We start from the raw sequence: 72,089 nt of genomic DNA, 5'->3' as shown, positions 1-72,089 counted from the left end.
TTTAAGTCTTGCTGTCCAGGGTAGGACTGGACAATTGGGGGCCCATCAGGTTCCAAACCTCCGAGGGGCCTCCACAACACATGTGACGTGCATGCACAAACAACAACGCATGGTGTGTATAAGCGAATGCCAGCGTGTATGCGCACATGTGCAGACACCACCGCCCCAGCCCGCAATTTGTTTTTTTTAAGGGGCCAGCTGAACGGGGAGAGCCCAGTCTGACCCTGAATCTGTCATGTTTTGCTTTGTGTCAAAATTTGCAAACTGGTGTTAAAATTTTCTGAATTGCATTGGAGTCAATGGGAATACAAAATCACATGTACCGGATAGGATAAAATGAAGTATGTGTTTGTTGCATGCCTTTTTTTCTTGTCACACAAAGCAAAATGAGCAGCGTGGCAAATTTTCGTGAATATGGTGAAACACGGAAATTCACAACAAATCTGTACATGGCAACATTTTTCTCTCTTCACTACGGGGCACATTTACTAAGCTCGAGTGAAGGAATCGAAGTAAAAAAACTTCGAATTTCGAAGTTTTTTTTGGGTACTTTGACCATCGAATAGGCTACTTCGACTACGACTTTGAATTGAACGATTCGAACTAAAAATCATTCGACTATTCAGCCATTCGATAGTCAAAGTACTGTCTCTTTAAAAAAAACTTTGACTACCTACTTCACCACTTAAAACCTACCGAACACCAATGTTAACCTATGGGGACCTTCCCCATAAGCTCGATATTCGACTCTTAGTAGATGACCCTCTAAGTATATAAGAAGGGTTTGATTCATTTTAACACTGTTTTAAACAATGTTTCCTGATTATAGATAAACTATTTTGAATAACTGATTATTTTTTTCATGCTCTCAAGTCTGATAGACAGCAAGTTAGCATAGCTTTAGAGAACTCTTGCAATGATTTCCTCTTCTTCTAGACTATCATATACAGTATGTAAAAGAGTTGACCCAATTCATTATGCATGCAGTATGATTGTGTTGCTCTAATGTACTTTTCGTTAAGTGTATCCCTTCTGACCCTTCTGGTGCACTTCAAGATTAACTGCACTTGATGTTGTTAGTTTGTTTACAATATTTAAATTACAGTTAATTCTGACAAATCAGATGTCGGGCTAAGGTTTGACCTCTTGACTTTCACTGATTTTCTTTCTTGATACAACATTACTGATTTCCATTTAGCATGTTTAACAGGAAAATTTATTATTATATTAAATTATGAATGCAGTCTTTCATTGTTTAAACCTACTGAAACACAAATAAATAGCTTTGACTTTGGCACTATATAATGGAGGTTCTAAGGCCTGGTCATATAATATCGCACATCTAACCAGAATTGTATATGTTAATTGAATGAACAATCTATAAATAATATATGGTATTTAAATGTCCTACATGCATCTACACATTGGCTTCTTTTTCTATGCTTTCAAAAGTTACAAAAAATGTCTAGAATATATATTTTATTTACACTAAATATATTTCAATTTGTACAGGGTATTCTCTCCAATGTTCTAAATATCTGCAAATCTAATATCCAAAAAACCCATTGTCCAGAAAAATTGACTATTTTCCATTTTCCTATAGTTTCCACAGTTCTTTTAAGTAAAACAGTTCCTATTTTTTTCATAATTTCTTTAACTCTGTAATAATATAACAGTGCCTTGTACTTGATCCTAACAAAGCTACATAAATCCATACTGGTGGCAAAACAATCCTTTTGGGTTTATTAATGCTTAAATCAAAATGATTTTCTCTTTCTCTCTAATAATAAAACTAGGGATGCACCGAATCTAGGATTTGGTTCGGGATTCAGCCATGATTCAGCCTTTTTCAGCAGGATTCAGATTTGAATCCTTCTGCCCGGCGAATCTGAGTCCTAATTTGCATATGCAAATTAGGGGCGGGGAGGGAAATAGCGTGACTTTTTGTCAAAAAACAAGCAAGTAAAAAAGGTTTTCCCCTTCCCACCCCTAATTTGCATCTGCAAATTAGGATTCAGGTTCGGGATTCGACTGAATCCCAATTAGTGGATTCGGTGCATCCCTAAATAAAACCATACCTTGTACTTGATGGTAAAATTTCCTATTTCTACCCAATGCGGCATCATAGCATTACAACATGCACAATTAGGAGATTTATAACCTATTTGTTTTTATTACTGTGTACGCACAACTCAAAAGACCCCATAAAGCATTGGGACATTGCCTCTGGTGATCATAGTTTAACAACATATGAATATAAAAGAAATACCGTAGATCCTGAGATATCTTTTGATTTAAAACATTTTAGGACTAGCTTCTGTGTCGATTCGAGAGTGGCAATCCATGTGAAATCAGCCCTAACTTTGTATTAAATCAGCTATAGGTGAGCAAATTTGCTTGACTGGGTTCCTTCGTGCTGATTCACTCAATCAAAAGAAAATGCCACTAAAAAAACATCATTCACAGAGGCTTTATTGCCACAATGTAATCTAATCTTCCTACAAAATTAACGGTATGAAAATGCATCCTAACTTTAAAAAAAATACCTCCTAGGATCTCAACATTACACAGCATTTGAGCACCTTTCATATATTTGCTATTGAACAAACTAACTTAAACTAGGTGGGAGAGGCTATTAAAGGGGAACTCCAGCTTCTAAACCAAAATGTGATAAAGAATCCCACATAACACTGAAACCCCCAATATACCCATCACAGCAACCTGTTTCTTTAAAAAGTATGAATAAATGCCATTGTCTATGCTGAAATCCAACGATTTAACAGTTCTTATCTTTCTGCATCATTTGAAATCCTGGCAGGGAAGGGGGGACTGATATTACAAATTGTAACAACTTCACCACAGCTTACAGACAGCATGCAGGAACTACATAACCCACAATGCACTGCACTATTATGTTATGTTATGTGCAAGGAATTGTGGGGTTTGGAGGATGCAGGCTGAGGACAGATGGCTGTTGATACAAAGTAACAGTAGTCAGGCAGCTCAGCAAAGTTGTCAGAAAGATCAGTAGACGAGCAGGGGGCTAGGCTTAGGGAACGGTCAGAGACCATTAAAAATAATGAAAAAGTATACATATTTATTTATTGCTATATATTGCAAAGTTGCTTGAAATTATGTTTACTTTTCAAAAAGCTTAAGTTATTGTAGGGACCCATAGGGTTAATTCCCTACAGAGCCACATGTTGGACTGAGCAATGGGGCTAGAGCCCTTGTGCTGGTGCAGCATGGCAGATACCGGAGGATACCCCAAGGTGTCGCTGCTCCACCAATTTACTATAAAAGGGAGAGCCATGTGCTCAGGCAGCCATTATTCATTAAGATTTAGTCTTGCTGCTGACTGTTATTTCACTGAGGAGAAAGTGAATCTAAACGGGCAAAATGTAGGCTAAAGTGGAGTTGGATAGGCCTGCCAAGGCTGAGGCAGAATCCTCCAATGCCTGGAAGCTCAACCATGTGGGTTTCGAGTTTGGAAATGCTGGTTTGTGTACTCATATTACAGAGAGTGTTGGGAGTTATAGTTCAGCAATGGAAATCATACGTGCTTGCACTATAGACAGTGCTTTTCAGCTATGTCTGGAGGATAATACAAGCAGCATATGTTCATGGAATGGATTCATCAATGTGGATGCCTGCTCCTGCTGTGGGTGAGCCTACCTGTCTGAGTGAATCCCCAGGGTTAGTGATGTCAGGGGAGGGTAGAAAAAGAGAGGATCCAGCATATTTCCATTCCAAGTGATGGAAATTGCTGAAGGGAAGAAAAGCGACCCGAAGAAGAACAAAGAGTCAGAAGATGGCGCCCATGAGCTCCGCTGCACTGACTATGCAAGGAGAGTTAAGTAAAGAATTAAGGGCAATTTCTTCAGAAAAAGCAACCCCAACCTTGACAGTGTTGCCTAATACAGGTGTGGAATCCATTATCCAGAAACCCATTATCCAGAAAGCTCCAAATAATGGAAAGTCAATCTCCTATAGACTCCATTTTAATCTAATAATTAACATTTTTAAAAAGTATTTCCCTTTTCTATGTAATACCCAAACAGAACCTTGCACTTGATCTCAACTAAAATATACTTAGTCCTAATTTGAGGCAAAACAAGCCTATTGGGTTTATTTAATGTTTGATTGATTTTTTATTAGAATCAAGGTACGGACATCCAAATAATGGAAAGAGCCCTTAACTGGAAAACCTCAGGTCCCCAGCATTCTGGATAATAGGTCCCATATCTGTAGTTTAATTCTTCTATCCCCTTACAAATATGGGTTATACATATTTTAAACTTTCCATACTAGGGGGGACTATTTTAATAACTTTCTTCTGTATTTAACTAATGATAATATCATAGTACATTGAAAGTTATGAAGAATAACATCAACTTCACATTCAAGAACACATTTTCCCGTAGGACCATAGTGCAAGAAAATAAAGAAATGTAGCAATTAGCTCCTACCTAATTTAAAATGTATGTATATATATATATATATATATATATATATATATATTTACAACTGTATGGAGAATTATTCCCGGAATACATTATTTGAAATAACCCTCCACTTCTTCTATTCCCAAACTAATAACTTCATTTGTTCCAATAAAATTTTTATATTTCACAATACTTAAAACCAGAGTTCATGCTCTGAGTTATTATCTTAGTATCATGTGGACAGGTATTCTATCTGGCAAATCATTTTATTTTCGCTCTTGGCAAAACAAGATTTTTTTTTTTTTTTCTTTTGCCTTTACTGTTTGCAAGGAGAGCCAACAGCAGACTATTTTATTTATTACCCTTTCTGAAGAGTAAGTCAATAAGCATTTATTATGTTCCAGGATGCAATGAATCTGCTTCCGACAGCACGGTAAAGATGCTTATGAAGAGCAAAATGCTTAGGGTTGAACATTAATCTTCAAAAAAGCTGTTATGCAAATGATATTTGTATTTAAAGCCACAATACATGTTAGAAGGGTAGAAAAAGCACTGTACATGTATGCGTTCCTGCCATGGTGAGCTTGGATTCCCACAATCAGCTCTGTATCACATTCAACTCTGGAGTGGCTGTCTTACAATCACTAACTGACAGAATTCTCTCTTATTCCCAAAAGTGATTATTGCTGTATCACTTAACTCCTGTAATCTTTTTTACTAGTAGAATTGATGCACTAGTATAATGCACTTTTGCTTTATACGGAAATAAACTTAAACATTGTTTCTTACATCTAAAATTCAGGCCGTTTTTATTAAAATGTTAAGGAATAAAAATTATAATGTGAGCAATATTTTGCAAATTTTTCCTCTATTGTTTAAGGTATATTAATCCTAGGGGTAGGTGGGGGATATCATTTTTCAGTTTAATTGTCAATTACCCCAGTTATCATAAACAAATCGTGATGGGCGAATAAATTCTGGAAAAAAAATTTCAACACTATTCGAACGCCCATTGACTTTAACGCCAGCAAAATTGACGCAAGCGAATTTGCAGACGTGCGTCCAAAATTGATGCAGGCGTCAATTTTCGAGTTTCGCTAATTTTTCACTATATACAAACACTATTGTTAAATAGTTTTTACAATAAAATATATAAATGTATTAGATTATAAATATTGTTTTTTACTTCTAAAAAGAAATAGTTTATGCTTGCAGCCAGTGTCCCGCAAGACAAAGTAAGATTAATTACACTTCATCTGGAAGCCCCATTTTCATGTACAGGTATGGGATACGTTATCTGGCCACCTTCCATAGACTCCATTTTAATCAAATAATTCAAATTTTTATTTAAAAAATTTCTTTTTCTCTGTAATAATGAAGCAGTACCTTGTACTTGATCCCAACTAATACAGTATATAATGAATCCTTATTGGGGGCAGAAGAATCCTATTTGGTTATTTTTTAGTAGTCTTAAAAGTAGAACTTAACCCCCCAATGCAAAAAGCCCTATCGACAACCCTCCATAGTGCCCCCTCCCTGCTTCCTCCCCACAAAGGCGGTGTATGCGGTGTATCTCAGTGTCGGAGGTCCCTTCCTGAAGAAAATAGAAGATGGCGCCATTGAGCTCCACTGCACAAGTCTGTATGGATACTTGAGACTCACAAATAGGGACACATTTTTCACTAATGCACTATACGGGGAGGGAGAAGGGAGGGGTCACTATGGAGGGTAGTGGATGGGGCTTTTCACATTGGTGGGGGTTTAGTTCTCCTTTAAGGTATGGTGATCCAAATTATGGAAAACCCTTTTATCCAGGATCCAATAATTCTGGATAACAGGTCCCATACCTGTACTGTAATTCTGCTTAAATGCCTGGCACACTGGGTGGTTTCTTCAACAGTATTTTTCAGTGGATAAGCCTCTAAAATGTCACTTCCCCCCTCCCATTTCATTGGAATCCACCTGACATCACTGGTATAAACAGTTTTCAGTCCAAACATGTTCCTGCAAATGTCTTGCAGTGTCAGGTGTTACTCATTAAAATCTGGTTTCTGGTGCTTCTTCACTGCCTTAAAGTAGAACTTACCCCCAAACCCTAGTTCCCTTCAATTAGCCTCCTCCCTATACATTTTTTTATACTACAAAGTATCCATATTTACTAACATAATAATGCACAGTAAAGCAACGACATGTTTGCCTCTTCATATCCTCTTCTGTCAGTTCTCTGAAGTGGAGCCTGCAGGAGCATGCACTGTTGAAGTTAGGTCCAGGATCAGCTTCAACTGAAGGCTCGGTGTCAACAAAGTTAATGAAGAGGTTCAACAAATGTAGTCAATAGTGCATGGTGAACTAATCTGCATTCTTATGGCAGGTAGGGATACTATTGTATGTAACAGACTGGGCATGGAGGGAACAAGGAGAGGGAGTGATAGTGACCAGGTGATGGGGCTGTGGTTTGAGGAGTGGCTTAAGTTTTTCTTTAAAGGAACTGTTCAGTGTATAAATAAAACTGGGTAAATACATAGGCTGTGCAAAATTTTCAATAGAGTGAGTTAGCAGGTTAGAGAGATGCAAAGTAGGAAGTTTAGTCCTGGCTATTGCGTTAAAGATTTGTTCCGCTTTATAGGATACATTTTTAGTGAACCATATTGAAAATATTATATAATTTTGCACAGCATATCTATTTACCCAGTTTTATTGCTAAACTGAACTGTTCCTTTAACTACCACATATGTGCCATTAAACATACAGTGGCCTCTGGCTAAATTAACAATGGAATTGATATAAAAAGGTTTGCTGAGGCAAACAAATGAAAGTCAATGAAATTATAAGAACTCTAGCTTCATAGCTCGAAGATAATTTATCCTAGTTTAGCAAGAGGAGGTGACCTCATTTCCGTTAAAACTAATGACAGGTTCTCCACAAGGGATTTGGGGGCTTCTCTGTCAACTGAAAATCTCTAAAATATCCTCTGGATCAAAACAGTGGATATATGATAATGCATTTTAAGTTTTATTTGTAACAGGAGTGGTAGGACCTTGCCAGAATACTGCACAGGAAGAGGAAGAAAGGAGAGTCTCTCCTGTGACTGCACGGTGGGTTGATTGATACAGACACTACTACTGCTTGTGCTAGGTGCTTGCTTGGATTTCCTATCATAGAGACATTGCAGATTTAGCACTGGCAGCAGGGCTGCTAAATTTCTCTCATGGTGGGATATGCAGCTCTTGCTAGTAGAAAAGTTTGGGGTCATCCTCTATGTAGGTAGAGGCAGCCTAATACTCAGTGGTGGATATAATGACATAGTGCTGATCTCAAGTCTTCAGTGAGGAACGGCAGAGTATAGTTGTGACCTCTTCTGGAATTCTGGCTTTGAATATTGCCTTGGGGTGAGGCTGGCAAGGTCCTATTTATTTGATGTGAATAAAGACTGTGACCATTTTACCCCTTTTCTGGCTCCTGTTAATTCATTTACAGTGTAGGTGTTTAACAATGGGGTTCAGTGGGATGGCTGAAAGAAAAGGGTCAGTTGAGGCGTCCCCTTCTCAAGTACCATATTGTCTCAGTCTCTAGTGTTTAATGCAAAAAAGTGGCTTTAAAATATCACTTCACATTTTTTGTCATTGAGCCCAAGATGGACGGTACAGAAGACCAAATTAGTTGCTATTCGATTTTCAACCAGATTTGTCATCAAATTACAAAGTGACTAGTATTAAATTAATTCATTGGCATTAGTTATTAAGTCCAAGATAATTATGCTGATTCCGATCATATTAACTTAATATATTGTACATGCAGTAGTGCACTAGAATGAGTCAAAGGGGGAGCGCTGCCATCAGAAACCAACTTCGAGGCACCTAACCTTCTTCATATGAAACAATGAAGCAATGCTCTCTATTCATTTCTATAGGAATAGAAATTAATATACTTTTGAATATTTTTCATGACCTTAAATACTGTAAGTTGCCAATGTGGCATATAGTAATGGGCACATTAGTACAGAATAAACATTACTTTTCACTGATATACTATTTCATATACTGTCCAGTGTGTGTTTTATACGTCTAATTCATACAATATGTCATTCAAAGCTACAATTGCCAGGATAAGGCTTCCTTTAGCTCACTTTATAATAACTTTATTATTAATACTTAGAAACAAATATGACATTTCAATAGAGGAATAAAGACTCCTTAAAGTTCAAACTTACAAGCATTAAATAAAGTTTATCTGAAAACAGAGGAAAACCTATGAGAATTACTATGGATTCGTGAGTGAATTATCAATGACAAACAAGTGAGTAAAGCTTTTTAGCAGCTGTGGGATTAAGAAAATCCATTTTCCATGATGAAGGAAAAATGTAATTTCAAGTTCTAAAAAGCACTTTATTTTTCAATTAAGTTCAGTTGTAATATTCTCTACTATATTAAAAATCCAGTCCCTAAGCACTTGCCTATCACTCAGAAAATTAGCTGTCAGACATCATTAGGTTAATTTAGCATAACGTTTGTATGAAATGTGAACATGTGATGAACAATGAAAGCAAACATATGGAGCAGGTGACCTTCCTACTGCCAGATATCTTATATATTGTAGGCAAGAGATTAAATATCATTTTATTTTGGTCATTCTACTTTTTTTTCAGTTGCATAGCCTTATTAATTTCCAAGCACCACTGTTCGCGTCTCACAAAGGTCAACCCCAGTTTTACTCTCTATTGATGGGTTGTAAAAAAAATACATTGTCAGTACACTTTATTTGTATTACATACAGTACATAACAAATGCTACAGGTATAACATAGGTACTGACTTGATAAGACATAAGGGTGGAGAACATTATAATAAAATCTGAGGAAAAAAATGACTCACATTTTAAGGATCTCAGTGTCAGTTAAGTAAGATTCCCTAAGTTAATTGCCATAATGTTATGTGTAATATAAGAAATCTACAAAAGAAGAAGTGCAATGCTCAGGATTAAAAATTGAAAACAACAACTTAGAAGTATATTTAAGGCAAGGGTATTTATATCATCTGTTTTTAGCAAATCAGCTTTATGCCTTGCATGCAGTTGTGTATTAGCTTGCTTTCTCTCAATACCAAAACAGTATTTTGAAATGGCCTTTTAAGGATCATGCAGTAATAAAGGGCAGGGTGCAAAGTGCAAAAAAATGGAACACAATGCTGTGTTTTTTGCACTTTGGGCCCTGAATTGTGCAAGCCCGTGGAACACGGTTTTGGGCTATACAGGTCATCGGGGTTAACAACCAGCTAGTATACTAGAAAGTATGGGTTACATTTGACTCTAACACTTAAGGCTGGGCCTTCACATGGGGGCCGATTCACTAACTTCGAGTGAAGGATTCGTAAAAAAACTTCGAATTTTTGTGCTCCTCGACTATCGAATTGGCGTAAATTCGCCTGAGTAGAATGATTCGAATAGATCGAGCGCAAAAACACTGCGACTATTCACCATCCAATAGTCGAAGTACTGGATCGAGCGCAAAAACGCTGCGACTATTCGCCCATTCGATAGTCGAAGTACTGTCTCTTTTAAAAATACTTCGACTGCCTACTTCACCACCTAAAACCTACCGAATTGCTTTAAAGAAAGTAAAGTCCCATAGGCTTGTTTTCCAAGTTTTTGAACGAATAAAAAGACATTCGATCGAATGAAAATCCTTTGAGCGAATATTCGATCGAGCGCCTATTCGCCTGGCGAATATTCGCCTATTCGTCAGCGCGTAAATTCACCCGAATTTCCTATTCAATGCTATTCCCCAGTCGAATTTCGAGGGATTTAACCCCTCGAAATTCGACCCTTGATGAATTTGCCCCTAAGTGGAAGAAATGAAAAACGTAGTGTAATGCTACTATATTATACTGTATAACTAAGTTCACCAAAAAAAAGTTTAAAATTCATGTAAAATATGTGTGTAATTTTACACCATGCTAACACCAGATTTGCTGCCATTATTTTAGGTTTTCTGGGAGAAGTCACTATAAGATAGAACGTTTAAAAATGTTATGCCATTTTTTACATGGCAAAGCCTGGTGATGTGTGGTGTATTATCCTGCCATTTTTAACACAGCATAATAAATATGCATCTAAAAACACACACTAAAGAAACAAATAAAGGAAACACAAAATGCACTGAAGAGAAAGGCTCTCTAAGTTCACTCCTTTACACCTGCCTTGCACTTTTCTGAATTGCCAGAGGGCAATGCTTTCCAAAATGGATTGTGTTTGCCCTATGAATACAATGCTGCCATGTTTATAACACATTGTGTTCTGCACTGCACTATTCTAAATACTCACATGGTGTGTTCCCCATGAATGAAGTGCTGCCTGTATATACAGTAATACCTAAATTCTCCACCAGGTATATGCCACTTTGCTTCACCAGTATGGCAAGTTAGTTCAGATGCTCAAGTTAGTGATTTCTGACAAGCTCGGGCCACAACAAAGCCCTATACTTACCACAGGGCTCTTGTACCTGCTGTGATGCGCTCTGCATTTGGCATTTGTGCCTATCTTTTGCTAGGCACAAAGAAGAGCTAGACCCTGGATTGAAGTTCTTCTATGAGAACTTAAGGGAGCATTTTTGTTAGTGTTCCAGCATTTGAATCCAGGGTCATAATAAATTACCCTTTTATCCTGAAAGTGTTTTATAACAATATGCAATGAACCCAACATGTGATAGCAGTTGTAAAAGGGTATTATTTGTAGAACACACCATCGCCTTCCTTGTGCTATAACTTAATAGTAATTTAGAACTGGCAGACATTTACTTTGTTGAATATAGATTTTTTAATTTAAATGTTAATGTACTTTTCGAGTGTTAGGGCTCTTGCTAAATAAATCTAATATATAGCCAACTATAAAATCATATTAAGTTACCTTTATGTACAAAAACTAATTTTGGAATTCTTAACGGAAAAGTAATGACAGCATGGGAGAGGGAAAAAGTAATGCAATTATAAAAAGGAAAAATAACCCATCTTTCTGCAGCTGTTATAAGTACTGCTAGTTTGCAATTTGTATGTATATGTCTGTTTGTGTTTGGTGTTTTAAATGGGAATTCTTTACAATTATTATTTTTTCTCTTCTTTGTTTTTTTAAATTATAGGTTTGGTAACTGAGCGGCAAGCATTTTAGTGAAACCCTGAGGAATTCTGTCTTCTGTGGCCTGTATTTTAATTAGCTACAGTTTCTAGAATCCTAATTTGTTCATTTAAATCCTATCAATAAAGAACAAACTGTAATAATATTATGTTTGTTTAGAATATAACATAGTGTTGTGCCATAGGATACCTTAATATATATACTTTTACACACACACATATATATCTATATATATAAAGGCTTTCCCTTTAATGCATGGTCTCCCAACCCCGGCCCCACTAAATACAGTCCTGCAGTTAAGAAGGTGTTCACAAAAGCTCATAAAGCTGAATGGTTTCTTTGGAAGAGGTCATACCAAATAAAGAGAGAAGCAGGTATGGTCTTTTTCCTCCCAAAGAAAATACTCTTTTCACATAGTTAGGACTGATGCATGGACACTGCCTTGACGGGGCGCATCAGTTTATGCATACTTTGTACAAACCATGTAACTAAAAGTGTCTCTTTTTGTTAAATATAGACATTTTCTTTTCAATCCGTTTTTTTTTTCCAAAAAGCTATATAATGGGTTAATTTATTTTGTTTAGTTCAATATGATATAAGCCACACACCCATGCACACAACTGTTTTTAATTGCAACATGGGGATGAGCTGCATTCTTTGATATATATATATATTAGGGTTAAGGGTGGGTTAGGGGTTTAGAATGTGTGACATTCCAGCTGTTAGCTCAACAGGCCCTAGCCATTCTTCATTAACTAGGGCCCTTCTTCTCTAACTGCAGCCCTGCTTTCTGAATACCAAAGCAACATGGTATAAAATATTAATTTCTTAAAACAAATAAAAAAAATTAGATTTTTTTGTGTTGGAATGTCACTAGTAGAGATGCGTGAATCTGTGCCGCGAATACGTGAATTTACTGTGAAATTTGCGTCACAGCAACAAATTCACGAAATGTATTGAAGTCAATGGTCGTCAAAATAATTTTGTTGTGTGTCAATTTTGATGCTAGCGTCATTTTTTATAAGTGAGACGATTTGGTCCAAATGCCTTAAAGCCAATTTTAATGCACGTCAAAAAAATTTTTACGCAGTGAATTTTTGACCAGTGAATTGTCGCCGCAGTTTCGCAAATTGATTCGCTTGCGGCGGAAATTTGCTGTGAATTTGTGTCTGCCGAATTTATTCGCCTATCACTAGTCACTACCTAGCTATGTTAAACACAGTTTGATTCAAACCAAATTACAAATTTGGCATATACAGTAATACCTAAATTCTCCACCAGGTACATGCCACTTTGCTTCACCAGTATGGCAGAATATGTTAACCGATATGTTTCCATTGGAAGCAGCTATGGTGGATATAGAGGGTAACATGCTATGATTTTCTTTGGAGGACCTGGGCCCTTTTCAAAAGCACTGGAACTGTGCAGACAGAGGTTTCCTTGAAAGGAAGGTCATCTTCCATAGACTCCATCTTCTGCATATCATTCTAATTTTAAAAAAAAATTTTCTCAGTGATAATAAAACAGTACCTTGTTATAGATCCTAACCAAGCTGCACAAATCTATATTGGTGGTAAAATCCTATTGGGTTTATTTAATGTATACATTATTTTTAGCAGACGTCAGGCATGCAGATCCACATTACCTAAAGATCTATTTAACAGAAAACCCTAGACCTTATACCTGTATTACATTAATTTATAAAGGGTCTGGAGTTTCAATATCACATGAGAATATCTAAGTAGCCATTGCAGAAATTTGCAAAGAAGACAAGCAGATGTGATTTTATGCAGCAGCATTTTGGATCAATTTTAGAAGGGATAAGTGATAAGTGAAGGGATAAGTGAGTAATAAAGGAGCTTCAAAACACAAGGGGCCTTATTTAGTAACATTTCAGGGGCGGCTGCATCTTGTGTTTTGCATGTTTTTACTGGCTTTAGAAAACTTTTTTTGCAGTGTCTGTATACTAATTTTCAGTACTGACTCAAAAAGACAAAAATATTCTTTTTAGTCCTTGACAAAACTTTCACATAAACACATAGAAATATCACTGTAGGAATACATTTTTGGCAACTTTAAGAATCAATATTTCAACAGAATGCTTTAAGAATTGCAGCAAACCTACTAGGCATAATAGTGTATGCTATCTCAGGGCAGAAGGATTACTTTGTTTACTAGAGTATGCAAAAGAAAATTGAGCCGAATCTAGCCAACTGTTAGTTGATAGGCCCCTTAATGTCTTGTGCATTACACTTTCTTCTTTTTGCACTGCTTACAAAGACCAGGCCCAGATGTCTGGGAAGGCCATGGTCTGGGAATAAGTATATGTTTATATATATAAAATGAATAAAGCTGCTGCACTCTCATGATTTGTACTCAGGACCTTTCTCAGGAGCATGTAAACATGTGAGTTAGTTGTTTCCAGATGAAGATCCCAGTATAAGACCTTCAACAGGAGTTCTTTACTTTAAACCATACAGCATCCTAGTTACAGGTGTTTCACATCAGGAAAGTGTTTTTCATTCTTTAACCTAAATGATCATCTGGGGAAAAAACTTCCTTTGAGGGAATGAGGCACCTTGTTCTTAAAGAAGATAAGAGCACTGAACTGAAAACCATCAATTTATCTTTTTTTTTTGTGCTTTTTTTTTATTTGTTAATAAATTAATAATTGCAATGTTTTTACCTTTGCCAGCATTTATTTAAGGGAAATATACACAATTTTTTTTAAATAAGCTAACTTGGTTGAACCTGTCAAAAAGGCCCTTCATTATTATTATTTAAGTATTTATTTTGTTTAGAGAGAAATGTTTCCTTGGGAAAAGAGTTCATATTCAACTGGCAATCCATTACAAAAATACTTTGCAAAGTATTATCCTATATAATAGCTATAAAATATAGTATGTACTGGAACACTAATTCACTCTTTTACATTAATATGTGCTCTGTAATGATAATTTTTTAGAAAAATTATACCTGTGTCATCCTGAATAGGACTCCTGCAAAGAACTGAAATGCGATTAGAAAAATAAGATACTGGATTGCAATTAATGGACCTCATGCATGGTAATGTATTTGGTTATAAAGGCTGTCAAACAATACTGAAAATTCCTTCTTCGTGAACATAAGAATAGTACACAACTAAAAATAAAATGTCTGTATATATATCTTTTAAATCTTTTTAATCTTTTTTATGTGGGTTCAATTACAAACACACACACATATGCTACTTATGCTAGGTTACAATAATTTCAATTTAAATATTCCTGTATTGACTTGGGCCCGTCTATCCATGCCTGCTGGCCTAAAGGGCCATCTGCCCTGACTTCTGGGCCTGAGGACCCATCTGCCTTGGTTTCTGGGTCTAAAAACAGGTCTTCTGTGGTCTCTCAGATGCTGTCTGTCTATGAAGATCTCCCTGCTGCTTTATGTGGTGGTTATCCTGCTGCTAATTCTGGCAATCCTCACACTTCTGCTGTAGTCACTTCTGACAATCTTCACTGACTGCTGTATAGTGGGTGGGTGTATAGGAACCCCCCCCCCACACACACATACTCCTCTTAAAACAGAGGGCTGCTGATCACAGGCAATGTCCTGTTCAAAGTTGTTTGATCTTATATTCATAGGGAGCATTCATTCACAGACTACCTCCAAGCCAAACAACTGTAGTTCAGTTCCTTCCAAAGGGTGGCACCCAAAATGGAACTGTATATCCTATAGCAAAAGAGAAAGCTGTGCTCACCATTAAACAATTTCACACTAGTGTAGGGGGTGCAGTGAAATTGTGACCATAAAATGTATAGAAAGACAAAAAAACATCTACACTCACTGACATAAATATATTTAGGACATTAAGACATTCTGTGCATATTACAAAATAATGGCATTTGAAGTAGTAGACACTACCTGGAGTTGCAGGTCTCTAATCCAAAATAACCCCCAGATCTTTCTTAATTAAGATGTCCCAATCACAATTCCATTTAGTGTTAAACTTTTAAACTGTAAAAAAGTGGGACCCTCCTGTATCAGTCAGAATTTGTACATAATTTGTGATTGGTGGTATATGTTTCAATTGTACACTGCTGCAGACAATAATCTTTATAAAAATTGCTCTTCAAAGTAGAAAAATCCTGCATGCAGCATATCATTTTGCTCAATATAGCATTATCAGCAGAAACAGTATTTACATTCCCTATGTCAAGGTTATCTATGAATAACTTAAAGCAATAGACCATGGATAGGCCAGCTACCAAATAGATCCCACTATTCCATTTACCACCACCCTTTGTAATCTTTTTCTCAGTCGGTTCTCTATCCAAATGCAAATAGTATGCTCAAGGTCAATATTCTTTGATTTAACCAGTTACCTTCTGTATGGTGCATTATCAAATTCTTTAGCAAACATAAATCAATAAGATCCACCGCAACCTCAATGCCTAGGTTTCTGCTCACCTACTGATAGAAAACAATTAAATTTGTCTATTTTGCATAAGGTCCTGCCACCATATACTCATAGTATTGTGATATGGGTCTCAAGGTATAAGTGTTTAAAAGCAGAAGGTTCAGCTTGGAACATTGAAATTCAATTACCATTTCATTAGTGCATGAAACATAATTATTAATAGTCCAGTTGTTCCCTGTACATTACTAACATTGTCATACTTTCAGATTACAACAAGGTTTGCACGTGATTTAAATTATTCAGAATCCCCTGAGGATCACACATGGTTAGCATTGACATTGTTTTATGTCATGTATCTAATGCAGCACAAAAATTATCATGTGCATACTTTATCTTCATTGTTTCAGTTCATAATTTAACAAAATACAGGAGGAAAAGAAATCGCTCAATAGGCAGTTAAGAGATAGGTGAATATGCCAATAGAAGCTGTAAGCTGACAGCATGTTGATGAAAAATAGTGAGAATGGTTGCTGAGGAGGTTGTTTCAGATGTGTCAGGAAACTGTGAAATGTGTTAAAAAAGCATTGTTACAAGGGCATGCTGGATTTTAAAATTCATTGCCAAGTATAACATTTAATTCCTGTCTTTTAGATTCTACATTTGAGTAGAAATGTAGTAAACTGAGGAAGAGCTACAAAAGAGGGGTAGAAGCAATGTACATTAAAATGGAAAAATATTGAACAGATTTTCAGTATATAGAATTTGGAACCAGAGAGGCAGATACAGCTCAGTTCATTGGTGCTAGAGTGAGCACCGTAGTCTAGGCGCATAACTGACAGACACAAGAGAGACCTGAAATTAATGCTTGACATAATCAGGATGTAATATAGGGTTACCTAGAGCCTTGCTACCCTAACAATCCTGGCTTGCATTTTATAAATTATTTAAAAACTAGAGGCATGTCAAGGCATGTGCAGTGCTGGTGAGCAGTCAGTGCTGTTTATAGAAAGAGATGCAACTTTTTGCAGACCATTTAGGAAGTACATTTGAGAGTTCTTCATTAACGTTTGAATCCTTTGCTCATTCCTAGTGGCATAGATGCTATCCCTGTCAGATAGGGGTTGTGCTACAGATTTTATCATTCTGTTGCATTGTTGAGTGCAATGATGCTTCCAGTAATCCGAAAGTTCTGAAAGCAGTCAAGCAGGCCAATAGTCAAACCAGGAATCCAATCTTCAGTTAGGGAAACGCTCAGTGTCAATTAAAGGACAATAACCTCACACTGGCCTAGGGCGTCTATTTACGAGCTGTGCGCATGCATCAAAGACATGCGCACGTTGACGTCCGAACATGAGGATGAGCGCAACTGACAGCAGGGTAGTTAATAAAAGTCAACAGCTTATGGGTTTGCATTGTGTATTTACTCTTTCGAGTATATACTGTATTATGACAATAAGTAGAGTATTATGAGAAAGGGCTTTTTGCGGTGAAAGGACATTTACACTGTAGTCACTTAACCTAACGATTTTTTCCTTTCCTTCCTCTTGTTCTGTACTTGTAGCTTTCCAAATACTTGTGCTATTGTGACAAGTAGCAGCATGTAAAGAGAGCATCAGAAAGCAGTCTTCTGTGAAAATGCTGATGCAATACTGTATCTTGCTCTGTACTCTGATTTCCTTTAATAACAAAAACAGTCATGGAGAGCTACAGTTAAAAACGGATGACTTTATCTCTCTGCACATCTTTATGGTACCCAGTGTCTGTCCTCTATGTTGTGTATGTCCACATGGTCTCTAGTTAGAAATTTAGTTTGTGATGTTGTGTTGAGAGCCCAATTACAAATCATTAGTGTTCCTTGATAGAATTCTCTGCTTCAATAAGCTCCTGCCATTGCCTATAAAATGCATATGGAATCTGCAGTCTTATTTGCACTTTATTTTTAATGAAGCAAAAGTTCAATTTGCATTCAAATTGATTTTGTCATGGTAAATATTTCATTTCATAGTTATTCGGGGCAATTATAATACACGTATCGTTGACCTATCATGATTGTAACATTCTGACCTTGCTCATCATTACACTTACATTTATCTTTTTTGTTGTTTTAATAGCTTTTTAAGCAGGTTTAAAAACAATATATCAAAAGATAAATGTAAGCATAAAGCTGAGCAGATATGACACTTTTTTTTTGCTGGAAGCAAACTAGAAAGAACCACTAAACAATCACTAACTTTCATATTAACGCTCCCTGGCTTATCTTCAGTTTCACTGAATTCATGATTTATAGAAATGCTGCAACATGATGACATCTTAGGCACCTATAAAATAAAGTCTGGAATGAATCATAGTAACATACATAGTAACATAGTAAGTTAGGTTGAAAAAACACGTCCATCAAGTTCAACCTTTTAACTTTTTTTAACCTGCCTAACTGCCAGTTGATCCAGAGGAAGGCAAAATACCCTATCTAAACCCTCTCCAACTTGCCTCAGAGGGGGAAAAATACCTTCCTGACTCCAAAAATGGCAATCGGACCAGTCCCTGGATCAACTTGTACTATGAGCTTTCTCCCATAACCCTGTATTCCCTTACTTGCTAAAAAGCCATCCAACCCCTTCTTAAAGCTATCTAATGTATCAGCCTGTACAACTGATTCAGGGAGAGAATTCCAAATTACAGCTCTCACTGTAAAAAAAAACCCTTCCGAATATTTAGACGGAACCTCTTCTTATAAACGGAATGGGTGACCTCATGTCAGCTAGACATTATTATATGATCCCCTTGTATATTTATACATACAGGTAGTTATCATATCAACCCGTAAGCGCCTCTTCTCCAGCGTGAACATCCCCAATTTGGCCAGTCTTTCCTCATAGCTAAAATTTTCCATACCTTTTACCAGCATAGTTGCCCTTCTCTGTACCCTCTCTAATACAATAATGTCCTGTTTGAGTGATGGAGACCAAAACAGTACGGCATATTCTAGATTGGACCTTACCAGTGCTCTATACAGTGCTCCTGGGAATCTATGCAGCTCAAGACCTTATTTGCCCTTGATGCTGCTGACTGGCATTGCTTGCTACAGCCAAGTTTATCATCTACAAGAACTCCACTGTCCTTTTCCATAATGGATTTGCCTAGTGCAGTCCCATTAAGGGTATAAGTGGCTTGGATATTTTTACATCCCAGGTGCATGACTTTACATTTATTAACTTGAATCTCATTTGCCACTTAATTGCCCAGATTGCCAGTTTGTCAAGATCCTGTTGCAAGGATGCCACATCCTGGATGGAATTAATTGGGCTGGATAATTTTGTGTCATCTGCAAACACTGCTACATTACTTACAACACCCTCCCCTAAATCATTAATGAACAAGTTAAATAAAAGTGGACCCAATACCGAGCCCTGAGGGAACACACTAAAAACCTTACTCCAAGTAGAGAATGTACCATTAACATCCACCATCTGTGATCCACATTCATGCTACTGTTATAATATTTTTCCTTTTTTCCATAGCAATATAAACATTTATAACATAAAATCAGGTATACTGGTATATAAAAATACAGTATTACTGGCTCAAACACAACTTATGTATGCATAAATACATGCATAGGAAGGGGAAATGGAGTTGATATTGTGTTATGCTGTAAACTCATACTGATCAGAAAGTCAGACTTTTATTCAAAGAACTTGTAGTACACAGCCGTTGAGCCTCATGGCTAGAATTGTGTTCCAGCCAACAGCTAACTGTAAGTACAGTAAGTACAGCAGAAATCAGCTGAAGCCCTCTAGTGGCTGGTGGTAAAATACACCACAGATAAAACAGGAAGGAATATGTTAGAAACACTAAAACAAAATGTGCAAAACAGTTGCTAATACAGATTATTAGGATGAATCTGGTGTTGTTAGGGTTCTTTACAGATAACTGGTATTGGTGTGGTAGTAGGTATGAAAATACATATTGTACAAGTGAGTGTGGATATATACTGGATGGCAGATATATATCCCCATCTTTAGGGTTTGAGCCATCCCTTTAAGAGCCACCCCAACACCACAGGGTTAACCAGGCAGAGGTGTGGGCTGAACATCTAATGGGTGTTTTTAGGAAGTGCTGCAGGGTTTACACCTCAGGGTCCTGGGATCCCTCCTTGTGTTGGAGGAGGCTGTGAGACCATGGAGCCCTGGAGGTGAGAGTAAGAGCTAAACGTGGGAGCTGTTGTGCACTTCCCCTGCTGAATTAACTGAGACCAGAGTGACAGAAAGTTGGAGACTTTTCTGCTTTGTTATTCACCCGTGGAATTCCATAAGAGACCAGCCTGATTAATCTCCTTTAGTTTCCTTGTGTACTGGATGCTAGAACTACTAAAGTAAGCAAATTTTCTGTTGCCGTTTGTCTGCTGCTGGAAAGCTCTTTTGAGTTGAAGAATAAGCAGATGTTTTTTCCTTCACTCTGGAGTGGCCTGCATTTATGGTGACATTTAAAGAGACAGTAACCTATTTTCTATAAGATGGAGGAACTATTGCAGCAACTTGCCAGGGCTACAGTACTTTCAGCAAAGCATGGTGGTGCAGCAGAATACAGAGACATAGTGATCTGCAATGGCAGCTCAACAGCAATCCACAAGGCTCATCTAATTGCCTTGCAAGAGTCTGCAGCCACCCAGACAAAGTTGTTGGCTGAGACAGTACTGCAACTCATTCCAGAATGAGTTGCCCATGGTAAACAGGTAACCACCCGTGCAAGTAATTTTCTGCAAAAGATGACACCCATGGAGGCGGTTGAGGCTTTCCTCACTATGTTTGAGAGGTATGCTGCGACAGAGGAACTGTTTGCTCCCACCAGTTGCAGACAGTTCACCTTCTCACATCAGGAGAGACCCTCCTCAGGTCCCTCCTCAGGTCCCAGTCAAGGCTTTCCTGAATTCAGGGAGCATGTTGACCCTTGTATTGGACAGTGTGGTTGAAGAAGGTGAACCTGCATCCAAATCACTTCGGGTGGCTTGCATCCACAGAACTACCAGGTCCTACCCACTAGTCCCAGTGAATGTGTTGTGCATGAGGTTGGGGTGGTGAGTAAATTGCTGCACCCCATTATCGTGGGATGTGACTTTCCTAAGTTCTGAGAATTTTGGGAAAGTGTGGGGAAGAAAACCAATGACTTGAGAGTGGGTTCAGTTCCCTAAAACACAAATAGAGAGGAGATGCACACTCAATAAAAAAAATACTTGGTAAGCAAAGGTGCTATTTAAAAATGTTCTTTTACATAGCAGACAAATATACATCAGATAAACTGATATATTATACAAAACAGTATTAACACAGATATATACATATCACCAAGTTATAAGATCAAGGCAAAAACGGACAAACCACAAGGAGCAGAAACACTTGACAAAGGCATTATAGCCTTTGTCAAGGAGAATTCCCCTTGAGAGGCTTTTCTGCTAGGTTATTCCCTGTGGGTTTGCCGAAGCGACCTGCCTTTAGTTTCCGTGTGCACTGGACGCTAGAACTGGGTATTTTCAGCGATTCGATAAGGGTCAAATTAACCCATCACTAATTATATGACAGAAGTGATTAGTGCCAGTGTGATGTCAGTGTGATATAAACTCTCTCTGGTTTACCAAACTGACAGAAATGGAGCACCTGATTATATATACGATTTTTTTTTGTTGTAAAAGCAGTCATAGTCCAATAGAAGTCAATGGGAGCTGTGCTGATCACATTGGACTTTTTTTAGTCATTCAGAGGTTTTCGGATTTTTTTCACTAGTAATTATCTGAAAAAATTACATTTTTTTTGAGATATAAATTTTTTTGCTGCACTTTTTTTTACATTCGTACTCTTTATCTTTGGATCTTTTAATTACTTTTATGGCATTTGTGATTTTAGAGAGAGTTTATTAGAGGTTTCAAAAGGCTCTAACAACACCACTGTGATTTAATACCACTAATACCACCAAAATTCGATCTTTGGAAAAGAGTGGAAAGGATGTATGAGTCAGCATTATATTTTGTTTATTTAAGCAATTGTGACAAGACAGTGTATAGTACTGAAAATTGCATTTTTCCTTTCTACCTACACTTATTGATCCCTTGTTTAAAATGCTACAGCTGCTTTGCTCTGTTATTTAAAATTTTCCCAAGCAACCTATAGTTTGTAGAGCTAAAAGTAAAGGGAAATTTTAATGATAAAGAAACGTGGTGGTGGTGGTGATGATAATGATGCAGCTGGTGACTAATTGCCCTGTCAAAATGACCGACACGATAAACTACAAGGTTAACTAGTGTTTACAATCTCTCCATCAGCTCCATGTTCTCACTTTCATTGCAAAAAAATATTTTTTTCTTCAGAATGGGGGAAAAGATTATATGTGAAAGACAAAACATTTTACAAAATGCAAAACATATATCTAATATTAGAAATATTATTAATAAGAAACCATATCAGAAAAGAAAAAGAATACATACAGCAACATTTTGTTGCCACAACAAAAATTAGAATGCAAAACCCATTAAGATATTTTAGCATGATTTTTAAAGACCCGTTTTTATTTACCCTTTGTATTTGTCAAATGCAAATCTTAAGAGGAGTGTATTATTATATTCCAGCTGCAGGGTTTTCCTTGTGCTTTTAGGAAAAGGTGTTTCTAATGTACATTGCAGAATAAGGCTTGTCTGGAAAGATACTGCCATCCTTCCCACACATCAAAGGAATTGTCCAACTGAACAGTGATCCATAAAACCCTTGCATATATTATTGTATTACGGAAATAGACTAAAGCTGTAATGGGGAAAGTGTGTACCTGTGTTAGATAACTAAGGTATTTTCTTTATCCAATAAACTTTATTATCATTTCTCAAAGCCATTAAAATAATATTTCAATGAAATAGCTTGGAACATAAACAAATTGATGGGCTTGTCCGTTAGACATCCCAAAGCAATGGACAATAGTCCCATCTTGGAGGTCTTCTATGGGGAGAATTGGTGCTAGTGTTGAATATCTGTCCTGTGTAGGCTTTGAATAATAGCAAGTTAACTGTTACAATTATGTTTTTTTATACCTTTCTGAAGCCTTTATAAAACATAAAAGACCCTAAATAAATATACAACTACTCAGGGCACAACAAAGTTGTGGATACAGTCAGAAACAAAGGAGCCAGTAACTTCTGAGACCAATCTGACTCTTATGAGTGCTCTCTTTGCCTGTAGCTAGCATATTGATTATAATGTGATAGCAATTCACTTTTTCATTATAAAGTATATAGGAGTCTGATGTAAGTGCTACAGATATTCCTTGTTTGTAAATGTTATTTCATGCCTATCTTCAATCCCAAATAAAATTCTTCAAATGTATTTCTGATGACAATGCCAATTCAATGAAATACAGTTTATGAGTTAAGATTTATAGGTACCTAGACCCTTAGTACCATTACCAGTAGTACCAGTAACATTTTAAAGAAGATATTATCTCTAGTCTGCCACTTGTAGCGATTACAGGTAGTTGAACCGCAGTCTTACTGAGGAAAAGACCTTTGTGTACACTTCCAGACTCTCCAAAACAGAGGCACAGGCAGTTCAGTTGAGCATAACTGGTCTTTGGCCAGTTTATTAGAAGCTTTTGCAGAGAGAGACAAAATACATAAAACAAAAAAACCTAAGTCTGTCGAACTATAACTAATACAAAGGTGCTTTCCCTTACTAACCCAGGACAAGGGTCTTGCGCCCCAATCCCTTTCAAAGCAAAATGCACAAATACGGTTTTCCGCATTTAAATGGCAGTTAGAACACATAAGAGCAGCTCCTGCTTTCCCCAAGGTTCTCTCTCCCTGTTTGAAAACACCAGCTCCTTTTTGTAGGGAGCCAACCCCAGTGCAGCTGCAGCCTAATCACCGTGCAGCTACCTGTCTAGGAACCCGATTCACCTGGAGCGGCCTACTGGACTGGAGGATTCACCCACCTTTGTCCATTGACTCCAGGACTTCATAAGCCATCTTTTAATGAAGCTGAACAACAATAAAACAAAACATTTTATTTTTCCCCATTGCAAAACTGACATTTGCTGAGATTACCACACATATGACAGGAATCTAGGGGAAACTGTAATGAATCCTACTCCCCTGGTGGTCTAGTGGTGCGGCGGGGACGCCCGCCACGCCGCTCCGTTGTCTCCCCTCAGGCGCCGGTTCTTTAGGGTGTGTGCTGTGCTCCTCTGCGAAATTTAAAGGCGCAGTCGCACTGACGTGATGACGCCAGAACGCATTGGCGTGAAATTCAAAATATATAAAAAGCGCATTTGGGCTTGTGATCTTTGCCTGTTATAGGTTTATTCCTGGTGCTTTTGAGCTTTGAGCTAAATCTGTATTCTGACCTTGATTCCTGTTTTGACCCCTTCCTGGCTTTTTGACGATTCTGAACTCCTGTATTCTGACCCTTGCCTGATACCTGACTCTGCTTCTCTTAATCGCTCTGATTGATCTCCTGGTTTTGACCCTTGCCTGCCTGACTACGTTTATACTCTGCCTGCCTCGACCCGGCCTGATCTGACTACTCTGTTACCAAACGCCTTGTACTTCGACCTTCTGCCCAAAAGACTTTGCTTTTCCGTCGTGCCCCTTTGCCTGTTCAGAACCCTTTGCTTGGCACCTCTCTTATTAGGACCTGGTGGCATCCAATTAGCCGTGGGCTCCTCCCGAGGTGAAAGGCGGCTGCTAAAGGCTGAAGAAAGAGCCAATACCAGGGTGCTTAGCATCGGTTCTGGATTAGGGTGCCGACCGTGACAGAAACATATACTACATCAACCTGTTTCCCAGTCCTTCTCTTACACACTATACACAATATTTTTGGATTGAATTCTAATAATGTTTTTATTTAAATTATTCATTCCCTGAGTGAACAGAAATAAAACGTAATGTGTATAAATTGTGTATGAATTTGAAATAATCACTTGTTTGGCTTATTTGCAGTTAATTCAACATTGATAAGGGCATTCTGTCTACAGTGCTCATTAAAAAAATATGGAATCAAAGAAATCGCACATGAATAGAACTGTTGGCTGATTGCTCTACAGAATGCTACACAAAGTAAAAATAACTTATAATAACTTGTAGGGACAAATGAACACTGAAATGTATTATTTATATTGTATTTTTTTTAAAAACGTACTTGTCTTTCTATTGTAGCCCTCTTCCACATTAAATTAAGCCAATGCCTTATTATAAATGTATGCAATTACAATAACAATATAAATTAAATAAGTATATAAATTAAAGTTAAAGGCCTTATAACAGTAATAGTCCAGCTGCTTGGATGCTAAGGAGTTCTCCGAAATAATCAAATCCACCGAGTTCACCACTATATAGTTTTATGGACATTATCAACTTCCTCAAAACACAAAAATTAAAGCATATTTTTAGACTGCAGGGCCATAAAGTCCCCTAACAGTAAACAAACAAACAAACATACAGAAATAATACCATATATATATATAAAGAATGACAGGGTTCCTTTGAAAAGTGCAAATACTCAATGTGCATAGGATCACCCAACTATGTCAAATGCAATAACTAGTGCTGCCATTTTATCCTATGCAATAGCAAGCATGTCACCTGCATTTTATCTTCTTGTACTATAAAAAACCCTGAACAGTAAACTTATGTTAGAAAAGCATATAATTATAAAACTACACTATTTGTGTAAATTAAGTAAAATTCTGAAGAATTCAAAATGGATAATATGTCTTACTACTCCAAACTACTCAACTGTTTTTGTTTTAGCAGTTTTCAAGAAATGTAATCAACTAAATCATGCACTTTATCATGACTCCGGATGGAAGTGCTGAGTACTATGGGGCATAAAATAACATTCAAGTGTTTGCATCCATTGCCTTGCTGTGCTCTGCACCTTATGCCATATAAAAATCTGCCAGTGCTCCCTAACTTGCATGTCATTCAGATGGAATGAGGCAGGTGGGGTGACACCTACATGCCTACCCCCCCACCCATCATGAATACATCACAGCAAATGCATTGCTGTATTCATGCAGGAAGCACAGGTCCTTGTTCTCCATTCTCTGCTCACCCATGGAGCAGAGTTAAAAATGAGAAAAACATGCCTCTTTAGTGATAAATTGTCCTTCTTACTTCCCACATATTGTTCAGTTCAAAGACAAAATATCATGACTAAGAATGTATAGAGTCTTCTAAACAGTTTCATTCTGTGTTCACACAGATTTATTAAGGGTCAAATTGAAAATTTTAATTAGAATTTTTTGACTTTTTTATGATCAAAACTGTTAAATTCGACTAGGAAGTTATTCAAAATCAATTTGAGTTTTTAAAAAAAGTTGAATTCGAATGAACTCAAATTCAGCTATTTGACACTTAAAACCTGCCAAATTGCTGTTTAAGTCAACAGGAGATCTCCAGTGATCAATTTTGAGTTGTTTGCAGCCTTCCTGACATTCAAGTTTTTTTTAATCCAATCCAATTCGATTCAAGTTTTCAGATTGATTACATTCATCCAAATTCAAAAAATTTGATTTTTTTAAATTAATTTCGATTGGTTGAGTTTCTATTTTATGGGAGTTTAGGGGAGTTTTTAGCAACTCCCATGAATTCGAAATTCGACCTTGATAAATGTGCCTCCCCATGTACAGAGACTTTTAGGGACATATTTATCAAGGGTCGAATTTAGAGTTTATGGGAGTTTATAAAAACTCCCATAAACTCACAATTCGAAAAAAAACGACCAATTGAAATAAATAAAAAAATTCAATTTTTTTAAATTTGTCTCAATAGGATCGACCTGCAAACTCAAATCAAATTCATATTGAATTTGATTTGAGGTTTTTTCAGAAAAAAAAAATATTTTTTTTAAAAATTCCAACAAACGACTCTAAATTGATTGTAGGAGGTCCACCACAGGTTTTAGATGGTGAATAGTCAAATTTAAAATCTTAAAGTGACAGTACCTGATAAATTTTAAAATTTGAATTTCAAATTTTTTTAAACTCGAATCTGGACTATTCCTTAGTTGAATTACACTAATATAAACTCAAAATTAGAATTTTGAATTTGACCCTTGTTAAATCTGCCCCTTAATCTTTTGACCTTTTGAAACTCCATATATTGTAGTCTATGTTTCAACTACTTCAATATTTTATGATATTTATGAGCAGTGCAGATATTTTCAATCATAGTTTAATGCTAGTTTGATGTTATTCTTTTGAGACCTGTCTCTGAATGAATATTTTCTTACTTGGTTCAAAAAACTTTCAAAGAAGAAAGCAGGGCCGACCGGCACTCAACTGATCCACAGGACCAGAGAAATTAGATTAAAAGAATAGTTTATTTATACAGAGTGAAAAGTATATAAATCTGCATCTCCATCTACCCTACGCGTTTCGCACCCATTCAGGGTGCATAGTCATGGGCTGTCTCAAAAAACTTTCAATTGCATTTATTAATGAAAGATATTTTTTTTAAATCACAATTTAAACTAGCATAATGTGTAAAAAAAACAATTACATTGTAATTTAGTTGAACTACTGGATAATGTCTATTCATTAAAATAAAATAACTTTTCTTTAATTATAACTTTATTTACATTTATGTTAATGTGTATTTTAGAGAAAAGTAAAAAAAGGAAACAGAAAACTAAATTATAATTGTGGATAGTACATAAGAATTTACCTTTGCTGATATTTTTTTACTAAAATGTTAATATGAATTCTGGAAAGGATTCATAGGCATTTGAATTATTATAGTTTAAGAATGTACTTAAGCCACTCTGTTTATTAAAAAAATGCATCTTCACTAGGTTTCTATCATTTTCTATCTATTTTCACCAGGCAAATCATGGAAAATTATGAAATGGAAAAATCATGTAGAACTATAAATGTGTGAAATTGCCAAGAGGTCAGATAATAAGAAAAAAGCTGGTACAGGGATGCAGTCCAAACTTAAATAGCAAAAGCCCTGGTACAATATACAGATGGAGCCAGAAAGAATTGTACATCTGGCGCGCTGTAACGGATCAAGATAAATGCGCTAGTCGCGTCACATGCAGGGAAACACGATGCCCCGACGTTCTCCAAAGAGAGGAAAATAAATTAAAATAGGCGCAATTACACAAACGGCCACCAGGTGGCGCCTGATCGGCACTTCATTTACAGTGTACATCTCTAATACACGTCTCCCTCTCAGATCCATTTTTACTTTCTCCCCGATTTTTACTTAATCTCCTGTGTCCATCTCAGACCAATATTATATCTGTCCCATATCTCTATTTTTTTCATCTGCCTCAGGGTATCTTTCACACTACAAACAGAGCTATAGCCATATTGTAGTGAAGTGTGGTTAGGGTGCTGCTTTTGGTAATTTAAAGTCATAGTTTTGAATCCCCCCTCTGCCTAATTTTCACTTTATCTCCTTTGTCCCTCTCTCAGCCAATTTTTATTTTGCGCTCTGTCCCTCTGCCTCCCCAATTTTTGCATTATCCCATGTGTCCGTCTCAGCCTGAACTTACATTTGTTCCCCGGTCTCTCTATTTTACTCCGTGTATCTTCTGCACCAAAAGCTATAGCCCAATAGTAGTGTAGTGGTTAGAGGATTGGTTTTGATAATGGAAGGTCATAGGTTTGAATCCCCTCTCAACTTGATTTTTACTTTATTCCCTTTAAACCTCTCAGCCCAATTTTTTACTTTATACCCTTTGTCCCTCTGCCTCCCCAATATTTACTTTTTCCCTGTGTCCCTGTCTCAGCCCGATTTTTACTTTATCCCTGTGTCCCTGTCTCAGCCCGATTTTTACTTTATCCCTGTGTCCCTGTGTCAGCTCGATTTTTACTTTATCCCTGTGTCCCTGTGTCAGCTCGATTTTTACTTTATCCCTGTGTCCTTGTCTCAGCCCGATTTTTATTTTAACCCTGTGTCACTGTCTCAGCTCAATTTTTATTTTCTGCTCTTTCCCTCTGCCTCCCCAATTTTTACATTATCCCATGTGTACATCTGTCCCCCGGTCATTTTTCTACGTGTATCTTCTGCAAAGAAAGCTGTAGCCCTATTGTAGAGTAGTGGTTAGGGAACTGGTTTTGATAATGGAAGGTCATAGGTTTGAATCCCCTCTGAACCCGATTTTTACTTTATTCCCTTTAAACCTCTCTCAGCCCAATTTTTACTTTATTCCCTTTAAACCTCTCTCAGCCCAATTTTTACTTTATCCTCTTTGTCCCTCTGCCACCCCAATATTTACTTTTTCCTTGTATCTCTCTCTCAGCCCGATTTTTTTTCTTTATCCCTGTGTCCCTGTCTCAGCCCGATTTTTATTTTCCGCTCTGTCCCTCTGCCTCACCAATTTTTAATTTATCCCATGTATCCGTCTCAGCCCAAAATTACATCTGTCCCCCGGTCTCTCTACTTTGATCATTATTCTACGTGTATCTTCTGCAAAGACAGCTGTAGCCCTATTGTAGAGTAGTGGTTAGGGAATTGGTTTTGATAATGGAAGGTCATAGGTTTGAATCCCCTTTCAACCTGATTTTTACTTTATTCCCTTTAAACCTCTCTCAGCCCAATTTTTACTTTATTCCCTTTAAACCTCTCTCAGCCCAATTTTTACTTTATCCCCTTTGTCCCTCTGCCACCCCAATATTTACTTTTTCCTTGTATCTCTCTCTCAGCCCGATTTTTTTTCTTTATCCCTGTGTCCCTGTCTCAGCCCGATTTTTATTTTCCGCTCTGTCCCTCTGCCTCACCAATTTTTAATTTATCCCATGTATCCGTCTCAGCCCAAAATTACATCTGTCCCCCGGTCTCTCTACTTTGATCATTTTTCTACGTGTATCTTCTGCAAAGAAAGCTGTAGCCCTATTGTAGAGTAGTGGTTAGGGAATTGGTTTTGATAATGGAAGGTCATAGGTTTGAATCCCCTCTCAACCTGATTTTTACTTTATTCCCTTTAAACCTCTCAGCCCAATTTTTTACTTTATACCCTTTGTCCCTCTGCCTCCCCAATATTTACTTTTTCCCTGTGTCCCTGTCTCAGCCCGATTTTTACTTTATCCCTGTGTCCCTGTGTCAGCTCGATTTTTACTTTATCCCTGTGTCCCTGTGTCCCTGTGTCAGCTCGATTTTTACTTTATCCCTGTGTCCTTGTCTCAGCCCGATTTTTATTTTAACCCTGTGTCACTGTCTCAGCTCAATTTTTATTTTCTGCTCTTTCCCTCTGCCTCCCCAATTTTTACATTATCCCATGTATCCGTCTCAGCCCAAAATTACATCTGTCCCCCGGTCTCTCTACTGTGATCATTTTTCTACGTGTATCTTCTGCAAAGAAAGCTGTAGCCCTATTGTAGAGTAGTGGTTAGGGAATTGGTTTTGATAATGGAAGGTCATAGGTTTGAATCCCCTCTGAACCCGATTTTTACTTTATTCCCTTTAAACCTCTCTCAGCCCAATTTTTACTTTATTCCCTTTAAACCTCTCTCAGCCCAATTTTTACTTTATCCCCTTTGTCCCTCTGCCACCCCAATATTTACTTTTTCCTTGTATCTCTCTCTCAGCCCGATTTTTTTTCTTTATCCCTGTGTCCCTGTCTCAGCCCGATTTTTATTTTCCGCTCTGTCCCTCTGCCTCACCAATTTTTAATTTATCCCATGTATCCGTCTCAGCCCAAAATTACATCTGTCCCCCGGTCTCTCTACTTTGATCATTATTCTACGTGTATCTTCTGCAAAGACAGCTGTAGCCCTATTGTAGAGTAGTGGTTAGGGAATTGGTTTTGATAATGGAAGGTCATAGGTTTGAATCCCCTCTGAACCCGATTTTTACTTTATTCCCTTTAAACCTCTCTCAGCCCAATTTTTACTTTATTCCCTTTAAACCTCTCTCAGCCCAATTTTTACTTTATCCCCTTTGTCCCTCTGCCACCCCAATATTTACTTTTTCCTTGTATCTCTCTCTCAGCCCGATTTTTTTTCTTTATCCCTGTGTCCCTGTCTCAGCCCGATTTTTATTTTCCGCTCTGTCCCTCTGCCTCACCAATTTTTAATTTATCCCATGTATCCGTCTCAGCCCAAAATTACATCTGTCCCCCGGTCTCTCTACTTTGATCATTATTCTACGTGTATCTTCTGCAAAGACAGCTGTAGCCCTATTGTAGAGTAGTGGTTAGGGAATTGGTTTTGATAATGGAAGGTCATAGGTTTGAATCCCCTTTCAACCTGATTTTTACTTTATTCCCTTTAAACCTCAATCAGCCCAATTTTTACTTTATCCCCTGTGTCCGTCTCAGCCCAAAATTACATTTGTCCCCCGGTCTCTCTATTTTTCCATCTGCCTCCATGTATCTTTCTCACTACACATAAAGCTGTAGCTGTTGCATAGCAGTTAGACAGTTAAGGCCCCCATAGACGCGACGATTCTTCGTTGGCGAACGACCGATTTCAGCGCAGCCCGACCGATCCGTCAATTATCGTGAGGTTAGTGGGATTCGAACGATGGAACATCTTACGATTTTTCATCCGACATCTGTCAGGAAATTGATCGGCCAGGTTAAAAAATCTTTGTCGGTCCCAGTACAATGTATCTGTGTTTGCAGGGCCAAGCAGGCGGCTCCCCTTTGTTTTCCTGGCAAATTGGTCGTTCTAGTTGATGGACAATTCGAACGTTTGTACGATGGTTCTCAGAAGATCTTGGTCTCACGATGAGGATTGGATCTGTTAAAAATCTGTACATCTATGGCCAACTTAAGTTTTACAAACTTAAAAAAGTACATTTTAATTACATGTCACTGAGCTACATTAAAGTAAATGGATGTACATTTCAAACTTGGCTTAGCTACCCAGATAAAAAGCTACTAGCAGCAATTACTTGCCATGGATACAAAATACACAATAGTGATAGCTGGTAAAAGTGTCTTACTTAATGATCACTATTGTCTTTTTTATAGTTGTGAGAAGTCGTTGGTAGTAGTAATTCTCTTCACCCTTCACTGTTTTCTTTGCAGAATCCACAAATAAGTGTGTCAGTCCAAACCCTTTGTTACATTTAAGTGGTGCCAATGATGTGTGAATGCTCAACTAATCCTTGTGCTTTAAAATGCTAATTAGCTGTGGTTCTATTCGGCTACCAAGATCATCTGAACAAGGGCAGACGGAGCTTGATCTCTGCTAAACAAAAGCTATTTAAAACAAGGCAAATGGTTTGCAAAATGGATGTATATACAGTAGTTCCAGTACATGAAAGTAATACTGCTGTACAAGCCCTTTGGGCCTCTAAGACTAAATAGATGAGCCAAAATGGAGGTTCTTTAGTTAAATGTTTATTCAAACTACACAGACAGTACAAGCCCAAGGCAGATCTATTTATTGCTAAACAGTGTATGTGAAGCCAAACAAAACAAACGCACCAATGCAGTAAATGAATATACTCTAAATTAGCCATATTTTTATTAAGCTACACACACGATGTGAATCATTTTTACATCCCTGTAGCCTGTCCTCCTCTCTCTATAGCAACAGGCAGGACGTTTGCTAAATGATCGATGCATTTATTGCATAAGTCCACACTTAAAACATTTAGCCAGTAATCCCGTATTCCATTTATTAGTTCCTCTTTTGTTTTAGGCTTATACACTGTCCTTATATGATACTTTAAGTTTGCCCATATCATTTCTATAGCATTAAAATCAGGAGACTCTGGGGGTGTTCTCTCCCATCTTATGCCCCGCAGCTCCAAGTGGGAGGCAGCAGCAGAGTGCTTGGGGTCATTGTCCTGGAACAGTCTGTGGCCGGAAGGCCAATGTTGCTGGATGTATGGGACTAATGAACTGTCCACAATATTTTCAATAAAGAATGCTTTATCCATTATACCTTCAAATATAACAAGTGGTCCTGCACCTTTCCGAGAAATGCCCCCCCAGACATGAACTTTTACTGGATGCTTTGGTCGTGGCTTAATGGACAGATGGTCTTTTCTATTGAAGGCAAATCTGGCAAATCGCTCCAAAGCTACAGAAGTTTCATCTGTAAAAATGACATCATTAAATGTTTCACCAGAATTGAGCCACTGCTGAGCCTGAATCACCCTCTTCTCTTTGTTTACATCGCGTATCATTGGAGAGTATCTGCAGAAAAAGAAATAAGAATTAAAATGATTTGCCAATATTTGGATTTCTGAGAGACACTTACATTAGGCTAATGCCAGATATGGTCTCTTCACTGGAATCTTTCTACTTAAAGGAGAACTCAAGTAATTTGGCGCAAAACTCCCCCCCATCCCCCCTTAGGCCCCCTCCCTCCTCCCCCTGGCCTACCTCCCCCCTTGGGCAAATGCCCCTAAGTTGCTACTTACCTCTCTGCGCAGGTCCTGTCCACGGAGTTCACAGGCACCATCTTGTCGCGAGCGCTCTTCTTCCTGCTTTGTCTGCGCATGCGCAGTAGATGGCATTTGCCGGTTCAGCACTACTGCGCATGCGCAAGTTTCCGGAAAAAAAAATCGGTAATCTTCGTGACTTTCGGCGCATGCGTAGTAGTGCTGAACCGGCAAATGCCTTCTACTGCGCATGCGCGAAAAACGCTGGACAAAGCAGTAAGGAGAGCGCTCGCGACAAGATGGTGCCTGGGAACTCCATGGACAGGACCTGCGCAGAGGGGTAAGTAGCAACTTAGGGGCATCTGCCCAAGGGGAGAGGTAGGCCAGGGGGGAGGAGGGAGGGGGGCCTATGGGTGGGATGGGGGGGAGTTTTGCGCCAAATGACTTGAGTTCTCCTTTAAGGGTAATTACACATGGGAATTTCTTCACACCCACTGAAAATGATTCCAGTATTGTACATACCTGACTTTTCCATATCTCCAACCAAGCTTGCGACGCATCCGCCGAATTGTAGAAAGTGAAAGGTGTTGTTGATATTTTGTAGCAAGGAAAACTTTGATTTGTCTGGCAGTGGTTTCATCATTTTCCTTTGTTATTTCCTCCACAAGAGACATCGTTTGTCTGTATACTGTACTGTACAGTGGAGTAGAATACGTGAAATAATGAAACACTGTGCTACATAAAATATCAATACAGCAGTAGGCAGGATGGTGGAACAGTGGCACATCATGTTACTGGGCCCAACTGTAAAATATTTCTAGCCCCTGCCAAATTTTGAAAATAAGACATTTTACTTAAGGCCATATTAACACTGCTTATATGTCAGTTTGTCAATTCCATCCCCTATGTGCCATGGGTTCCCAGAAGTCACATGGACTGCTTATTTATCTGTGTGTGAAGATCTTAAGCTGATCATAGACTTGCAAATACAGTTTAAAGGATACCAATAGTGAACTTACTTATTTGTCGTAGTTGGCCTGTTGCAGCCTGTTTTTGCCTTGCCACTGGCATGATAACGCACAGTTTGTCTTGATGCAGTGATCCCTAAAGTCTGTAATTTTTGGTGAATAGCAGGAACAGTCATTCCAGTATGTGCCATGTCTTCTATCATTTTGTGCACCTCTTTGCTTATCCGCCTAGGCTTGGATTTGTGCATATTGGCGCTGCTCATCATTTAGTACTGTTGCTTGATACAGAAGCTTGGTACTGTAGCTTTACTGCTGTACAAACTGACCACTTAACTTGACAAGTGCTAATAAAAGGTGGAACCTTTGTTTCAACCAACCACATTATCTGACACAATCATTAAGCCAATCAAGTAATGCTAGAATGAATACAATTACTAACACCTACGTACAATAAATGGCAGGTAGCCACTGCATAGCTAAACAAACATTCAGTGTGCTGCACAGTACAGAAGAGTTTGTATTATACCGTTTGTGTCCTTCTGCAATCAGAATGAAGTTTTATGGAGCACAAAAGAAAAGATCTGCAATTGAAGCAAAGCTGACCTCACAAGTCCCTGCTACACCTGCTAATAATTTGCCTATGCAGGGTCTGAAACGTCCCCTGAGAGAAAACACGGAAAATGTTTCACCACTATGCAAAAAGAGGTCACATCAAAAGACTACAAAGAGGCCAGTGGCAAAAAATAAGGTCCTGTATACATGGAGTACTAATTTCCCATCTATTGCACCATCACTGGATAAAAATGATAAAACTCCTCCAAATGAAACTGTTCCACTTATACAAAACTGCACGAAAGAGCAGGAATCCCAGACAAGTCATGTGGACATACCAGACGCAGGGAGTTGCTGCAAATGCGAATCAAAAATTGACGATTTAAAAAATGAAGTGCTGGCTCTCAAGCAAATGCATTCTGATTTTGCCACATTCTTCAAGGACACAATGGAGCAATATGTTGCCATGTTTAGGACGAGGCCCCCTCCAAGATCACCAAGGTCCCCTTGTGTTATCATTGATCAATGTGATATTGAGGACATCCCTTCTGAAACACTTCAGCAGCAGCAGTTGGTTCAATCTCCACAGCCACCAGTTGAATTTATCTGCAGATCAATTCCATTCACAGCAACCTCTTGTTTGGAGCTCTGTAGATTTCCAACAATCAAGCACACCCAACTGCAGCACCTCCAGGCTCCAACAGGAGAACCCTTCTGGTTTAACAGACACTGACTCTTCAATCCGCAGATCATTAAGTTTCAATGAAACATGTCAGCAACTATGCTCTGTGGATTTTAGAGTGGGGCAACCCTCATTGTCTATGACAAGTGTTGTTGAGAATGCATCAGGGTCCATAGAACCAGCAATCCCCAGGAACAGTTCCAGTGAAAGGAATGACCAGGAGTGTACATCTGGTTTTGGAGAGGCACTGCCTAATATCCCCTTGGCACCTATTACTGTTGAGAGAATGGATTTTTTAAAAGTACAAGGTTGTCATAGGCCTCAGCGTTTTGCCCAGCTGATTTTTCAGCACCACGTGCCTTTTCCACTTTATAGTGAGTGGTCAAAAAAAGTGAACTGGGATGGGGCCCGTGGAAAACAAGCACTGCCACGGAATCTTGTAAATGAAATACTGTACCAGACAAAGATTCGTTTTCTAGTTGGTCCAGAGGAAATAAAAAAAATTAAAGACTCCGTTAACTCACTGCTCAGGATAAAAAGAACAGTTGCATGGACAACATATGTATAGGCTATCTAAATATGCAGTAGACAGGCAATAATGTGTTTTGCTTACTTTGTTATTTTATTTAACAGTGAAAACATTTCTGTGATTTGGGGTCTTTCAGTAGTGAAGCGTTTACTCAGCACACAAAGGAAATTGCCCAGATGCACTGCCCTGAGCCCTCAGCATGTGGGGGTGACAAACAAAGATAGAGCAGGCACTAAGTGAAGGCAGACTTCCAACAGGCACTGGTTCAGAGTAAAAGTTTTATTGTGTCCACAGCCTGATGCGTTTTTTGTTTTTTGTTACAAACACTCATACTGTAGGCTAATTATTTAACAGTGTCATTTTTAAAAAATCTTCTTTTATAGTGTTTTGGTGAATATCACTCTGTACTAGTGTGCAAAAAAATAAACAATTTTCATTTTGGGAATATATTTTGTTTCCAGTTTATTCACACGACTAGGGATTCCATAGTTCTTGCACATTGCCAGCCAGTGGCGGATTAACACTACATGAGGCCCCTTGGCTACATTTTCGGCAGGGTCCCCCCGACCCCTAGTTAGTTTTTTAATCAGTTCCTTGGACATAATTATACAGAGGAATATTAGATAAACATTTGTGAACAGATGTGCAAAGCCTGCCATGCCCCGCATATATAACAGAGCATAGATAGCTAGAAACTCAGCTGCCATAAAGCAGGACATGACTGCTGCTTACAATGGGGATCAGATAGGATCAGATCAGATAGGCTATAGCCTATGTTAGCCTATTCATTAACCCGCCCCTGTAATGCCAGCATCTATTGAGTGGATTAACAGTATAACTGTAACATACTATGATCTTTTATGAATAGTGAAACATTGTGCTTTACACATTGCCAGTGTCTATTGAGTGGATAGAGACAAACATTGTGCAGGTCCATGTCTTTCCCCTTCCCCCTCGAGTGTCAGCAGACACTGGCAATGTGTAAGGCACAATGGTTTTCACAATGGAATAGAACCAAAGCTAATTAGCATTTGAAAATACAAGGATAAGTCGAGCATTCACACATCATCGGCACCACTAAAATGTGCCATAAAGCAGGACAGGACTGCTGCTTACAATGGGGATCAGACAGGATCTGTGCAGCCACTGGGACTGAATGCTGTGTTATACAGATAGCTAGAAACTCAGCTGCCATAAAGCAGGGCAGGACTGCTGCTTACAATGGGGATCAGACAGGATCTGTGCAGCCACTGGGACTGAATGCTCTGTTATACAGATAGCTAGAAACTCAGCTGCCATAAAGCAGGACAGGACTGTTGCTTACAATGGGGATCAGACAGGATCTGTGCAGCCACTGGGACTGAATGCTGTGTTATACAGATAGCTAGAAACTCAGCTGCCATAAAGCAGGACAGGACTGCTGCTTACAATGGGATCAGATAGGATCTGTGCAGCCACTGGGCCTGAATGCTCTGTCATACAGATAGCTAGAAACTCAGCTGCCATAAAGCAGGACAGAACTGCTGCTTACAATGGGGATCAGATAGGATCAGATCAGATAGGCTATAGCCTATGTTAGCCTATTCATTAACCCGCCCCTGTAATGCCAGCATCTATTGAGTGGATTAACAGTATAACTGTAACATACTATTATCTTTTATGAATAGTGAAACATTGTGCTTTACACATTGCCAGTGTCTATTGAGTGGATAGAGACAAACATTGTGCAGGTCCATGTCTTTCCCCTTCCCCCTCGAGTGTCAGCAGACACTGGCAATGTGTAAGGCACAATGGTTTCACAATGGAATAGAACCAAAGCTAATTAGCATTTGAAATACAAGGATAAGTCGAGCATTCACACATCATTGGCACCACTAAAATGTGCCATAAAGCAGGACAGGACTGCTGCTTACAATGGGGATCAGACAGGATCTGTGCAGCCACTGGGACTGAATGCTGTGTTATACAGATAGCTAGAAACTCAGCTGCCATAAAGCAGGACAGGACTGTTGCTTACAATGGGGATCAGACAGGATCTGTGCAGCCACTGGGACTGAATGCTGTGTTATACAGATAGCTAGAAACTCAGCTGCCATAAAGCAGGACAGAACTGCTGCTTACAATGGGGATCAGATAGGATCAGATCAGATAGGCTATAGCCTATGTTAGCCTATTCATTAACCCGCCCCTGTAATGCCAGCATCTATTGAGTGGATTAACAGTATAACTGTAACATACTATGATCTTTTATGAATAGTGAAACATTGTGCTTTACACATTGCCAGTGTCTATTGAGTGGATAGAGACAAACATTGTGCAGGTCCATGTCTTTCCCCTTCCCCCTCGAGTGTCAGCAGACACTGGCAATGTGTAAGGCACAATGGTTTCACAATGGAATAGAACCAAAGCTAATTAGCATTTGAAAATACAAGGATAAGTCGAGCATTCACACATCATTGGCACCACTAAAATGTGCCATAAAGCAGGACAGGGACTGCTGCTTACAATGGGATCAGATAGGATCTGTGCAGCCACTGGGACTGAATGCTGTGTTATACAGATAGCTAGAAACTCAGCTGCCATAAAGCAGGACATGACTGCTGCTTACAATGGGGATCAGACAGGATCTGTGCAGCCACTGGGACTGAATGCTGTGTTATACAGATAGCTAGAAACTCAGCTGCCATAAAGCAGGACAGGACTGTTGCTTACAATGGGGATCAGATAGGATCAGATCAGATAGGCTGTAGCCTATGTTAGCCTATTCATTAACCCGCCCCTGTAATGCCAGCATCTATTGAGTGGATTAACAGTATAACTGTAACATACTATTATCTTTTATGAATAGTGAAACATTGTGCTTTACACATTGCCAGTGTCTATTGAGTGGATAGAGACAAACATTGTGCAGGTCCATGTCTTTCCCCTTCCCCCTCGAGTGTCAGCAGACACTGGCAATGTGTAAGGCACAATGGTTTAGCTCAGTGCTGTAAATTAAAAAAAAAAAAGAGTTTAAACAAAAAATGCACTATCAGGTCTCAAACCTACAGTATGATGTTACGTTTGTAAAACTAGATGTCTAACTGCTATGCAACAGCTACATGGAGGCAGATGGGAAACATAGAGAGACCAGGGGACAGATGTAATATCTAGCTTATTGGGACACATGGGATGAAGTAAATATTGGGGAGGCAGAGGGACAGGGCAGAAAAGTAAAAATCGCGAGAGGGACACAGGGTAATATAAAAATTGGTCTGAGAGAGGAACACAGGGCTAAAGTAAAAATTAGGATGAAAGGGGATTCAAACCTATGACCTTCCATTATCAAAACCAATTCCCTAACCACTACACTACAATAGGACTACAGCTCTGTGTGTATGCTGGAAGATACATGGAGTAATATGAAAAAATAGAGAGACATGGGACAGATGTAATGGGCTGATAGGGACACAAGAGATGAAGTAAATATCGGGGAGACAGAGCAGATAATGGACTGACAGTGACAGAGGGGATAAAGTAAAAATCAGGGAGACAGAGGGTGAAAGTAAAAAAAGGTCTGAGAGGGGATTTGAACCTATAACCTTCCATTATCTAATCCGTTTCCCTAACCACTATACTACAATAGGGATACAGCTCAATCTGTAAACTGGAAGATACACGGAGGACGATGAAGAAATAGAAACCAGGTGAGAGATGTAAAATCGGACTGACAGGGACACATGGAATGAAGTAAAAATAGGGGAAACAAAGGGGCAGAGCTAAAGGGCAGATGAAAAAACAAGCTGAGAGATGGACACATGGAATTATGTGAGACACTGGGCAAAGAAAATTCAGGGAGAGGAAGAAAGACATGAAGGTGGCTGAGAGAAAAAGAAAAAAGTCAGTGAGTATGACATATAAATCGTTTCAGTTCTTAGTATAAATTAGAGGGGGAGTAAGTTACATATAATGGGGATTGAACACTAAACTCCTTGGTCCAAAATGAAGCACTTAATCCGTTAGGCCACCACTTGAAAAGCTTAAACATCGTTTCTACATTGCCTTGTGTTTGGCGGCCTCTAGTGGCAGAAACTGGTAATACATGCCTGTAAATGCACTAAACGCGACTAGGCTTCGTGACACATCGCGCTTGCTGCAGCTTATCTAGCGTTATAGCGCGATAAATGTACAAAACAGAGTGACTCCATCTGTAGGTGTTTGCCTAGTGGTATGGCTGAATTTCTGGAAGCAGCAACTTTAGCAATTGCCAGCAGTAACTTTGAAGCCATCTCTGACGAAAAAGCTGATTTTGGTTTTTTTCCCGCTTTTTGGGATGAACAAACGGTTATTACTAGGGAATAGTCCAAATTCGATTCTAATTTGCAAAAAATCGAAAATTAGAATATCGAAATTTATCATGTACTGTCTCTTTAAAAATTCAACTTCAACCAGTCGCCATCTAAAACCTGCTGACTTGCTGTTTTAGACTATGAGGGACCTCCTAGAGCCTATTTGGAGTAAATTGGTGCACTTTGAAAAATCGTAATTTTTTTGGGAAAAACTTTGATTTGAATTCGATCAAATGCGCTATTAATTTGATTCGTATAATTTGAATTCTGTCAAATATGGACCTATTCGATTGAAAACTGACCTATTCGGCCAAAAAAAACCTTCGACTTAATTTCGGTTGGTCTTTTTGAATTCAAATTTAAAGTTTTCAAATTCGAAATTTGACCCTTGATAACTATGCCCCCAATTGAATTTGATTAAACACGAATCAAGTTTTTTCTCAAAAAAAAACTTGAATTTCATGAAGGTTAATAACATCTTCATTTTGGTCACTGGATCTCTCCCATTGACTTATACATGAACTTGGCAGGTTTAAGGTGGCGAATAGTCGAATTTGAATTATCCCCAGGGTTTAGGTTTGATAAATCTTGAAATTTGAATTAAAAATTCGAATCAAGTTTGGATAATTCACAATTCCAATTTGAGAGTTTTGACCAAAAAAATTCGAATTTCCTATTCGACCCTTAATAAATCTGCCCCTTACTGTTTTTAATGATTTTCTAGTATATTTATTTTTCCATCCAAATTATGGGAAGATTATCTGGAAACCCCACTTCCTGAGCATTGAGGCTATACAAGTCAAAAGGGACACAGATGAGTTGATTTAAAGTGCCTTTAAACCCAACTGGTTTAATGAGGATATAACTAATATAATACAGTGGATCATCCAATAGGTCTAGTCCAATATACACCATATACAACACAAGGATGCCAGATTTCCTGCTGTGAACTCTTATGTCTAATGCTGCACTGAGCTGCACTCACCTTCTGATTACAAAACACATCATATGACCCATATCAACATTTTTTGCTACATAGATGATCTGTTTCTTATCTAGTGTGAGGATATTCTTAGCAACTGGTTAAATAGTTTAAATGGTCTGGAATCTCTAACTGGTTTTTAAGTTGCCCTATGCCAATGATACTGTTTATTTTTAGACCTCAGAATCTTTTCGGAGTGGACACAGTCAGGAACTACACAATTTAGGAATGATACAGACAGAAACACTTTGATACAAGCACACAGTTGTCACCCTTCTGGCACAAAATCAGGAATGTCTTGCTTCCAGTTCCTGTGTGTGATACAAAACAACTCGGGCATGCAGTGTAAGAAACCACAGTTACTGGAGGTGTATGGCAGACTGACTGAACAGGGTTATAATCTAAAGGCACTGGCCAAGTTTTTTTTACACAGGATGTGAATTTTTTGGAATTTATCAAACCCCGAGGATGGAAAATGTCTGAATCTGAAAATCCAGCATCTCCGATCTGTCGAGGTTGCATATAAGTCCATGAGAGAAGTCCCAATGATTTTTTGATATGCGCTGGGTTTCGTGCAATACTCTGAAGTTTTCTGAGTTTCTGGGCAAAAAGCATAAGAAATCTGAGTTTTCAGCTGAAAAGTCAGAAAAAAATAGTGAAAACCAGGTTCTTTTCCCACGAAGCAGATTTTTGGGAAAATGGAACAATAAATAAGGGTAAAAAAAAAACAGAGAGGATTTGATCAGAGTTTGTAGAGAAAATGTTGAGATAAAATCGCATTTTGATATATAACCCCCTAAAGATACAGGTAAATGTTTGTGGTTTTTTTGGGAGCACTAACAGTGATGCAACCAGTAAGGAATAACTGATAAATCATCCAAATTGCCAAAACGTTACCATTTAGGGACTTTGATCAACTTTTATCAAAGGGGTCGGTACTTAAGGGACTTGCTGATACTCTCCCTTTTATTCCCAATATAAAAAAAACCTTCTGATTCTGGCATCAATCTTCAAACTTGCAAATTGGGAATTGGGCACTTGGCTGTTTGCATGACTTGAGAAAGGTTTAGCCCATGAACAGAGAGACCATAACAATTTAATGAAGTGCTCTCTAATACTAATTGTGTTGAACCTGTGGATGGTGACTTGCACCCTACACACTAACAAACTGCCACCAGTGATTTGCTGTCTACTAGATTGTATATATGTAAACTACATATATGAAGGCATCCTATCAATCTATATCTGTAAATAGCTATAACTTGATGCCCTTAGGCAATTTGAGTAGATGAAGCATGCATAGTATTAGCCATCTGTTTAGCTTTCTGACTGCACAGCTCTCTAATGGACTCTGAACTAATTAATAATGACAATGTTTCTAAATCAAGTCATAAATGCTTAAATAGCATTCTATAAAAAGGAACAACAAATAACAGCTTACAAACTCGATTAAAGTCAATGTCTTCACATTTTTGTAATATTTGCAGAAAACAGGTAAGGCCTCCTGAACCTATCAAGGCATAACGTGGAAAATGCATTTTCTTCTTCTTAAATTCAATCACATTCTTAAAGGAAAACTATACCCCCAAAATGAACACTTAAGCAACAGGTAGTTCATATCATATTAAGTGGCATATTAAAGAATCTTACCAAACTGGAATATATATTTAAGTAAATATTGCCCTTTTACATCTCTTGCCTTGAGCCACCATTTCGTGATGGTCTCTGTGCTGCCTCAGAGATCACCTGACCAGAAATACTTCAACTCTAACTGTAACAGGAAGAAGTGTGGAAGCAAAAGACACAACTCTGTCTGTTAATTGGCTCATGTGACCTAACAAGTATGGTTTGTTGGTCTGTTTGAGATTACAGTGAATCCTACGATCCCAGGGGGCGGCCCTTATTTTTTAAAATGGCAATTTTCTATTTATGATTACCCAATGGCACATACTACTAGAAAAGTATATTATTATGAAAATGGTTTATTTACATGAAGCAGGGTTTTACATATGAGCTGTTTTATGCAATATCTTTTTATAGAGACCTACATTGTTTAGGGGGTATAGTTTTCCTTTAACAATAAGTCCATTAAGTGTCTTATGTACTCTCAATTTATAGAATATTTATTTTACTATTTACAATAAGGCATATTACTGTTTGCAGGTCTATATTCATGTTCATTATCTTTTTTCCTATTATATAGTCACATTACCTTATTTATATATTTACATTTCTCAGCTGAAGTATTTAGTGAAGCAAAGAGTTCAAGATTTTGATAGTATGTGCCAGTCTGTTAATAATAAGTAAGGGTATGTTTAGCTGCTGCTTGCACAAAGTTAGCTGAAGGGCTTAAAGTCCATATGTCATATATACTGGGGGGATGTTTCACATTCCTAGGTTAAAGTATATCCCTTTCAGCTCAGGTATTGATCAGGGGTATCAGGGCTCCCTAGTCTTGAAAAAGGGAAGTCATCACATGTTCTGTTTCTTTGGTCCCCACTTGCTGGAGGAAGCGGTGTGATGTGGAGCCTGATGCAGAAGTAGGCCTCAATAGAAGAAGTGCTAGGAAAGAGGAAAACAGATTACACTTGCAGAAAAATTAAATGTATTAATTAACACACATAGCAAATTCAGTGTTATTAAATGTGTATCTATTAAAAATATCAACTGTTATGTTAAAAACACCCTAAACTGGAGCCAAGAAAGGTTTTATACTATTATTTTCCCATTTCCCAAGTCTCCCTGTTAAGTGTGTCAAATTTCGAATTGATGTTAATTTTTTTTAACTCTAATAAATTCTAATGGACTTGAATGGGAGGTTATTTATGAAAAAACTTGAACTTATAATGTTCGACCGAATAGTCCCGACCCTAACAATTTTAATTCAATTTGAATCGTATTAATCAAGTTTTCCTCTGAAAAAAAAAACCCTTGACTGTCAGGAAGGCAATTGAAATATTCAAATGGTTCAACGGACCTCTGCCATTGACTTGCAATTGAACTTGGCAGGTTTTAAATGGCCAATATTCGAATGAGAACTGTTTTCATGGTAGAATCTCACAATTTGAATTTACATTCAAGTTGGTGTTTTTCAATCTGAATTTGCAAAAACTTTTTTGGCCTACCAGGCCCTTTATCGTTTTCGGGCCTGATAAAGGGCTTGGTAGGCTCGAAACCTTGCCTTCTTGTATTATGTGGGCTCAATAAATTCCTTTTTGTGCACTATTCAATTCAATTCAGTGTGCTGCTGTTATCCTTTTTGCATATTGTTATGACAAGAATGGGTCTTCCTGTACAGCACCTGACACAACAAAAGTGGTTATTTGGGAATTCAAATTCAAATTTACAATTCGACCCTTAATAAATCTGCCCCTAGTGTTTACATTGTAAATGACTGCTCATGTCACACACACACATACACACATTTTCTATCTGAGTTCCTATTCTCTTCCCCTGATCTCTTTTTGCTATTTATCAGCTGAATTTATGATTAAATCAGAAGTCATTATAAAAACATTAAGCTGTAGTTGAGGAGATATTTTAAAGGTTAATATGACTGTGCTTTATAGGAATAGAGCAGTGGCTTAACTATAGGGGCCTGGGCTTGTTGTAATCTTTGCATATATCCCCAAGTTTTATGGTGTTTTATACTGAAGAGATGCTGGATTTTAGTGCTACTGAAGCCAGCAATTTAGTAGAACCACTAAAAAATGTCTGTAGTAATGTTTTATTTTATATATTGTATTTATTGAACTAGCTCAGAAATTTAGCAGCCTAAAAATGACCTTGCAAGGCTATTATCTGCATGCCAGTAAAAGTACATGCTCATGTTCTCTGATGTACCATCAAGAAAGCTATGGGTTTAAGGGACATAATTAAAGGGTTTGTTCCAATACTTTTTTTCCAGTTCAGTTGTTTTCCGACAGTTCACCAAAAATAAAAAAAAATTTCATCTACTTTCTAATTTCTATTTGGGACCATGTTTTTAATATTAAAGTTTCATTTTTTACTTTCTTATGTCTTGATACAATAGTTGATACATTTCTTATCTTTGGCCCAGCTGAGTAGAGTCCTTCAGCGGGTCAGGTACCTGTGGGTTACCCACAAAAAAGCAGGTAACCTATGGGTTGCAGGTAGGACTTTCAGGTGCAAGTGTAGATGCAGGATGGTGGGTCTGTGGGTCAGGTAACAGGTCTTATCTATAGCAAGTTTTACTCCTTTACACATTTTTTTAACTTTTATTCTTCCCTGCCCAGTTCTGATGATGTCACTTCCAGTTTACAACAGTAGCACTACCTGTTTCTTTGTTTTCAGTAGATCAAGTTGCAGATAATACAGTTTGGGTAGGATCATCTGAGTTTCATTAAAAGCAACTGATACAATATTTGCAAATGTTTCACAGATACTGCTGAGAAATGTATCAGCTAATGCAGCAAATTTTCCACCTGGATTACTGTGCTGCCAGACTGAAACATCGGAAAAAGGAACATTAAACTTTTTGGCAGATTAATGAAAATCTGAGTAAGCAGAAGATGGGGAGTTACTGGGCTATCTTCAGAAATATGGAGAAGCAAGTCTGAATGAAGCCTGAATCTTTCTGTAGCTTTAGTTCTCTTTTTAAAAGTATCCTAAATGTTCTCTACTGTGACTCAAGGATGCTACTCTTGACATTAAAATAAATTAATTGTGATGCTGGTTAATACAATAAAGTCTAAGGGGCAGATTTATTAATCTTATTTTTGTCAAAACTCTCAAATTCGAATTGTGAATTATCCATACTCAATGCAAGTTTCAATTGAATTTTGAGATATATCATACTCTGGCCCTTTAAGAACTCGAATTTGACTATTTGCCACCTAAAACCTGCCGAATTACTGTATAAGTCAATGGGAGAAGTCCAGGGATCAATTTGGTGTTCATAGCTTTCCTGACATTTGAGTTTTTTTTCTCCCAGTTTTTTTAATTTGAATCAAATTAAATTTTATTAATAGATTTTGACTAATCGAAATTTCAAATTTATGGGAGTTTAGGGGAGTTTTAAAAAATCAAAATTTGACCTTTAATAAATGTGCCTCCCCAATTTGAATATGGCCCCTTTTAGCAATGTAAAGATCTTTGAACTAATCTTATCTTTGTACATCAATAAAAAGGTCAGATACGGTGTATTTAATTAACATAAAGTAAACATATAGTAAAAGCCTTATGAAGAATATGAAATTGCTACATACAAATTTTTATTTGCAAACTTGTTCTCTTTGCGAATTTTATTACATTTCCCCTAAAGACCTTACAGCAATGCACCGTTGTGTGGTTTTCACTTGTACTGTGACAGAGGTGCACTGCACAGCCAGCAGAGTCCTGAGGCATAGAGGAGTATTAAGTAACAGGCCCAGCTCTTGACTAGGCCGGTCAGTAAGAACAGTTTTCAGGTTGCAAAGCGCCTCCGCAAGTGCTTTATTATTAATTTAATTTATTTATTACATTTCATCTCTTTCATCTCTTCCGATATTAGGCAGCCTTTGGTTACAAAAATATTAAATGTGTTTTGCAGATCTATCCTGTAATGCAAGAATGAACTTATAAAGGGAAAGTACTAATGTAACTGAACAAATTGGTTTTCAAGAGCCTCCTCAAATACCTTCATCTTTATTGTAGTTGTTAAAAATTACTTGAATCTTAAGTAGATGTTGCAAAATCACACCTGCTAGGAAGACTTTAATGAAAAACTTTTCTTGGGGGCATAAAATAGGTATTATCAAGATAATACAGAATGTATATGTGCGGCATGCTTTGGTTTATGAAACAAAGTTATAAGCGAAAACCCAGAAAACCCAGGTTCGACTGATATCAATTATCTATATAAATGTGTGTTTTAAAAAAAAAAAAATATTGGACAGAATGCGGACGAATGAAAGAAAAGATAAAACTGGAAGCTTAAGATGTACTAATGAGAATAATGCTTATCTTACTAACTTTTGTAATTACAGAGGCCTGCCCATGTCTTTCAGGAAATATAACAATAGTTTTATGTATTAAGGTAATTGGTTAGCGATCCGCTGCCTGATGAGAAAATAATTAATGTAAAGAAATATGATTTTTATATATATATATATATATATATATATATATATATATATATATATATATATATATATATATATATATATATATATATATATATATATATATATATATATATATATATATATATATAGCCCTATTCTGCTACTGCATGTAATCTAGCACTGGTTTTCTTATGTGTGGCACTACAGAAATCCTGTGTCTTCTCAGGTGAGCAGTTACAGATTTGGCATGCCTCCACCCATGGTCAAGAACAGCGGCAAAATTAGATATAACAGGGCCCCACAGCAAATTATTTTTCAGGCCTCGAAATGTCTAGAGGTTAATCTAGTTTACAAATAATTATTGAGATTTTATATGAATTAGGGCCTCATGGGGCCCCTATACCTCCTGGGCCCCCTCCAGCTGCGGGGTCTGCTTTCTGTGTAGTTATGCCCCTGGTCAGGACAGACTGGGCTGTGATACCCCTCCCTGGCAATTTCCCTGATTCATAATCACATGCACACAGAAGAAAGATTGAGAGATTTATTTACAGGATAAATACAACCTGCCTGTCAGGAGCAATTTCATTGAATAATGCAGATAGTGATCTATGAGCTGCTTAGGGGAATCCCCACTAGCATTTTCTTCCTGAGATGGACTCCCTTTGGCTTTCTGTGCCCTCAGAAGAGCGCGCTCTGCTTTTCAGAGCCCTGACAAGGACCCCTTTCCTTCAGCACCCTAAATAGAGCTCGCTTTTATGTCACTGGGGTTCCCTCCTAACTTTCACACACAGTGATATCTGGGACCTTGCAGCACCTTGCTATCACTCTTCTGCTTCTCTCTCCCAGCCTGCCTCCTCCCTGAGGAAGATCACTGTGATGTGATCAAAACGTTGCTTGTCTGTTAAAATCGTTTACTCTAAGCCTTTTGTTTTTTTTGTTATTTTATATATTTATATATATTACAATATATTACAAATCCATATTTTATGAGAATATAACATTTTATGCCACACATTTATTATTAGGGCCTTTTGCAATGTATAATAAAATTGTGGTAAAAACACCTAAAAGCTTTAACTCAAGTTTTTTTTTCCACAAAACCCTGCATAAGTTCCTTAACTCGCAAAGGTTTCCTTAATTGCCCCCTCTATATCTATCTATTTATCTATCTATATATTAATTTAGAGCAAAACTAAATTATAATTCCAAGTCGAATGAATGCCTGGGAAACAATTACTGAAGCTGTATGTTTCATCGTGAAGGAATCTTCTTTTCCCTCCAGTATACAAGCCTGATTTGCCTGTATTACAATGAAATGAGCTTGATTGATTTACTAATGTGTTGTGTAGTTCTGCTGTATAATCTGTTTGTAAACATTGTGAGTAAGCAATGAATCTTCCTTTATTGAATTGGTTTAATGAGCATGAGAGGGAATTCCCTGCACACTAGAAAAAACAAATATGTGCTAATATTTTAATACATCTCAAACATAAAAGTTATTGACTTTGTTTAAATATTAAATTAGTATACAATTAAGCTCTTTCTTTGTAGTGATGCATTTTTAAGGAAATGATTGCTCTCCTCATAGAATTGGAATGGGTTAATTAAACCCTTAAGAGTTAAGATAGGAAAATAAGCTCTTATGAGTGCACATCCATATTAGGGAATTTAAATGTTAATTAGATAAATTAGACGATATATTAGATAAGATTCAGTCTAGACTTGCTACACCGTTAGTGGTGTTTTTTTGACATGTATGTGGATAATGCAATGTCCAGTCTGTTTCCTACAGCCATGTTAAAGGGGATCTAATGTCATGTTTTTTTAAAAAGCATACATATAAAGGTTCCCATCACTAAATAAAACAATGTTGTACCTGTTTTGAGTTACATGTGATTTTCTTCTGCAGCTTTCTCTTCTCAGAGAGGTTCTCCTTTGAAGTTCAGTGGCTGCTGTCGATCTCATTTCCTGATGCTCTGAGGTTGCAGTCATTTGTCAACAAGCATGTATATATGTAAGGGTTATACCACCCTTGAGTATGGGAGAGGCAGCCCATCAATCACTAGCGAGCAGGACTGCCAGTGGCCTCTGAACATTTAAGAAGATCGCAAACAAGACAGAGAAGAGAAAGCCGCAGAAACAATCACATGTAGCTCAAAGCAGGTGCACATTTTTTTACAGACATCCATTACAAAATTGGTTTATTCAGTGATAGGAACCTATATATGCATTTTAAAAAATTACTGTAAATCCCTTTAATGTTATATCTGGGGTTAATAGAATGCAGAGAGAGGCAAAATTGCCTCTGTGCAGTAACCCATAGAAGATTTGATTTCATGGTTTACTTTCAGCAGAAGACTACTTCAGCAAACACCCACATTTTTTTCCAGACTTCCAGCATCATTGTGGTCACATGAGGGTTGTGAATTTGAAGCTATTGTGCTGGGCATAGCACAACTGCATCAGTTTACTCAAAATTAACACAACTGAGCATGCATTTGCATAGAAGTCCACTATCATTTCCGGTGTCTGCCATGCACGTGATTGACACTGAGCTGAAGGGAACTCAGGAGTGGGCGGTAGCTCCAGGGTTCCCTTGTGTCAATAGTCACAGCAGCTCTCAATTTAGTACAGAAGACAGGAAGGACTAAGTGATGATAAGCTCATATTCAGGAATACTTTTCTGTTTATCAGACATTAACATAGGCTGTAAACTCAAAGGTAAGGCCAAACATTGGTCCAATCACACCCAATAACACATTCTCTTGATTAATGATCCACATGTACTCTAGCTGTATAATGTTTGCCTTCTCTACACTTGACTATATTATGGCTTATAAATAGGGCATTTAAAACATATTTACAGATCCAAAAGGATTTTTAGATGAAAATCAACCCAACCTGTGCTAGGTCAGTTATGTAACATATTGAGAAAACTGTGCAATATTTGTTTGGCAATGTTACAATGGATATTTGATGAAGGTATTGATGGAATAGAAACATCCCATTTATATCTGCACACATTTCGAGTGTAACAGGGGGCTGTGATGGATTTGCATTTATTTCTCCATGTTTCATAATAGCATTACGACTGACATTGATAGTACATTGATAGTACATTCAGCATTCTCATTGCTGAATTTACAGTATTTGCATCTATAGTTAAGTATATCCCATCTACTTTCGAAGGCTAGGGAAGGAATGGGACAGTTTCACAAAAATTTTCGATCCCATTTGAAGGCATTTCAACAACATTTCACCTGGCATTAGACTTACACTTAAAGGGGCAGATTTATCAAAGGTTGAGTGAGTTTTTGAAATAAATTCGAATTGCCATGCGCATAGTAGAATTCTACTACTGAGTTGTTGAAATTGGACAAATTTGTAAATCCAAATGGCCGAATGTTTTATTCAGATTATCTAATTTGAAATTAAATTTTTTACCAAACCATTTTTTTTGGCCTGCCGAGCTCCCTGCCAGACTACAAAAATTCTAATATTGTAATTATAAAAATTCTAATATTCTAATTATAAAAATTCTAATATTGTAATTATAAAAATTCTAATATTCTAATTATAAAAATTCTAATATTCGATTTAGGGCTATTTATCCTAATGGTTCAGGAAATGGTTACAGGCTGCATGGAATGCGGAGAAACATTGGGTTACCAATAAAAACCCTCACCTGATGCTATTTTGGTTTGAAAGAGAGTGTTAGCAGTTGAGATGGCTTGCCCAAGACCTTATACTCTGCAACCTTTGCTTGCCATAGCAATGCTTGCTGGGCAGGTCCTGGTCCCTGTCTTAGACATGCAGCGATCTTTGTTGTGAATAAATATAATGAAATGTAATAATTGTGAATAAATGAATGAAAAAAGGTATTAAATAACAGAATCATTTAGAATTGCAAGTGTATTTGGCTAGAAGCCTGGTGTAGAGACATCCCATCCCCCACACACAACAAAACTATTTTATTTCTCAACCTAAATACTAAATCAAATGTAATGGCAGACCAAGGGAGAGGGAATGGTTAAACTTATAATACAGGACACAAAGGGGCAGATTTATCAAGGGTCGAATTTCGAAGCACAAAAAACTTCGAAATTCGACCATCGAATTAAAAAACTTCAAATTAGAATATCAAATTCGAAGTTTTTTCAACAAATTTGGCAATCCTGTGGTCGAATAAAAATAGTTAGATTGAACGATTAAATCGTTCGAATCGAACGATTCGAACCATTTTAGCGATTGATCGAAGGGTTTTCCTTCGACCTCTAAAGACTTAGAAAATGCTTGTAGAAGGTCCCCATAGGCTAACATAGCACTTCCGCAGGTTTAATTTGGCGGAGTATTGAAGTCAACGTTTTTTTAAAGAGACAGTACTTTGATTATGGAATGGTCGAATATTTGAACGATTTTTACTTTGAATCGAAGTCGAAGTAAATTCAAAGTCGTAGTATCCTATTCGATGGTCGAAGTATCCAAAAAATTACTTCGAATTTAGAATTTTTTTACTTCGAAAATTCCCTCAAATTCACTTCGACCCTTAGTAAATCTGCCCCAAAGTCATTATTTGCAATGATACGAGCAGGAGATAATATAGTATATGACAATAAAAAGCTGCTCTAACTAAAAAAGTTTTTACAAAGGTCTATACTCTACATGTGTTGCTTGACACTTCACTTTTGCAGATTAAAGTTAATGCACTTTATAAACATTTGTGCTATAGTGGAGAAATGGTTAATAAAGAAATGGTTGCCATTTTGTAGATGTTAAAGCTGCACGTAAATAACTAGTAAATAAACTAGAGTTGTTATATTGCCCTACACATGAGCCCAGTGTATAGTTTATGTGCCATATGTTAGCTAATGTAGGGGGGAAGCCAGTTATCCCCAAAAAATATTAAGCTCTTTTGCAGCCTATCACCCTTAAAAAAGTAAAAGACGCCAGCATTTTTTGGGACTTAGTATAATTTTCCACTATTTTTTTAGGAACTCCTATCTACTCTATTGCACTTCGCCTGGTCTTAGGTGACAAAGGCAAGTCTGGCGCAAGAGGTAACTTTCAGTAAAATCTGCATCTTAGTGAATTTGCGTAGTTACGTCCATTCGCCAGAGCGCAAATTCGCCTGGCGTTAGGGAGCGAAGTACCGCTAGAGTCTATCTCCTTTGTTAGTAAAGTTACCCACCGTTAGTAAATCGGCGAAGTTCTGAAATGACGTTTGGCCAGCATTAGTCACTTCGCCCTTTAGTAAATTTGCCCCATACAGTTTAAGACTGAATATTTAAAATGCAAGTTGCGACTGCTGCAGAACAGCTTTTTCTATTGTCTTTATTATTGCATGATAGAGAAAACATAAGGCTATTCTGCAGCAGCTTCAGAATTTGTTAATTACTATTGTCTGCATGCCTCAGGTAAACACACTAGGAAAATGTCAGCTCCCAGAGAGGATTCATAGAAAATGATGTCTCAGTATCATTTGTAACACAGGCTTGCAGATATTCACAATGACAATGACTCACAAAGAAAGTTACTAACTTTGGCTGCTGTATATTTTATTAGTCCATCAAAGTGACAAATTCTTGAAAGAAGAGCTTTGACTGACAGTTAATTTTTTAACCACTGACAGTTTTTACTGTGTCCAATTGAAGCATAATACAACGTACCCATTCCTATATTATTCTGAAAATGTATTTTACACTAGATTACCTAACTAGCTATTAAAAGTGACAGAAACTTTGACCAAACAATGTTATTTACTGTGTTCTAAGTGAACATTATTTTTTCTGTGTTTTTATGTATCATTATTTTTTCAATATCCGCCCTTTGAATTCCAGCCATTTCAGCTTTTCCACCTTATTAATAGTGATGGGGGAATTTATTCACCAGGCGCAAATTTGTAACGAATTCCCGCGATTTGCTGCCGGGGAATAAATTTGCGAAACCGCAGTGAAAATTCGCCGGCGTAAAAAAAAATGGACGCCTGCGTTGGTTTTTTTGGACACCGGTGCATTTTTGCCGGCAAATGTGCGTCGGCATCCAAAAAAACGGACTCCGCCGTCAAAAATGGACACCGGCGTCAATAACGAGACGCCGGCGCCCTTTTGCAAATTTCGAAGGAATTCTCCCATCACTACTTATTAATTAACGATTCTTTTAATAGCAACCCTGCCTGTTCTATGTGTACACCATGCACTTTTGCATGTGTCAAGTGTTGGTGTTGAACTGAGAATTTAATATACCTTTTGCAATCTATTCTTCTTCTAGTTCTTACTGTAAAAGTTATTTTTCAAGTTTGCAATTAAAATTTGTCTAGTGATGAATATTACATTGCCTAATTTATCAATGTATTAATTAAAATATAGTGCTGTCGTACCTCAGGGTAGGCTATTAGGTGTCCTCCCTCCCACACTTAGTGGCCGATTCACAAAGGGTCGAATATCGAGGGTTAATTAACCCTCGATATTCGACTGGGAATTAAAATCCTTCGACTTCAAATATCGAAGTCGAAGGATTTTAGCGCAAATAGTGCGATCGAACAATCAAAGGATTATTCCTTCGATCGAACGCTAAAATCCTTCGAATCGAAAGATTCGAAGGATTTTAATCCAACGATCGAAGGAATATCCTTCGATCAAAAAAACTTAGGAAAGCCTATGGGGACCTTCCCCATAGGCTAACATTGAGTTCGGTAGCTTTTAGATGGCGAACTAGGGGTCAAAGTTTTTTCTTAAAGAGACAGTACTTCGACTATCGAATGGTCGAATAGTCGAACGATTTTTAGTTCGAATAGTTCGATTCGAAGTCATAGTTGTAGTCGAAGGTCGTAGTAGCCCATTCGATGGTCGAAGTAGCCCAAAAAACACTTCGAAATTCAACGTTTTTTTACTTCGAATCCTTCACTCGAAGTTAGTGAATCGGCCCCTCAATCTACACCCTAATTATGCATTATTGAGACATGCAAGTTAGGGAGCACAGACAGTATAGGCTGCAAAGGACTCCTGTACTTATTAGTACCTTGCCTACGCCAGTGCTGCACTTTCTACCTAGAGCTGGATATGGGTGCACATGCTTCTTAAATGAGCAGTTATGGATGTAATTTTAATAAAAGTGCTGCCATGTTTTTGCTTGTGCTAAAATGGCAGGGGCAATTTCTCATAAAGATGGTTCATTGGCACAGATGAGATTAAATATGTACTGTAAGTACAAACAAATAATGTGAATACCTACAAAAAGTTTCTGGAACACCCAATTTTGGTTTGAGGGGAATTGTTGTATTCCTTTTAACAGAAGTAATTCTAAGCCGAGTCTGGAACTGTGGCTTATGGCTTGCCTCGGCCCATGTTCAGTCATTCCTCATGTTGCACTATTTATATTTCTCTTCCACAGAGTTTTCATTCTGTCTTTTATAGTTTCCAAAACAAATTCAGTATTTTGTTTTTGCATATACTCATCCTATAGATGCTAGTTATTTGCCTGGCTCTTAGCTATGTTACTTGATTTCAGCTGCTTTTATTTTGTTTGGAGAATGTTGCACAGAGCTTCAGGGTAGAGCTCCATGATCGACGCAAGCCGACAAACCGCAAGCGTCAAGTCGGATGGAGTCGCACATGTCAAGATATAGTTGAAAAGAATGAAAAGTCAGAGGTAACAACTACATTACATCCGAAGCCACACGACTTGTCGGATGTGGATGCAGAAAGCAGGGTCTTCATCTGACAGTCAGAACGTGTAGTTGTTAACTCTGACTTTTCATTCAGTCCAATTATATCTTCATGCGTGCGACTCCATCCGACTTGTCGTGGGCATTTTGTTGGCGGGTCATTTGGTAATGATAATGGCTCTTTAGGTAAGTTAGAGTCTTCTTTCTTCTTCTATACTATTCTTACACAACAGTTTTCCATATATATTGCCCAAGTGAAATACAGTAGGTCATGTAATCTTTGCATTCAGTGAAAGCCTTGTAACAGCTAAGGGAGATGGCAGCAAATCACAAGCATATCAAAAAGGCCAGATAGATGATTCACTGTCTCTGAAGGACTAAATCCACTCAAGTCATTGTGCACAGATGCTGCTAATGAGATAGCGGAGATTGCTCTGTATAAGGAAGCAGCAATCATTAGGTCACAAAGTATTCCAAAAAATAGATTATACCAGCTCCCAGGAGAATGTCATTTCTGTGGGAGATAATCTCTCCCTTAAAAAAGCCTTAATGAGCATCTGACAAAAAGTACCATAGATGTATAACGTAACTGACTGTTGTGGCAATTTATTTTATGTGTCATACCTAAGTTTGAACATCTTTCTACTTTCTAGGTGTCCATAGAATATAACATTATTATACTATTTGTTAAATGTACAGTCAGGAGTGCTGCATTTTTTAAAAGGTTAGTTCATTCCAAAAGAGTTTAAGAAAGGAAAGAACCTTAAATAAATGTGTTTTATTAGGTAATTTACAGAGCGCTTTTGATATCTCACAAATAGGATATATATGGCAGAAAAAAAGCATCTTATAGCAAAAGAATTTAACTAACAGGCAGCAGATTAGCTCACTCTGACTGGGAAAAAATAATTATCTTTTAAATGCCTTAAAAGTGCTATGGTGCCAGCAAGTGGAAGCAATCAGGAAGAGTCCCCAGTGGAGGCTGTTTGCAGGAAAAAAACAAATGTTTTATTGGAACAGAGTCAAAGTAAATATAGTCTGGCTGTGTGAATGTTCTAAATCAGTGCTGTCCAACTTCTGTTGTACCAAGGCAGGTATTTTTCTGGCCTACATGGTGGAAGGCCGATAATGGAAGCCAGTGTTTTCCACTAATCCCTTTGAAACCACGCCCACTTTAAACCACACCAATGTAACCACCGGGACCATATCCACATTAATCTGGTAGCACACTAAAAACCAAATGGTTGGTGCTCTCTGCAGGGATATCACTCATCATTCATTCATGTCAAACATGTTTATGTCAAATTAAGACATATTGTTAAATCTATATGACTCCTCCTCCCCTGTGGATAGCACAGCACCTCCAGCACATGATTAAATACCTTGGGTCCCCCTAATTTCCAATTGCTAACAAAATCTCTCCAGACTCAAATTCTACAGCCAGATTGTGGCATACACAGAGAGAGTAGGGCAGGCAGAACATGGTACACATAGGGAGCATAGGGCAGGCAGAGTATGACACACACAGGTAACATAGGGCAGGTAGAGTATGGCACACACAGGGAACATAGGGCAGGCACAGTATGACACACACAGGTAACATAGGGCAGGTAGAGTATGGCACACACAGGGAGCATAGGACAGGCAGAGTATGGCACACACAGGGATCATAGAGCAGGTAGAATAGAGCAGGAGACAGGGAAACCTATCAGGACCACTCAAAGATGAACAGTTCATACTGTGCTGCTACATACAGTGACACAATGCCAGTGCTAAGGTGTTAACAGGTGAACAATGTGGGCACTTTCAGTCTGGGTCTGAGGTGTGAATAGTACAGGCCTTTAGGGTGTGAACAATAGAAGTGTTACAAGTGAACAATGTAGGGGGGATAAAAGGTGTGAACAATATTGTCTGAATTTTTTGTGTAAATAATGCAGGAGCCAGTTAATCTCAGTATTGATACCTTTTAAATCTTACACAAGGTAAGCAGGCACAGCAGGCAGCCTTTCATGTGGGGGGCCACACAAGGTGGGGGGGTATGGGTTTTATATACCCATATGTATACTAATTATAGAGTTTAGTATCACAATAGCCTTTGATATTATGTCGGTCCAAGAAATCATCCAAGACACTTTTAAAAGCATTAACAGAATCAGAAATCACAACATCGCCCGAAAGTGCATTCCACAACCTCACTGTCCTCACTGTCACAGTCGAACAGGGCCAGCGGGACACCGGGATAAACCCTGATGGACCCTGGCCCTCATGGTCCCCCGCCAACACAGACCTGCTCCTCAATCAGACGAAATAAAAAAAATCTGTGTGGAGATGTGCACAGGATTTTGCTCATGTGCACTGATGTTCGCACATGCGCAATGTGCGCTGATGTTCGTGCATGCTCACATCACCCCGGCGTTTATGCTTGCGTACGGTGTGCCAGTTTTTGCACATTTGCATGGGGCCCCCAATGTTTGGAACCCGGTGGGTCCCAAATGCACCAGTCCGACCATGCTCACTGTGAAGAACCACCTACGTTGTTTCAAATGAAAGTTCTTTTCTTTTAGTCTGAAGGGGTGGCCTCTGGTACGGTGATTCACTTTATGGGTAAAAAGGTCCCCTGCTATTTGTCTCTAATGTCCTCTAATGTACTTGTAAAGTGTAATCATGTCCCCTCGCAAGCACCTTTTTTCCAGAGAAAACAACCCCAACCTTGACAATCTACCCTCATAATTTAAGTCTTCCATCCCTCTAACCAATTTAGTTGCACGTCTCTGCACTCTCTCCAGCTCATTTATATCCCTCTTAAGGACTGGAGTCCAAAACTGCACTGCATACTCCAGATGAGGCCTTACCAGAGACCTACAAAGAGGCATAATTATGTTTTCATCCCTTGAGTTAATGCCCTTTTTTATGCAAGACAGAACTTTATTTGCTTTAGTAGCCACAGAATGACACTGCCCAGAATTAGACAACTTGTTATCTACAAAAACCCCTAGATCCTTTTTAGTTAAAGAAACTCCCAACACACTGCCATTTAGTGTATAACTTGCTTTTGTATTATTTTTGCCAAAGTGCATAACCTTGCATTTATTAACATTGAACCTCATTTTACCGTTCACTGCCCATTTTTCCAACTTAGTCAAATCACTCGGCAAAGTGTCAGCATCCTGCATGGAACCTATAGTTCTGCACAATTTAGTATCATCTGCAAAAATAGAAACAGTATTTTCAATGCCCACCTCCAGGTCATTAATAAACAAATTGAAAAGCAAGGGACCTAGTACAGAGCCCTGGGGTACTCCACTAACAACACTGGTCCAATTAGAAAATGTTTGATTTACCACCACTCTTTGTAGTCTATCTTTTAGCCAGTTCTCTATCCAGGCACAAATACTATGTTCCAGGCCAACATTCCTTAATTTAACCAGTAACCTTCTGTGTGGCACTGTATCAAATGCTTTAGCAAAGTCTAAGTAAATCACATCCACTGCCATCCCAGATTTGAGGTCCCTGCTTACCTTCTCATATGACGTCAAATGACATGATGGAAGAAAAAAACCTGTAATTGCAGAAACAAACATCAAGAAAACAAGACAATGTGATTATTGAGATCTATCTTAAAAAAACAACACAACATCTTTTTTTTCAGAAGCAAGAATCCCTTTGTTCCATACATTTTCAATGAGGCTGAAAAACTCAAATGCTTTAATAAACTTGGAGACTAAATAAATAAGGTTGGTTGAAACAATTCCCATTGTTTTCTATAGGAACTCAACAGCTTATACTTGCTGAGATTTTTCTGGTGACCTTTTGCTATTTTCAGTTATTTGAAATGTAAAGGAAAAGGTCAAAACAAACCTTACTTGCCGGACTACAAGTTCAGCTGCTCCAACATGTTATTAAGGGTTAAGGCATGCTGGGAGCTGTAGTACAGTGTACAGTTGTATTCTAAAAGTAATATTTCTCAACAAAACTTTTTCCAGCTCTCTATGGCCAGCGACTCAATAGGTGTAAGAGAATTCTCCTGTGAGAATTGCACCTGATCTATGTAAATATGGATCCATATTTTTTGTTTCTATAAATGGAGCTGGGAGCATCAAACTGCATTCCTGAAAGTGAACAGCAGCTAAACAGAAGTATATACTCCCACTTCATGTCTGATTATAGTGTAATATCGGGAAGCCAGAACTGGACAGTTACAGTATCTCTATATGTTAGATAACAGAAAATGGCTGACTGCATGCTGGTAAGTGAGATTATCTGTCATTTCATCTGGGAAAAGCTACTAGAGATAGCAGTATAATGGGACAGTTTTACAAATTTAAATCCCCTTTAAATCCAATACTGCTTTGCACCAGTGACAATTTAGTGGTTTGTACTGGATACTCCATTAAAGGTGCAACCTTCATAGGGACACAGGTTCCAGGTTAAATACCTTTATATATTTAGCACTTTAGCAATTTTATTCCCGTTAGTGCAAAAATCAATTGAGGCTGTTGTTCCTAAATTATGGTTACACTAAAGATCAGTCAACTTAAGTTCAAATGTGGTTTAAATCAAGTCATTGTTAGATGTTTGTTTGCAATAGGGTGCAGCTGGCAGGAGTCAATGAATCTGAGAGTTTCAAAATAACAATGTAAATACTTAAAAAACTAGAGCAATTATAGTAATTGCAAATTATTTTTGTATACCGATGGCTGCCCAATGCCTATATTATAATAAAAGTTAATTTAATGATCAACTGCTTCTTTTTTCAATTTCAATACTCAGTGTCATGAACACTAGTACTAAATTGGCAAACAAACATGTCATAATTTAACACAGCTTCTTCTGACCAGAGAACAACCCACTGTCCCTTACAGGTCTTACTAAGTATCTCAGTGCTGTTTGTTGTCACCTGTTTTTTGTAGGAGCTGCTTGGAAATCCATACAGTGAGCTGCATTATGAATCTTCATTAACTTCACATGGGAAACAAGAAACCAAAGGGAACAGGAAAATACTGTACATGAACAACCATATTATTTTGTGCATTCACCTACATGAAGCTGATGACAATGAATACAAACATAATAGTCTTACTTTTAGTTGGAAAAAAAGAAACTTTACATTTCCCTAATGATACTATGGATATGATTAACAAATGGCATTATTAATGAGAGTATGCTAAGATCTCATAAAATCTTTTTGTTTGGTAAAACTCAATTCTTGAATTGCCTAATTTATTTCTTTTCTTTCATAGCTTAAAACTCAGCATCATGCCGAGGGTGACCTTGCTGTTCTCTTTTAATTTCCTAATGAATTCAAAAAGTAATCAGAGTAAGATAGCAAACAATTCAATTCTGTTGAGAGTGAATCAAATTCACATGTCCAAAAAAAAAAAAAGAATTATTAATCTAGGCAATTAGAACACTTTGAAAGCAATATCTACTATGTTAAAAAAAATCTTCCCATCGAGTGCATCTAGAGTCTACAGAAATGTAATTTATAAAGCATTTAAAGAGGAAAAGGCTTTGCTATTAGAAGTACTTCACAAAGTATTGTAACTCTTAATGAAAATTGGGTGTTAAGTAGAAAATGCGTGGATGAGTAATTTGGAAATCATATTAGAACTTCTATTATTGTCTTAAGGGATTTGAGAGGGAACAGTTCTTAGATGATCAGGAACTGGAGTTTTAATTCGTAATCCCATTTTGATAAATGGTGCAACAACACAAAAGTTACTATAACAAAAGAACAGAATGCCTAGAAGAGGTTTGTGACATTAAAACATATTCTCAAGAGAAGGTATTGATACCTTAGCTGTTTTATATTTGAGAAAGTGTGTAAGAAGTCGATACATTTCACAGCTAAATGAATAGATATTCTTTGAAAGATTTCCAGCCACATCTTTTGGCTGATGATCAGTAGCAACAGAATCAGATGATGGTAAATATTAGCATCAGTAAGTAACTTTAGTAGGTTGCTGTGGAATCATTTAGAAATAATGAACATCACTAAACAATAATACCAGCATTTAATAGCTTATTAAGGCGTACACAAGAGATGGGAGTTTTAATTTGGTGAAAATAAGCAGCTGATGTCCCTTTGCCAAGAACAAACCAGTTCTTTGTGGTTTTATCTGCAAAACAAAGTATAAATGAAAGAAGCGGCAATGCATAGTTAAAGTGAATAAGAGAATAAAATTAGATCCTGGCTGAAATAAGTGCTTGTAAAAATCTCTCTAGTGAAATGCTCATTTATTTTGATGAGACTGTCTTCTGCCAGTTGAGCTAAATTATGCAGTGCCAGATGAAAACAGAAGGAAAACACTTGTAAAACGAGTCACTTCCGTAATTTGTGGATATAAAGAAAAAAAGTGCAAAAATAATCACAATTATATGCATTCCTTTTACCAGTCATTGTAGTTCTGTTCCACACATATTTGTTGTTAGCCGGCACAATCACTTTTAACAGGTTAGCATTTGTGTGCATAAAACAAAGTAAATGAATATAAACACAAGCTGCTTTTCAGTAAGAAGACCCAACAAAGGAATACAATAATACTCAACAGTACTACTGGGAAGGAAAGGCAAGTCATGTTTCTAAAAAAATTAAATTTGAAGTTATTCTTTAAGAATATTTGCAGTAAAGCAATTCAGAATGAGCCACATTGTAGGTGGTAACTCCACAAAATATATGTGAATGTTGTCAGATAAATGAAACTCCACAACAGAAGACATAGTTTGTTCACAATGACAGCTGGGCGCAAAAATAGATTCAAATGCAATAAAAAAATCATTTTGATTTAAATTGTAAGGTTTATTATGTTCCCGACTCTCTGCTGCAAGATGCATATACTAAATGCAAAAAAACTTCCAGACAGAAGAAAGTTTCAAAAGTCTTGCTGTTAGTGAAACAATTAAAGGCACATTTACTAAGGGTCTAAGTGAATTTTCTAATTAAAAAACTTTGCATTTCGAAGTATTTTTTGGGTACTTCGACCATCGAATAGGCCAAATTCCAGAAAATACTTTGAATATTTGACCATTCGAAAATCAAAGTATTGTCTCTTTAAAAAACTTCGACTTTGTCAACTCACCACCTTAAACCAGCCTAATTGCTATGTTAGCCTATGGGGACCTCCTAGAACCTATAGCCAAAATTTGGCTAAGTTTTAAAAAGTCGAAGGATTTTTTTTGAAAATCATTCGATCGATTAAACCGTTCAATTCGAACGATTTCACAGAATGGTCGAACGATTTTACTTTGACTGTAAACGGCCAAAAAAATTCTAAAAGAAAAGTTAGACTATCGAATTTGGCCTATTCGATGGTCGAATTTCAAAGATTTTTAACTTCGAAATTGGACCCTTGATAAATCTGCCCCTAAATGTATATTTTAATGAAAAATGCTTTGTTTGAGTACCTAAAAGAGCTTTAAATTAGGGTTGAAAGCAGAAATTTGCTTTATCAAACTGTCAATTATTTTGACAGATATCCTTTAGCCCAATTCTGTTCTACTCATTTTCTCTTTCTTTGATAGTAATGCAGTTCCTGAAGGTTCTGTTCTGCACTCTTTCTTTGTCTACAGGTCTATTTATCCAGTCCAGCACTAACTCTTGAAAATCATTATCTAGCGGTGTCCTGGGGATTTATTTCTGGATGGAGTAAATCATCATTGAACAAATCACTTAACACAAAATCACATGGCCACTTTTTCTATTTCATGTTGTGGCATTCTAATCTGTATTGTAGATTCAAAACACCACCTTCAGGCAATCTTTGACTTTCCTTCTTCAATCACTTCAACTCTATTGCTAAAGCCTGTTGAATATGGCATTATCGCCAAGATAACTCAAACAACTGGCAAAGAATTAAGCTAATATTTTACACATCTAGTCAGTCAATGGGACAATTGCAGTCAGCAGAAATTCTGGTGTGAAAATCCATGTAAAATGCTGGTTAAAATTAAGGGCATTTAAAACAGTTTTCCAATGTAATACCTCGTTTTACTGTAGACTGTTATACTCTGTACAATTACATAAAATGATTACACGGCTTTATGAATATGCAGAATTTTGCATGCAGAACCATGCCATTTTTGTCCATATATATATATATCTATATATATCCCCTGGTCTTTGCTAAGGTGAGTATAGATAAAACTGATCAGAATTTGTGCAAGTTCTGATCTATGTCTAAAGATAGAGACTTCAATAGCTTGCGAAGCAAAAAAAGTATATCTTAAATGTATCAAACATACATCACTGTAATAACATTTAGGGGCAGATTTATCAAGGGTCGTATTTCGAAGTGTAAAATACTTCGAAATTCGACCATCGAATTAAAATACTCCGAATTCGAATATCGAAGTCGAAGTATTTTTCACCGAATTTAGCCACTGATTAAATTGCTTACGATTTTAGCATACGATCGAAGATTTTACTTCGTTGTGTAAAGACTTAGAAAATGGTTGTAGAAGGTCCCCATAGGCTAACATAGCACTTCGGCAGGTTTAATTTGGCGAAGTATTGAAGTCTAAGTTTTTTTAAAGAGACAGTACTTCGATTATCGAATGGTTGAATATTCAAAGGATTTTTACTTCGAATCTAATTCGAAGTAAATTCAAAGTCGTAGTATCCTATTCGATGGTCGAAGTATCCAAAAAATTACTTTTTTTACTTCGAAAATTCCCTTGAATTCACTTCGACCCTTGATAAATCTGCTCCTTAATTTACAGCAGAATAAAAACACTAGAAAAACAAATCTTGTTTGCCAACATGTGACCAGTCATCTTGTTGTAATCTGTAACAAATACCAAAGTTCATTGTGCTCAAACTTTTAACTTTTAAAAAGCACAAGCACAGTGCTATAAGTTGTCTCTGCCCCACTCCTCAATTCCCTTAAAAAGAACAAAGACGGAGCAGGTACTTAAGACACATCTTTTGATCTCGCACCACATTAGCAGCCCTATGAAATAATGGTTAGAGGTGTTCCAAAGGCAGTGCTTTGTTTTCTATAGAGAATTAATGATCATGCTGCTCTATATAATTAAATACCATTATGTAAAATAACAGTCCACAGTATCACTAGGGTAACTTAATGCTTTCCTTTGTGCTTTGTGTTACAGTAGATTATGGAACCTGTATTCCACTTGCATGTAGAGTTTCTAGTGTGCTACAATTTACAGGACAGTCAGCTAAACATATTTTAAGTTATGTTATTTGATTTTTACTGATACTATAATGATAATTTACATGGTCTAAACTTTGTTACATCACAATCTTTCATGTAAGAAGAACTTACATCTTACTTTTTATTTCATTCTTGCATGTTAAACATATTACAAGTTATCATGACTTACATTTATCATAGTATAGGGGAACCGTTCCTAAATCTATTACTTTATCAACTTGGCTTTGATATTTCTAATCGGTGTATAATCTGAATTACAGATCATCTTAAAAAAAAAAAGTATTTCTTTAGAATATTTGTACCCTAGATAAATAGTCTAATCCCACAATTTTTTTTCCATAACTTGTCATTTTGTGTTTTTACCAGAAGCTGTTTAACTGCATTATATAATGCCTTATAAAATTACTTTTCTGTCTCCTAATCTCTAATGTTCATTGCCATTAAGAAGAACCTCACAATTTACATAATAAAACATAATAAATATCATGGTCATGGCCTGCACAAAATAATTGCACAGAATGTTTTATTTAAATTACACAACAAATTACACATGAAAACCTACTTGGCTTACAAAGGGGAAAGATTGGCTGTACACAAGATAAGGATTAAAAAATGCATTTAAGGATGATAGTATAATCATGAAATGGCAAGCTGGAAGAAAGTGATAGCTTTCAGGCTGATAAAGAAACTTGACTTCAAATCTCATGTGAAAATATAATCCATTAAATAAAGAGAAATAATATTGGGGCACTTGTAGAATCCTTAAGGCCTGTTCAGAGAGTAGCTTAGTCTTCTGATTCATTATAAACCACAGCAAAAACAGCAACTGTATGTGGCAAAGCTGTTTTTTCAGATAAAACCCTCTGTAACCAATTGAAGGATGCTTTAAATCAATGTTTTTTTTAAACAAAAGATGTTTACTGAAGGATCAGTCTTTGCAAATAATTGGTCACAACCTTGTTTGAACTAGCACCCCATTAAATATTCAGACTGAAACTGCTATGTTATAGCAGCTTATTTCCCCTAGGTTGTGGAATGAGTTCTTTCCTGGGGCCTGATTTTTCATAAGAATGGCAGGTGGCAGATGTGCTGGATAGCCAATTCCCTCCGTGAAAATTCCTGCCAACCTTTTTCTTTCCTAAGATGATGTGGTATATGATTTTACATTTACTTTGGCCTTAGATGCCAAGCTAGAACCTGAGAAATGCATTGTTGGTCCCATGGCATCTAGAAGCCCATCCACTAAAGAAAGCCATGCTGTAATAATGTGTATGTTTGTAAGGCTATTTTCATTCCCTTGATTCATCAGTGCAAGGTAGCCAACAGTGGGTGCAGGGATACAACACCATTTAGAACACAATTACAACATCATTACTAGGACCCTATATGGCACATAAAGTACTAAAAGGGATACTGTCATGGGAAAAAAAATTTTTTCAAAATGAATCAGTTAATAGTGCTGCTCCAGCAGAATTCTGCACTGAAATCCATTTCTCAAAAGAGCAAACAGATTTTTTTATATTCAATTTTGAAATCTAACATGGGGCTAGACATTTTGTAAATTTCCCAGCTGCCCCAAGTCATGTGACTTGTGCTCTGATAAACTTCAATCACTCTTTACCGCTGTACTGCAAGTTGGAGTGATATCACCCCTCCCTTGTTCCCCCAGCAGCCTAACAACAGAACAATGGGAAGGTAACCAGATAGCAGCTCCCTAACACAAGATAACAGCTGCCTGGTAGATCTAAGAACAACACTCAGTAGTAAAAACCCCTGTCCCACTGAGACACATTCAGTTACATTGAGAAGGAAAAACAGCAGCCTGCCAGAAAGCATTTCTCTCCTAAAGTGCAGGCACAAGTCACATGACCAGGGGCAGCTGGGTAATTGACAAAATGTCTAGCCCCATGTCAGATTTCAAAATTGAATATAAAAAAATCTGTTTGCTCTTTTGAGAAATGTATTTCAGTGCAGAATTCTGCTGGAGCAGCATTAATAACTGATTCATTTTGAAATTTTTTTTTCCCATGACAGTATCCCTTTAACTGTATGTTCATGATATCTTTATGAAACACAGAAGATGAATAAGCTGTATTTTATCCACATTTAGAGGCAAATAAATGCAATGTCAAATAATAATAATAATAATAATATCTTGATTTTATAGGCTTGTTAATTGCAGTTATTCATAGTCCACTTGTTATGGAGAACAACCTCATTAATGCATCCTTTTGCTAGCCATGTTGTTTCATAATATGTTCCCTTTTAAAATATACCTTCTGTCTTTATTCTGGCATTGCCTCAGTTTGTTTAGTACAGCAGCATATGTCATCTGTTTCTTAAACTATCTACATGAGCACTGCTCAATGGGATTAGCAATTTAAGCAAATTGAACACAGACTGAAATTGAATGCATTGGTATTCAAATAGGATTTGATTTCAGCAGATATTTGAATATACATATCCTCCCCATTGGGATGATTCAAACCTTAGCAGACCAAACCTTTGATGCAAAATAGTGTTCGTTTTGATATTTCCTGCATATAAAACAGAGACAACGATACATGAATAGGACTGTTTCTGTAAATTTATTTTAGCAAAACTGCACAAGTACCCATAGTTTGGTAAACCTGTAAACATAATGTAATGTATCTACAGACAAATGATCTATTAAATGGCTTGTTACTTTGGATTTTCGTGATAAGGGGTCTTTTCATAATGTGGAATATCATTCCATTCCTTATAATTTAAACATGTCTTTGCAAAAAAGCAGTTTTTTTGTTTTACTGTGCATGTTTTGCTGATGGATTTTGAAGAAAAGGTAGGATCATGCCCCAGGCCAGTGCAGTTTTCTGCAAACAGCAGCACTGGCCTGGGGTATCAGGGAAGTCATTACAATCATTGAAGCCTATAATTAAGTGCCTGTGTGCACGAAATGCATAAGGCTGTGTGTTTGTCCATGTCTTGCCCAAAATAAAATTTGCAGTTCCTTTACTTCACCTGTTGTGGGAGCTGTGAGTGCCTGCAGTTTTTTTCTATGGTTGACATCCTTGGGGGATGCCCTAACATTTGGCACCCTCTTTGATTGGAGCTTTTCTTCTCCTTTAATCAAATTTACCAGACACTTACCAGCTTTAGTGTGTGAGAAAACCAGAGTACCTGGAGGAAACCCATGCCAGCACAGGGAGAATATACAAACTCCTTGTAGATAGTCCCCTGCCTGGAATAAAACCAAAGTCACTGCAAGGCATCAGGGCTTGCCATTGCGCCACTGAATTCAGTGAGCTGAATTTGAAATGTGAATGTGTATTGTAGAAGTGAACTTTAAAGGAGAACTAAACCTAAAAATGAATAGACCTAAAAATTACATATTTTATAAACTGAACTTATTGCACCAGCCTAAGGTTTCAGCTTCTCATTAGCAGCAATGACCCAGGACTTCAAACTTGTCACAGGGGGTCACCATCTTGGAAAGTGTCTGCGACACTCACATGCTCAGTGGGCTCTGAGCAGCTGTTGAGAAGCTAAGTTTAGGGCTTGTTACAAATTATCAAGCAGAAAATGAGGTTTGTCTGTAATAAAATCTGATGCTATGGGGCAGAATATTAAATGCTGATGCTAGAAGCACTGGTTTTTGTGCTGTTGTATAGTAATTATCTGTATTAATTACTTATCAGCCTTAAACTGTGACATTTATATTATATGTGTGCTGTATATTTTGAGTTGGTCCCTAAGCTCACTAACTGACAATAGCACAGAGCATGTGCTGTGAATCAGCAAAAAAGTAGATGGGGGAGCTACTGGGGCATCTTTGGAGGCACAGATCTTCCCTGCTAAAGGGCTGTGGTTGCCTTCGGCTGGTACATAAGCCCAAAACATAATCAACAACATTTCTAGCTACTTCTTTCGTTTAACTTTCCTTGTCCATGAACCTTAGTGCACAAGTATTGTTGGGGGTTTCACCTAGCAAGAGGATTGTGGCATATGCCCCAGCACCTGTGACCTATATTATATTATTTAGTCTATAATAACTTTAAGACTTAAGTTCATTATCCATGAATTAATAGATTATTGTATATACATTAGCTTTAACCAAATATTGTACCTACAGATACCACAGGTCAATTACTATGATAAAATATGAAATGCCAGATGTACTGTAAATGCTGCTGCCCAGCTCTCAGGTATGTATAGATCATAAAGCCAAGCCATAGCCATTGTCAGTGCTTGACTGTTTAGATTCCATTTCGAAGAAAACAGGACAGTAAAGGAAGCATAGCCAGGTAAAGCACAGAAACAGCTTCCTTCATTTTCTCACAGCAGCCACTTTAAATAAAACTAAAATCACATGATACGTGCCATTTGTACAGATTTGTTAATACTGTAATTCTATTTGCAGCTGTCAGGGTCATTTGAAAAGCCGCAGAAAAAAAAGACATTGCAGCTCATTTCAAAATGAAGGAAATGTCAATCGGAGAGAATGTAAACATATTTAAACATCTCTCTAAATGTCACTAAGCTTTTTACATTTATTTACTTTGTAAGTGGGAATATGACAGACGTCTGTCACAAACAAGAGCCATTTATTTGTAGAAGCAATGTACTGGTGGGCCTGGGAATTTTCAGAAAAGCAAATTATGCAGCACATCTTGCCTATACTGGATAAAGGCCTAGGGGCAACACCTTCCTCATTCCAATACATTTTCTAAAGTAATTTAAATGCAGCCACACAAAATGTATCATAGTAAAAAAAATAAGCTTCCACTTTTACCACAGCACAGGAAGAAATGGAATGAAAACTGTTTACCAGTTTTCACTGAATTTAGACATTTCAGAGTTTCAAATCCATTTGTAAATGCTGAATAGATTTTTCAAATATTATTAGCCTGCAAATTAGATTATAATTAATGCATTTAGTATAAACAGTGCTCCTGGAACATCATGGGGAGATTGCCTGGGGGGCATATATCTAACTCACAATTAAATAAATCCAAAAATAATCCACTACATCCACTGTAGTCATGTTAAGTCTTTTGTAGGTAGCTATAGAAGAGGCAGCAAAGTCATCTTCCATTGGTCAAGACTCTGCAGGCATGCAAATATTAAAGTTCTAATGTGAAGCTGACAAAATTAGATTTGTAAGTGTAGGGATGTGATCATTTAGATACCCTCACATAATATTGACAGGCACATCCTAGAGGTTTTAGATGCCTAAATGCGTCCTAATGGGGACTTGTGTCAATGCTCTGCTTAAGTAAGCCCCTTTTGCTCTCACAGTGTACTGTAGATGGCACTGTGCTATAGTATAAAGGTCTGGGTAACCATGCAGTCTGGGTCCATTGCTTTATCGCTTAGGATGTGGACCCTTGGCAGGTTTTTGTCGTTGATGGCATACCCGAGCTGGGTCCCATAGATATTGTGAATCACTCGCTGATGCCTTACCCGATATTCACAGGGTTCCACTATATTACAAAAGTGCCCTCATAAGTAAAAGAGAATGTCAGGTTTTTATACTGGGTCCCTAATGTGCCATGTGAGGATACGTGGCCTGCTACTGTGTACCCCATGGGAGTGAGTCCCTGTGGAGGGGTGCCCCTGCATTTACCCGAGCCTGCCAGAGCAGCCTTCGGTGGAAGACTATAGTGTGCCTGTGACTGTAGTTTACCAAGGAACCTTTTCACTCAGTGAGATAGGTGGGATGATTCCCTCCTGTGGCCTTCGCGACATGGAAGTGCTTGACGCCCTGGAGGATCCGGCTGAAGCATGCCTGCAGTGCGTGCCCGATTATAGATGGACCCTTTCACCGGGCTGACCAGCTCCCATTGGTATGGGATAAGGTGAGCAGTTGATCTATCCTATTCTACCAGGAAATAGAAGGTGCCCCAGGGGTGTCAGTGGCTGCGGCCCCCACAACCGAACCCATCCCAATTACCTCGCACCATGAGTGTGCCTAACCTCATGGAGTGGTCCTGCTTGAAGGCTATGTCCCATTGACCATGGCACTGGTCCTTGAATTAGTGCAGTCCGGCTGGAGTTCGAGTGACATTTTGGTGCAGCTGATGCCCACGCCCTGGTGGCAGTGCCAGTTGCACCAGGGGGAGATGCGGGTACCCAACAAGCCATAGGGGCCCCCACATTCTGCACTCCTTCCGCACTGTGACAAGAGAAATCCCTAGAAAGGGTGCGGCATGTGTTAGAAGCTGATGCGGCCTTCAGGCCTGAAGCTGCCCCTGTATCCTCAGAGGAGAAAACCTTGCAGCGTGTTCTGATGGTGAAAAAGGAGGAACTTCCCTGATGAACCGACTGGCTCAAGTGCCCCTGAGGACGATGAGGAGCCAGAGAAGTTGGATGCGATGCTAAGCTCTGCTGAGCCCGATACCTCATCGGAGGTGAATCTACCGGCTGTCGGCTGAGTTGTCAACTGCCTCAGATGAGGAAAGACCAGAGACTGACCGGGATGTTACCTCCATGTTGTACCCCCTGGAGAACCCTTCACACTGCCTAGTGTTGGTAAGTGTTGTGGGGACTTGACTGTGACCTGGCTCTTGCTGTACCTACTCCTATTTAAGTCATAGGGACTAATGTTGATTGGATTAAATTCTCTTTTGGGCAGTTAGGACCCATTGTACTGGTGGCTCCAACTTTCAGAGACCCACCACTGTTTGAGGACCTAATAGAGAAGGAACTGACTTCTATCCTAAGTGATGAAGATGATTCGGCATATCTGCAATCCATTGAAAAAGAGTGGTGGTACGGCCGTACCATATTGAAAAATGCTGTAAAGAGCTGTGGGAAGTATAACCCTACTAAATATTTCAACTTTTAAGTTTTACATTTTTAGTTTACATGGGAGATGGACAATGGGTAGACAAACCTCACCCTAAATATGTTATACCCTATGAAGACACCAAGGCCAGGTTTCTTCATATGATCTAAGTTCAATTTTGAAGGAAAACTTTCTTGATGATACTCCATTGGAAGTGATTTTGCAGAAAATACAATTTACTGAGAATTCAGGGTGGAATCAATCCCTTTCACCTGGTCCAGGCCATGCTTCCTAGCTAATATCTGGACTTGGGGTTGTCTAGCTGGTCTATCTCTCAGAGTAGAGCAATACAAGCCTGAAGTACTAAAATCAGACATCATTATAGCTGACTGTGATTGAAATCGAAATGGCTGTTACCTAACAGTATTCCGAATATTATTAGTTTTTAAATGATATTATATCTGTGCTTCTTGATGGCCACACTTTGCCCAGAGATATCATGATGATCAAGACACACTAAATATCATTGGTAGTGATTAGTGATATTTTTTTGCTAGTAATGGATTTGCAGTGAAATTTCCAAATTTTTAAACTAAACTGTAGCAAAATTCACAATGAAAATTATTGCAGGAAAACGTGAGAAAGACACTATGAAAAAAAAAAGCATTTGGAGGATGAAAAAGCTTGAGAAAATAATCCCATTAACTTCAATGCAATTGTATTTAGAAAAACTCCCCTTGATTTCAATGCATTTGGCAAAAGAAAAAACTTGAGGAAAACGCCAATTACCTTCAATGCCTTTTGTGTGAAAAAAAAATGCAGCAAAAAAAAAAACACCTACTGACTCCAATATGTTTTCCACATTTTTTGATGTTTCGAGAATTTTGGGGAGAATTGAAACTGGACAGATTCGCTCATCACAAATCATTGACTTAATCTGCCCAGAATGACCAAAATTGTTGTGGTTTCCTTCTCATTATTGTCAAAGGAAAAGGTGTCCATAAAATGCTAAACGCTATTCTTTTCAAAAAACATTCCTGCATTGAAAACCTGATGCATAAAAAGAACTGACCCATATATTTGCACCCTC

General features: G+C 37.7%; 1 protein-coding gene across 1 annotated transcript; it reads right to left on the bottom strand.

Moving 5' to 3' along the window:
• Nucleotides 1-32,291: 32,291 nt before the first annotated feature.
• On the bottom strand, nucleotides 32,292-34,525 carry LOC121403028. Its single transcript, XM_041590238.1, has 3 exons — nucleotides 34,311-34,525; nucleotides 33,814-33,984; nucleotides 32,292-33,103 (listed from the first exon to the last, which is right to left on the bottom strand). The coding sequence occupies exons 1-3, from the start codon at nucleotides 34,523-34,525 to the stop codon at nucleotides 32,458-32,460; spliced, it is 1,032 nt and encodes a 343-aa protein (XP_041446172.1). The 3' UTR covers nucleotides 32,292-32,457.
• Between the last annotated feature and the right edge of the window lie 37,564 nt (nucleotides 34,526-72,089).

The sequence above is a fragment of the Xenopus laevis genome, chromosome 4L, assembly GCF_017654675.1.
Source record: "Xenopus laevis strain J_2021 chromosome 4L, Xenopus_laevis_v10.1, whole genome shotgun sequence".
Classification (NCBI taxonomy): Eukaryota; Metazoa; Chordata; class Amphibia; order Anura; family Pipidae; genus Xenopus; species Xenopus laevis.
Note: the sequence above shows the minus strand (reverse complement) of the source record. Positions and strands in the feature narration are given on the sequence as shown.

What these genes read in the sequence shown, in the direction of transcription:
- LOC121403028 (XM_041590238.1), bottom strand. Translation starts at nt 34,525, where the DNA reads ATGATGAGCAGCGCCAATATGCACAAATCCAAGCCTAGGCGGATAAGC. An exon ending in AGGCCAACTACGACAAATAA is followed by an intron (nt 33,985 to 34,310) that starts GTAAGTTCACTA and finishes TCCACTGTACAG; the next exon opens with TACAGTATACAGACAAACGA. An exon ending in TGGAGATATGGAAAAGTCAG is followed by an intron (nt 33,104 to 33,813) that starts GTATGTACAATA and finishes CTTTTTCTGCAG; the next exon opens with ATACTCTCCAATGATACGCG.